The 72,089-nt window shown below is 37.8% G+C and overlaps 2 protein-coding genes across 2 annotated transcripts; one reads left to right on the plus strand and one right to left on the minus strand.

Annotated features, from left to right (window-relative positions):
* Nucleotides 1-9,021: 9,021 nt before the first annotated feature.
* On the minus strand, nt 9,022-35,736 carry ube2ql1 (ubiquitin conjugating enzyme E2 QL1). Its single transcript, XM_028461476.1, has 3 exons — nt 35,512-35,736; nt 34,095-35,036; nt 9,022-13,269 (listed from the first exon to the last, which is right to left on the minus strand). The coding sequence occupies exons 2-3, from the start codon at nt 34,812-34,814 to the stop codon at nt 13,138-13,140; spliced, it is 852 nt and encodes a 283-aa protein (XP_028317277.1). The 5' UTR covers nt 34,815-35,036; nt 35,512-35,736; the 3' UTR covers nt 9,022-13,137.
* Nucleotides 35,737-37,402: 1,666 nt separating this feature from the next.
* med10 (mediator complex subunit 10) lies at nt 37,403-43,446 on the plus strand. Its single transcript, XM_028461272.1, has 4 exons — nt 37,403-37,648; nt 37,741-37,824; nt 40,611-40,713; nt 42,847-43,446. The coding sequence occupies exons 1-4, from the start codon at nt 37,527-37,529 to the stop codon at nt 42,940-42,942; spliced, it is 405 nt and encodes a 134-aa protein (XP_028317073.1). The 5' UTR covers nt 37,403-37,526; the 3' UTR covers nt 42,943-43,446.
* The last annotated feature ends 28,643 nt before the right edge of the window (nt 43,447-72,089 follow it).

The following is a 72,089-nucleotide window of genomic DNA, read 5'->3' on the forward strand; positions in this document are numbered from 1 at the left end:
GTTTAACAATTCCGATTCCATTTTCAATTCTGCTTGATGGTCTGGTTCTGTTTCAATTCTCTTGTCAATTCTCATTTAAAAAATAAATAAAATAAAATATCCTTAATTCAGATTTTATCAAGCAACAACATAACATATATCTTAACTGGATGATTTTGATGTTGGTTCTGTGTTGATGACGTCACCCAGAGGGAGGGGCCGTGGGGTCCTCTGGGGTTTTGGTGAAACTGTTTGGGTCAGATGGGAGTGAATTTGAACAGTAGTGGCTGTTTCAGTCTCCCTAAATGGTGACCAATCCCCTGTTGGCTCTCTCATGGTCGCCATGGTAGCCGTGGTAACTATTGAGCATGGTCTGGTGACAACAGGGGGTGAAATGGGGGAAGGGGTGCCGGGGGGGCTTTGGGCTCGGAGGTGGGCCCTGGCCACCTCTGCTATGGCCCTAGAGTCAGCTGAAATGTGCACCTCAGCCCTGGTGGTGATGGTGGGACATGGTTGGGCTGTGAGAGGGCCCTCTCTGGTGGTGAGGAGACCCTGTCCCCCCCTCTTTCACCTCCTCCTGCTGCTCATCCACATCTTCTACATGAGATATGATGAGAGCTTCCACCTTCTCCAGAGTCTCATCCTGTAAACGTATCCCCAGGTTGCGTCTAGCCCAGGATGAGGCTGTCTGGAAAGGGTCTCGCCAGTCTGCTGTGGGCATGTAATTGGAATATCAAGAACTTTTAAATATCTTAAACAATTAAAACGGTTTGATTTACCTAAATTTAAGATTGCCTGGCGGTGGCATAATTACGCTAAAGGTTCACTGAGAAATTATTAGAACTGACTGAGTTATCTGCTGTTTAATATCCGTTGCTAACACTAGCCTCTGCAGCCATCAGGCGTGTCGCCAAATATGCATGAATATGGCAATATATCAAGGCCAGCAAACTTGTCAAGTTCATTTTCATTCAAAAAATTGTGGCTGAAAGCCTGGCTCTCTGTAGCTGTGTGTAGCGTGGCGGCGCCCGGTCCGTGTGACGCAAGCGGTCTGTTTGTCACGCACGTTTCTCGCGCACATCAAACACACACAGATGCGCAGTGTGGGCTTGAGACAGTGGATCTATTTACAATGAATAGGCAATGACAATAGCGCAAACAGTTTACTGTATATCACAGTTATGAATTTGAACTTAAAAAGAAGCACTGTCCTTGAATACTGGCGATAAATACGTTTTTTTGTTGGAGTAGATTTAACTGCTTGTGAATTGTCGGCGTTGTTGTCGTTGTTGAGCAGATTGCACTCCATCGTGTTGTTTGGGCAATCAACACACGGGCAAATATTCATTTTAGTTTTTTCATTTTATTGTTTATTTAATTCATTTAAAAAGCAAAGGCAACAACAGCATTTAACATATGAATGAAAATGAGCAGAAAGAAGTAATAACTTATAATGTCTGCCCCCTATCAAGACAAGATCATTAACAGTTCCAGTTGATTTAAACTGCCTGATGCAGCCGTCTTAACAATTACAAGACATCAATACACAATAATACATATATAAACAATAGTTGATCTGCTAATCCACAGTGACATATTTTTGTAACATTGAATATTTGACATTCTTCTTAAATACATGAATGAACTTGAAAGTTTTAGTTTTACAATCCATAGTATTCCACAGACTGACTGCTTTGATTGAGGTACATACAGTCCCCTACAAAAATATAGGAACGGCAAGGTCAATTCCATTGTTTTTGTTGTATACTGAAGACATTTCGGTTTCAGATCAAACATACATGATTATCAGACAAAAGTTCAGAATTCCAGCTTTTATTTCATGGTATTTACATCGAGATGTGTTAAACAACTCAGGTCAGAGCACCTGTTGTTTGAAAGTGAGCAAAAGTATTGGAACAGACATCATTAGATGAACATAAAGTGAATAACATTTAATATTTGGTGGCATAACCCTTACTTGCAATAACTGCATCAAGCCTGCGACTCACTGACTTCACCAGACTGTTGCATTCTTCATTTGAAATGCTTTTCCAGGCCTTTACTGCAGCCTCTTTCAGTTCTTGTTTGTTTCTGGGGGTTCCTCCCTTCATTCTCCTCTTCAGGAGGTAAAATTCATGCTCTATTGGGTTAAGGTCCGGTGATTGACTTGGCCAGTCTCAAGGTGCTTTCACACCGAACGCAACTGAAGTGACTGAAGCAACTCGATTACATTAAAATTAATGTAAATGACACAACCTGAAGTTATCTTCCCAAAAGTGCCGTGACGTATTATTTGAGCGTAAGACCTTCCACTTTTTCCCCCTGATGAAGTCCTTTGTAGTGTTGGCAGTGTGTTTTGGGTCATTGTCTTGTTGTATGATGAAGCTTCTCCCGATTAGTTTGGATGCATTTTTCTGTAAATTCCCAGACAAAAGGGTTTTGTAGACTTCAGAATTCATTCTGCTGCTACCATCATGAGTTATATCATCAATAAAGACTAGTGTGCCCGTTCCAGAAGCAGCCATGCAAGCCAAAGCCATGACACTACCTCCACCATGCTTCACAGGTGAGCTTGTGTGTTTTAGATCATAAGCAGATCCTTTCTTTCTCCATACTTTGGCCTTTCCTTCACTTTGGTAGAAGTTAATCTTGGTCTCATCTGTTCATAAAACTTTGTTAAAAAACTTTTGTGGCTCATCTCTTTTTGGCAAAATCCAATCTGGCCTTCTGATTCTTTTTGCTGATGAGTGGTTTGCATCTTGTGGTATGGCCTCTATATTTCTTCTCTCAAGGTCTTCTTGAAACAGTGGTTTGTGATACCTTCACCCCTGTCCTGTGGAGGTCTGCCGTGATGTCAGAGTGTTATCTTTCACAGCTCTCACAATGTTTCTGTCATCAACTGCTGTTGATATCCTTGGCCGACCTGTTTGATCTTTGTTGCTCAGTACACCAGTAGTTTCTTTCTTTTTCAGGACATTCCAAATTGTTGTAATACATAATACACAGACAAAGCTGGTCCCATTAGACTAATGTAACTATTGAGATTATTACACATAAATATACTGAATGATTAAATCTTCAGCTTGATCAGGTTTAATTATAGGAAATCAGAAAGTTATTTATTAACCATAACGTTATGTAACTCATAAGATGAATGAAACAAGATTTAGCAACAGTAAAAACACTGATGGAGTTATTTGTGCTTTTCATGTGCTTTTTTTAGAAAATAATTTCATTTTGAGTGAGGTAATTAATTAATTTTGTACAATAACACAAATAGAGTGATCCGCATGCACTGATTTTTAATGTGTTGATGCATTCAGATGTATTTGTTTTTGTAAAGAACCTGTTTACACTTTAAGTTGGGAATTGTTTTATTTATTTTTAATTTTTTTATTTATCGTGATGTTTATCGTTAACGTGATAAATACCAGAAATTATCGGGATCATTTTTTTAGTCAATGTCGCCCCTCCCTATTGGGAACCCTACATTTGCAGCACGTAGATAACTTGGTATCATATTAGATAAGAGGTTGGTGCCACCCGCTCTACTTTAACTAAAACTCTTTTTGTAGATTAGTTAGTCAGCCTTTTTAAGTTCTTTTTGTTTTTGCTGAAATTAGAGAAGTTGATAGGCTGGGGTTTTGTTATTATTTCCAGCCTTCCCCCTCAGTTTGCCTGGGTGCCAGGCTCCAGGTTAAAAAAATCATTGATCCCCCTTCCTTGGAGTAAAAAAAAAAAATAAATAAATAAATAAATATATATATATATATATATATATATATATATATATATATATATATATATATATATATATATATATATATATATATAAAATCATTCCTGTCCCCCACATATTGGTCCATTATTAACCTCTCACCTTTTAATTGCACAATACCACTATTATAATTATTATACAGATAATATTACACACACACACACACACACACACTTAATGTATTATAAAATATATGATTTGTAAATACTGTCTATGGCATTTTTTCTGCAATTGTCTTTGTGTTGTATGTGGCAAAAATTTGAAAGAAAAAGATTGTTTTTATGAAGGAAAAAAAATGATTTTGGTTTTAAAGTGAATACTTTAAAACCAAGTAACACTGCTGTTGCTTTTCTGATACACCAACCTTGTTATTTACCCCATGTTTATTTAGACTACAGATGACGACCAACACATAGTGAGCAACCCTGTGCACCGACGAGGGAAACAGATTCATTATTAACCGTAATGATTCAGTGTACTGGGAATGGCAGCATAATAGGAGGAACCTGTGGAGAATGAGTGTCCCTGCACAGCTTCACATCATACAGTATCACTTATTCACTCACAGTGTTGCATCACATTCATCCGTATTTCAGCTGAATCTTGATGCCACGCATAGGGTTTTGTGGAATAGCATTAAAAAAAAAAAATCCATTGGTAGTTTGATGATCAGCAGATAATACACAACGTGTGACCCATTTATAATTGATGTAAAAGCACCTCCAGTCTTCCATGCACTTTATAAGACTACATACAACACGGGCTGATGGGAGGTGAATCTATAATTCAACACAGGCTTTTTGATGGCTTCTCCTCAGAGACCTCAGACGCCCCCTCTGGGTTTACATCCATGCTGCTTTTAATCCCTTATCTGCCTTCATTGATCCTCTGGACAATAACTCATCAACCATTTGAACAGTAAATGTTTTTGAGATCGTGAGAACGGTCGATGTTTAGATTGTGTGTGTCTAATAAGCAGCAGTAGTGCATCTAGTGACCAGCTCTAAGGCACTCTGGGAAATCTCCTGTGTTAGAGCCTGTCAGTGTCAGGATGGGGGAAGGAAATGGAAGAGCCACAAATCACATCTTATCTAATAAAGTTAATGTAATTCAGCTGGAAAAATGGAGTTAGGTTCCATGTAGGTATACAATTTTTACTTTTCCTTTGGATCCACAAATGACAAAATCTCACTTTTTAATAATAATAAAAAAAAAAGCCCACATACCTGCAAGCAATAATGAAAACAGGTCGGCTGCTTAGGTGGACAATCACAATATAGGGGCAATATTTAGCATAAAGGAAATGACTGGAAATAAAGGCGATAAGTAATAAAGTGTCATTCTTTTTCTCGTTATTTTGTCAACTGATTTTTAATAACTGGTTTTCCTGGAAAGTGCAGCCCTGTCCACTCTAACCTATTTCCTATGGCCATTTTGCAACTTCCTTTGTCCCATTTTTGTCCCTTTTGGCACTTTTTTTTTTTTTTTTCAAACTTTAGCTATATTTTGCCAATAAATATCTTTTTTCTCCATATTTTTTGTCCATTTTTGCAAGTTTTTTTTTTTTTAATATTTTCATCCAATTTTTTAATAATTTATTTTTGGCCACTTTTCATCCAAATAAGCTAACTTTTGCTCAATAAATAGAGCTTGTTTCCTATTTTTTCCTACATTTTACCTCTTTTTGTTCCACATTTATGCCCTGTTTCACTGTTTGCCACATTTTGCTCATTTAAGCTACCATTTACGTTACATGCCACCTGGTTCCTCTTTATTTCCCCATTTTTTGTCCACTCTTGACTGGTTTTGGCCCATTTTAGTCACCTTTCACTCTTTTCTTGCCACGGTTTAGCCCCTTCGGAAACATTTTCGGCTACCTGTTACCATGTCTGCCTCTACTCACTCTTCAGAAAGAAAAAAGAGTAGATGACCGGAGGGCCCCCATTGAGTCGACACTCCGGTCGATGCTCGGTATGGCAGAAGGCCAGTCCACCCATGGCCCTGTCTTCTTCTCACCTGTAATCTGGTTGACTCAGAGATGGTCTGCTTGGTGAGACTTCCTCCTCTACATCATGCTGCTTACCTTGTTGGAAACAGACCGTTCACATTTGTCTAGTCAAATTCCTGTGCGCAATTCATAATGAAGAAGTATGAAACTACAATAGTACACAAAATAACAAAATGATTAAAAAAATACACATAGTGACTCATAAAACAGACAAAATATCACTTAAAACAAGCACTCAAGCACACAAAATTACAAAAAGACACATAACAAAACAATTTAAACACAAAAAAATGAACAAACAAAGCAACACATACAGTATACAAAACTTAACCTTAAGGACTCTACAAAATGTCAACAAAAATAAACATCACATTCAAATACACAAAACTACAACAATAATGACTCCAAAAATGCACAAATTGATAACAAAAATTCACAAAATGAAAGAAAAATTCACAAAATGACAGAAAAATACACAAAATGACAACAAGAACACACATGATAACAAATACAATCACAAATAATGACCATTAAAACAACACACAATTTGAAAATGGACAGTCTCAAAATGACAGGAAAAATACACAAAACAACAAAAAAAATTCTAATGATAGAGTGTCAGACCTGTTTCTGTTACTGTTAAATAACCATGGAACTAAACATAACAACCCTGGATCAACCTGTCACTGAGAATGTTCATGGACACAATATTTTCATTTAAATGTTCACCTGCACTACTCATCAATGCACTACTGCACTATTATCTTATTATTATTATTATTATTATTATTGTATTTTTATTTTTATTTCATTATTATTATTATTATTATTATTATTATTATTATTATTATTATTATTATTATTATTATTATTATTATCTTGTTATTTTATTTAGTTTGCACATATTAGTCTAACTATTCTTTATATTTATGTTTATACTTCTTTTTTATTTTTTCTAGTTGATTGTTATTATTAGTCTAACTACTCTTTATATTTATGTTATACTTCTCTTTTATTTATTTTTCTTTATTCTAGTTGATTGTTATTATTTAATGTTTACACTATCAGAGAGAGCACAGTTCACCAAGACAAAATTCCTCGTGTGTATTCAATACAATACTTGGTCAATAAAGTTGATTCTGATTCTGAAATAGATACATCAACAACAAAATTTCAGAAGATGACAGAAAAATACACAAAATGGTTTCAAAATGCATACAGAGAAATCAAAAGAAAGGGCAATGATGAGTTTTAATCACCATTATTCATTAATGCAAATGTAGACAGAGCCATAAAAAGCTCCTTATCACCAGCTCCACATCCTCTAATAAAATCTCATCCTCACTGAGCTTACCTCATAAAAACTGCTACCCTACCATTTGCTTGCATCGCTCAAACTGCCTCAGCGCCATTTTATTAGCCGTCAAGTTCTTTTACTCAGGCACGTAAAGGGTTTTTTTCTGTGGTCAATTTTTTTCTGAGTACAAGAATCCACAGACGCTGTTCTGAGGACTTTGATCTCAGACTCCAGTCATTGCCTCCTGCTTTTTTTTTTTTTTTTTTTGTCAAAGTAACCTTTAAGGTAATTGATTTCTGTGGTGAATAACTGGTTTTGTCTCTGCAGCAGCTCACATGAACACATATAGAGAATAGGCCTGTTTGTATATCATAGTATTGATGTTGCCTTGATATTCTCAGCATATTTGATAATGTCATAAATATTTTGTGCCCTTTATTCACTTCTAACACTGGGTTTTCTCTCAATTGCTCTCTCTTCTTTGCTGTGCACGGATTTATCTAGTACACAGAAAAGAGTGTGCACAGGGATTTAAATGTGCAATGTTTTTGTTGGTGCATTTGTGAGAGACATTTTGAATAAAGCACAGTTAAGTGATGCAATAAATACAAGAGGGAAAGCATTCATTGATTCAGTCATTAACCAAAATCCATTTAAAATGGAAAAATGTGGCTTCTTGTGTCAAATATTATGTGATTATTTTGATGAATCAAGATTAATTAATTACAAAGTCTCAAACTCATTTGGTAAAATGTCACTTTTATCACATTAATGTGTGTAGGTTAACATCTAAAACCTTTTATTAAATAAGTCAAGTTAGATCCGGGCTGACAAATATAGATTGTATATCTACATGAATGATCATATACTGTGGTTTTTCCTTTTTTATTTGTGTTTTTTTATATATATATTATGTGTATTACCATAACTGATCAAAATAATAGGAAATCATTAAATGTCTAGTATTATTCTGTCACCCATCTTCATTTGTTCTAAGAACACCAACTACAGTACATAGAATTTGAGGTTTACTTTACCAAACTCGCCGTTTTTTTCTGGAGTTTTAGCCCTCTGAAAAGTTCTTTAGAAGGCTCCTAAAAACGGGCTGTTTTTTGGGCCTTCATGCATATGCATGAGTGGGCGTAAACATACACGCTACTTCAGCGTCACATAAATAGTCCATTTAAGACGATAGTTCCTCGTTTTGTCCAACAGCTGCATCGCATTGGGTCGCAAACACATCACATCATCCCATAAAGGTGATACAAGGTGGTATAACGGCTACTAAAAGTGAAACTGAGTGTGAGTGCTCTTCGTTTTATCTATATACTACTGAACGTAAAGATATTAACTGTAATATCATGTTGTCTTCGTATGTTTTACCTGTGAGGTAGTTTGAGAGGAAGGAGCTTACATTCTTATGAAGGGTAGGAGGAGCCTGGATTGTCAGGAGGAGGAGTTTCTGTCTTATGACTCATAAGGAGGGAAAATCAAACTTGCCCGTTTGGAGCAGAATTTTTACAAAATGTGGAATAGCAAGGGAGGGAGGAAACAGAATATTTTCATATTTGGTCCTCTGAATGAGGCTAAAGGAACGTATGTAGCAAAACCATTATACAGTGATTTTTTCATAATACTGCCCCTAAAGGAAGCTTGAGTACCCAGAGAAAATCTATCCTGAGAGAATCCAACCCTGTCATCCTGCCCCTTACAGAAAGATATGGTTTGCATTAGTGTGAGTGTGAGCAGTGTCTGTTCAAAGTGTTGCATGAGGCTGACTGATCACAGTGTGTTCTCATCCAGGATGTTGGGAACACTCACACCAGCTGCACAGAATGAAAATAGGACAATGCAGAGGACGGAACAACCTCGCTCATTAAAACTGATGAATGTGTCAAAGGAAACCCTCGGCTCCCAGGGTCCCGAGTGCGACAGAGAAAAAGCACACAATCAGCAGAGTTTGAATAAACTGTAACTTTTTATTGCACATTCCTGTTCGGTCTTGCGATGACCTTTCACCTTTTGAACCTTTGAGAACAAACGCTCAAGTCAAGTTGCCCAGTGTAACCAATCACAGGTCAGGTTCCCTTAATGAGTTAGATTTGAAGCACAGGGAGGTCATGTCAATCCCATACTGGGAACGAGGGGAACGTTCAGTCCACGTCTTTGGGCTGACTTCATCACCCAAAGGAGAAGGGGGTGGTAGTGACATCATGGAGGAGACTTTAAACTGTATCCTCTCCCATTATAACCATTGACTCTTCACAACCTCCTCCTAAGTCCTTCTTTTCCATGAAATCCCTTGACCACACAATTTTTTTTTTTTCTTTTTTAACCTGTCCCTGTTTTCGTGACAATACCTGCAACATGCTTCAAATCTTATTTTGGCAACCACAAATAAATTAAAACATAAACATTCATAAAACACAATGTGACAGTTTTTAGGACGCTCTGAGAGATCAAATCAAACACATACAGTACAGAAACCTTAAATCAGAAATAAAAAATACAGAGATAAAGAGAAGCGTTTGCATTTCTGTTTTAAGTTTTTTTTTCTTCTTTTTTCCCCCTTTTGCTTTTTTCTTGAAAAAAGATATACAGTAGCTAGCTACCAATCACATATCACATGCAGATATAATACAACATAATCAGTTCACCCAGTTAGTGTCTGCAAACTACCACTCTAAACTAGATCACAAAATTATTTCTCTTGAAACCAGCAAACACTCAGCTTTTTTTTTTTTTTAAATATTTTTTTTTTTTTAGATATTTTGTCCTAAGATGAGTTGGCTTTTTATTGTCTTCTCTGGTGACAGGCCGAGAGAGTTCACTATTACCACCGACCCTGAACACACTAGGCCAATTTCAAAGACTACTAACACGCTCGTACACAATCACATACCAGATGGTGTGTAGATGTCTTTGTTTCTCTTTTTTTTTTTTTCCATGATGGGAGTGTCTCACTCACACACACACACACACACACACACACGCACACGCACACGCACACGCACACACACACAGAGACATAACAGGCGTTTGTGTTTGATACGGTGCAAAAAGAGACGCCAAAGTTGGGGTCAGTTAAATTTTTCAGTTACAGTTACGTTTTCAAATATCCATGTTCAATTACAGTTACCAGCATTTTTTTCAATTACAATTCAACTATAATGATTTTTTATCCTCAGAAAGTCAATTACATTTACGTTCTCAATTACAATTAATCACAATTACCGAGCCTGAAATAACTAACCTAATAAAAGTGAACCTTCCTCTTCTGTTATAGCATCTCTTACGAAATCAGCTGTAAAATACACTAAAAACAAATATCATCTAATTTATTTCAATCTATTGTTTACTTTGTTAGGCTTTCTAATCAATGACAATAATATAATTCTAATTGAGTGCCACAACAAAAATATTAATACCAATATTTTCATTGATTAGGAAGCCTAAGAAGGTAACCAAGGGATGAGTAACAAATTAGATGATAGATAATATTTTTAGTGTATTTCATGAGATGCTAACAGGCAGCTAACACATGAGGAAGGTAAAGTTTTATTAAAGGCTCAGTCATTGTGATTCATTGTAACTGAACTTTAGTAATTGAGAACGTACTTGTAATTGACTTAAAAGCGAAAAATAATTACAGTAATTGGAATTGGAATTGGAAAAAATGCTGGTGAACGTAATTGTAACTGAGTTGCAATTGAACATGGGTAACAAACGGGATTCCCACACCTTTTTTCACAATTTTTCAAAACTTTTTACCAAATTTCCACGGGTTTTTTAACGTACGCTAGCTGAAGTGATCTTAGCTACGCAGTTTTATAAAAGAGGCGGGGAGTGAATTTGCATGAATTTGTGAGATCTCGTGATTCCCGCTCAATTATGCAGTATTTTCACTTTGAAATAACGCTCAACATCTTTGGGTTTTAACACATTTTAAACGTTCAAATAAAATAATTAATATTTCCAGAACATTTCCAAAACAATTAAAAATATTCCATAACTTTTCAAGACTGGAAAATCATTTTTTTTTTTCCTCCTAAATTCATGACCGTGGGGACCTTGAATTAAAGATGCAATTGTAATTAAAAATTGTAATTGAATCCAACCCTGACATCACCTCCCCACTGCCTCAAGGGGATTGTGATGAAATTTGAGCCCCCCAGCACCGCCACCCCCCCTCCATCCTTCTGCTGTGGCTGCTCGTCTCTAATGACGCTCTGTAGAAATGTCAGTGGGAAAGCTGCTAATTGGACTGACATTTCACTAGCAGATAGCAAAACAAAACACACACACACAACAAGCTGGACTGGACGGACCTGCCTGGGTAGCTGAATCGTTGATTGATCGAGACCGACGTGAATTTTCATCATGAGGTCCTTGAAAATGGATGGAAATGAGGAAATCATTAATATTTCCACAGCAAATAAATCACAGGAGGTAAAGCACGTCGTTTGTATCCTCGGCTCTTATTCAAGACACCTGACATTTCCAACAAGTAGCCCAGGCAGTGATCAAAGCTTGCACCATTTGGTACTCTACCCCCCACCCCCCTCCCAGTCACTTATCATCATTTCCTCCTCTCTCCTAGAAACAGGCCATCCACACTGGCAGCAGTCCATCCCCTGTCTGTCTTCATTACTAGGTGTTACTGGCACCGTCGAGGCCACAGGTGGGCGTACGAACGCCTGCACGTTGTGTGTGTGTGTGTGTGTGCCTGTCTGTGTGTGCGCCTGGAGCGTCATTTCCTACCACCTCTTCTTTTTTTTTTTTTCTCATGTAGATTAAGAACGCTATGTGCACATTGATATTTGATCACAACTGCACATTAAAAGTACTAATAACGAGACGGTGGGTTCGATTTCACCAAACAGCAGAACTCCCTTTGGGCTTAAGTGTCATTCACAGTAAATCTGATTTCCCCTCTGGTTTAAAGGGGCCGTCTCCCTTGTTCACACATTCTCACAGACACACATCAGAACTCGTTTCCTCTGAAACCATCTGGTAGCTAAATTACGGAGCTTCTATGGTTAATTGAGGTTTCGTTTATCCAGACAAGGTTTTTCAGGACATATTTAGATAAAAACAATCTGAAAAACCTTGTCTGAATAAATGAAACCGCAACATACTATTAAAAAATAAGACAAAATGAATCTCGCAGGAACTATGGAACTTCTAGTCTTAGTCCTCGCCACACACTGCCATTCTATTTATCATACATAGTCTCTGCATGAAGCCTTTGTGACGTTTTCTCCCTCTGTTAGAAATCAATATCCATCTACGCAACAGTAAATGCTATATTTAGCCACAGGAGAGAAACGAAGTGAGGGAGTGAGCTAGAGGAATACGGTTAGAGAGAGAGAGAAAGAAAGAGAGCACAGATCCATGTAAATTACAATCATGTTGCATTGAGCTGTGAGCAACGGCACAGTTGAAAGAAAAAGGGGAAATGAAGGAGTGGATGCCCGTCTATTAAACATTAACAGCTTCATTTATATGTAAATGACCCGACAGAGAGGATGAGGATAGAATGGAAACAAGGACAGAGAGGAAGATGAGTTCCCTCAGTAGTCTTTCACACGTGTGCCCGATTTGTCTGACGGACACATGCATTGGTCTGTGTTGGAAAAATGTACAGACATCAAAATCCCTCATTAGTAGCACGCGTTCCCAGTTTAATGTCCGACGGAGTGACACACACACGTACATTTTCCATTCAGGCTTTCCAAACAGGTGAATGCATCCATAGGCGACAGAGAGATGAACCATGAGTCGTTTCTTAGTAGAGAAGTGACCATGGTTGGTGTGTGTGTGTGTGTGTGTGTGTATGTGTGTCAGCGCTCCGACCGTTTCAGTGCAAATGACAAAACTCAAACAAGAAAACATGGAGACACACAAAAGCAAAAAGGAAACAAAAATAAGTTCTGAAGAATTTGTCGAGTGGATGGTGAAGATGAGAGATTGTTGAGTTAGCGTGGTGTGACGTTTTGCACGTCATGGCTAGCTGGGTTTGTCCTGCTAGCACTGGATGGGGAGGTGGGGTTGGGGCGTCGAAGGGTCCGGTGCTCAGCCGTCAGACACAGGTGGGGACACCCAGCCGTACTTCTCATGGGTCTTCACCAGAGACTTAAACGTGGCCTCGGCTTCCTTGCGACTGAAGGCTTTTTTGGACTTTCCTGCTTTTCTACATATACGACCCTGCGAAATACAGAAACACAAGGAAGGACAAAACAAGGTAAATTTAGTGTGGAAAAGACAATATAAGCGTTCACACCTGGAATCGTTTTCTTGTATGTGTGACATGTCCTTCCATTGTCCAACCCTGACTCACTCCGCCCTGTTCCCTTGCCCCTCACCAAGGTGTAACACTGCCCTCTCTTTCATATATTCTCTCTTAAATAAAGTTTTCTTACCCTTCCTTAGGGAGGGATGTGATGGTCCCAATTATGCAATACAATAATAGCAGTTATTTAATTTAATTGCAATAATAAAACATGCCTAGTTGCCACAAAAAGATTGCACTACATATAGTTTTGAATTTCAACAGCATGTGTAGACATTTTTTGGTAGCACTTTACTTTGAAGTTTTATACGTAAAGGCTGACATTACGCTGTTGTTTGTTACCTTAACCCTACCTAACCCCACCAAATCCCTTCACCTCACCCAAAAAATGCCAACATAGCTCCAAAGGCATCATAATTTAGCGAACGACACTTAACAGCTTTCATGACACCTTGTTCATAATATTGACAGCGTTATGTCAGTCTTATGTATAAAACTTCAAAGTGTTACCAAATATTTTATGTTGATCAATGATGAGAGTTTTTTTTCCAACACAGAACGTTGTGGGTTAAAAAACTACTGTAGCCATATATTAAAGCTAAGCGGGTACAAAAAAAACTAAATGGTATATTATTCTGATTTTAACCAAACTGTCTTTTAGTCTCTTATAAGGTAAAAAGATGACTAAAGTGATACAGCCTAATTCCTGAATAGATATGATTTCCAAAATGGGAAAAGCCATTTTGCATTTTTACTCTATGTAAATAGTCTTGCCAGTAATAGTTATACCTGATCCCTCTGCGCTGTATTCATTTGTTTGATGGTTTTACGCAAATTTACCAACTCATTACAAACGCCAAAAACCTATTTTTTTTAACATTATTTAAATGTTAGCATCAATAATTTAGCTTTTAGTTCTCTCCTATTAGCCCCCATGGATAATATGTTTTCACAAATCTGCTACTAATAAATGCAGACAAGTGTTTTAGGGTACGATAAATGTGGCTTTTAAAAGCTACAATTGCCACTTACTGTATTAATAAGCCTTGTCGCAATCATTGTAACATTACAGTAATAGCATGGCATGTCAAAACCAAAGAGGGGGCAAAAACATTAAAATTTCATTAAGAACTAATGACAATCTTAAAAATAGTGTGACAAATGAGACACTGAACAATACATTAAACATACATAATTCTTGCAGGGTATTACTAGCAGAGTTAGAATATAAACGCTGAAGCTGGTGTTAGCGACGTTACAAGTTGAAGGAGCTAGCTAGCTTAACTGATTAATTGATGAAAGGTTTCGTTCCGTCCATGAGATCTGATGTTTTTGATATAATCAGGGATTTTGAATTATTCACAAATCGTTTTGAGAAATGAGAGATGAGGAAAAAAGGAAACACTTTAAAAAAGTGTTTTGTTATTTTTTGCAAATCCGCCATGTTTTTTTTGTTTTGTTTTTTAATAAAACACTACAAAACAGCAAAATGCATCAGATCAAATGGAGTAGGATTCTCTTCTCGATAATAGATCTTCTAAAAAGGCTTCATTGCAGTCATACTCCTTTAAGACAAATGAACCACACCGTCATCCATCCATTTTCAGACCCGCTTTGTCCTATTTCAGGGTCGCGGGGCCACACCGTCGTCTGCGTGGATAATGTTAATAATAATAACAATGGCTTAAATTTATATAGTGCTTTTTTCGAGGTCACTCAAAACACACTACAGAAGTTACAGAAAGCATTATTCATTCACACCAGTCATAGCATGGCTACCATTTCACATTTCCTACGGCCCTTCTGACCAACCACCAACATTCATGAACAATTTATACCCATTCACAGGAATCAATGTGGGTAAAGTGCCTTGCCCAAGCACATAACAACAATAACTTTGAGTGTGCATGATTCAAACCCCCAACTAGGGAATGTAACAGTATGAAAATTTCACACAGTGGTTAAAGTGACCAAAATTAACACGGTTATTGGTATACCACTGTATTTTTTTTAAATGTCTTCAAAATGTTGAAAAAACACTGATAAATTGAAATAATTTCACCAAGATTTATATTTAAATAGATTTATTATATATTAAAGTCTGGTGGCTCTGTATTTAGGAGTCAGTGATGATTTGCGTAGTTTTTCGGCACTTTAGACTCTGTTCGCGTTGGATTAGAGGGTGTTTAATGCAGTCAGGATGGGAGGAGGAGGGCGGTGCACCAAATGAGCGGTCCCCGGAAACATTTTTCCCATGAAAAAACGTCCCACACTGTGGTTATCAACCACGGCGGTTACCATGGTAATTAAAACAAATGGTAACCTTCAGCGTCTGAAATGTTACCGTGATACCGGTAACCGTTACATCCCTACCCCCAACCCTTCGGTTATTGGGCGACTCACTCACTACCACTGAGCCACGGATGACGCAGATAGTGGACGGACAGAGAGTGAACGGATTTGAAGAGGCAAACAGCTTTGATGCGGATCAGCCAATGACATCAATGATTAAAGACTTACAACCTATAAAGATCAGAATAATGAGAACTGAGGAGATATGGTGAGTGCTAGAATGATGAAAAAGAGTGTAAATGTGTAGAAAGCACCAATTTAAATTAATCGTACTTGAGGTTAAAATAGACGGTGTTATCATGTGTGCCATTTCCAATTCACCAGCATATTTTAGCCCATCCTCCCATTCAGACTGGGATAGTAAAAATACATAGGATAACATGGAGGGGGGGGGGCAGGGAAAATGGCGTGGGTGTTGCCTGGAACAATAAAGCTACTCGAGGCTATTGGCAAGAAAACGTAGGAGGATGAATTTGAAAATAAAAACAACTACTGAACGCGAGCAGAATCATAAAGTGTGAGTCATACCAGTAACACATGCAGAACAATCTTATCTGAACGTACCAAGAAGCAGATATCTAGACTTGGTCCTTCTCATCATTACACAACCAAACGCATGCTCAGCAATTCTTTTTTATTGTCTTTACCTTGCCTTTCTGGTTAAATAAAAAAAAAAAGAAGAAAAAAACTAGTGTAAAGACAGAGAAGTTATCACTATTACAACTGAAAACCGTGTTGCCTACATGTCACTTAAAGTCTGTTTCCAAAGAATTCCCTCTGAGACACATTAAGGGCTCCTTCAGGGAATAACACCTATTGGATCCAATGCCAAAAGCTAAACTGCTCACCACTGATACATACTCCTGTTCCTTTTTTCCACCAGCGTAGAAAACCTACCGCCTGCTGCTAGCATGTATAGCTTAGCTCAAACAGACAAAGATAAGTTGCCATTCATCTCAAACTCAGCAAAACCCTTGATAGAGTCTCTATAGTGGACTTTAATGTTATTCCTTTTCAAGAAAATGACAAGAACAGTAACTTCTATTACTAAAAACAAGACAAACATTTGCACAACTAAAAATTCTATCTATCTAGGCAAGTCTATAGATTGCAAGATTGTTTTGTCTAGTTCTGGTGTTTTCAATGTGATATTTCACAAAATATGTCTGGGTTTTTGTTAAAAACAATCTGCTGTTCAGATCTGACCAACCATTTTTGAAAGCAGTTTGTGTACATTTGTACTAAATAAAAAGGTTATAGTGCAACAGAGCGACCATGACACTAGCATGTTTTGAAACCAAAACACCAAGAGAATAGTACAAGTAGCTCCCATAAGCAGTGCCAGAATGCACCGCGACCGAGCAAAAAGAACCAATCAAAGCCAGGATTGTGTTTGATGGACTGTCTGACAGCTGTTGCTCACAGTCCCCGCCCCCTTCTGCAGTGGCCAAAACACAGCAATGCTCATAGCAAGGTAGTGCCTGTAGCGCCGTCTTTTTTACAGTGTATGGTCTGGAGGAGTAGAAGATGGAATTAGCGACTTTTCTGTTTGAAAGGTAATTTACATTATGTTTTGTTTGTGTTGTTTGTTTGAGTGTGTGCTCTGTGTGGGCTGCTGTAAGTGACACTGTGTTGTTGCTGCTGCTGCTGAGGTGTGTGCACATTGAGAAAGAGAAGCGCTGCAGTAATATGCTTTTGACAGAGCATGTTAAATTACTTTGATGTCGCTGTCGTGCTAAAGTTAGCTTGTTAGCTCCTCTGAGGGAAGGACTTTGGAGGCAGGGCAAGAGAGCAGCAGAGAGGAAGAGGGAGGGAGGGATCTGACAGTTACGGACTGTACCTTTAAGGTGTATGATTTTTTTTTGTCTTCATTCTTCTTTGTAAGCTTAAAATGTTTGGATGTGAGGCATCTTTTTATTTATTTTTTAACTAGAATTGTGAGTCACCAAATATGCAAAGAACCCTGAGTCAGCAAAGATAGTTTTGTTCACCTTGAACAGCCTAAAAGGTGCATGTAGCGAAGCGCATAGCATACTAACCTGCACTGTCTCTAGGAGAAATCTGAAATATTAAGCAGTATTTTGAAATGGACATTAACAAAGCAGAGACATAAAAGTCAAAGTTATATTTGCAAATAAAAAAGTGACAAGTTGGCAGTAAATGCAGTTATAAATGCTTTAAATCAGTGTCTCTCAAATTGGGGGTACGTGATGGCACTACAGGGGGCACTTGAGGGAGAGAAGGGAAAATTAATAAATAAAATCATTAAAAATATGGGGTTTTATCATGTTTATTTTTGATAATCATACTAATTATTACCAGCGACTCACAAAATGAGAGAAAAATACACAAGATAACAAAATACACACAAAAAAACCCATGAAACATACAAAATAACCAAAAACACACAACAACAACAACAAAAACAGACAAAATAAGAGCAAAATATACTAAATAATAAAAAGAACAGACAAACAACAACAAAATACACAAAATGACACCCAAAACACACAAAATGATGATGGAAATCATCTTGATTAGAATGTTTTAATGTTCCAGTCAGACAAAAGGGGGTAATTGCATTCAGAAATAAGAGAAAGGGGGTACTTGAGCCCAAAACATTTGAGAACCACCGCTTTAGAGATAGAAAATGATATGATAGAAAGTCCAATGCTTAAATTGACTTGCCTTCCTGAGATAATATTTTAACAGCATCTAATCAAAGAAGTCTAAACGTGAGATTAATTCATTTAAAAAAAACAAAAAAAAAACAAGATTTATCTTCTAAAAAAACACCATCAGCTCATTTGTGGTGCTGCTCATAAACCCAACACTCACTATGTTGGGATGCAACATAAAACAGTCAAAAAGGAGAATTAATCACTATGCTGCCCTGCTCTGTACTTCCTGTGCCCATTGGGAATAAATGAATGATCTGCAGATTTAGGTTATAGCTTCCGCTCCTGTGGCTGCAGTGGCCTCATTTCACAGCACGGCTCACACTCACGCGCATGCGCCTAATCTGTTTTACATAGAAATATTGTAAAGGGCTCACTTGCAATTTTCCCTTTGTATGTGGATGACATTACCTCAAAATGTACTTTTAACTCATTTCTCACATTAATTGAGAAAGATAACTGGATACGACTGATCCTGAGCAATGATGATTACATGATTTTTTAATGGTAAACATCCATTCATTTATCTTATAAACCTGCTGAAGTAACTCCAAAATCGTGCATACATTGTTTTTATACCAAATCGATCTACAGCCAATATGCACATCACAGAACAGGGCAATAAGGACAATAAGCAATGCTGGATAGGGATACAAAATCACACATTGAAATGTATGTATTTGGTTACATTCAAAACAGTGCAAATTATGTGCAAAGCAAGAAATAACCTACTTCCAAAAAAAAAAAAAAAATGTTGGTAATGTTCACAGAAAGAGAAGGAATTTATAATCTAATGGGAAGTATGAACATTAAAGTGTGCGTAACGAGCAGTGAGGGGACTTTATGGGACAGTTTGGAGAATGAGATCAAACAAAGTACAAGCATAAATCTGATTAAAAAGAAGCACAAAAACACATTTCTGAACAAGTATATATAGAAGAGGAAGTATGAGGATGGATCTAGATAAAATAATCAAAATAGTTACATTATAACTGCTTAGTATTTGATATAGGGATGTCCGGACACAACTTTTTCACTTCTGATCCGATATTGCAGCCTTGAGTATTGGCCGATACCGATATGGATCCGATACAATAACAGCACGAATCATACATACTTTTATTACTTATTTTATAATGTGGAATGTTAGAAAAGACTTGATCAAGTGATGTCACTCAAAGAGAAAACAATAGTCAGCAACAGCAGGGATGAGAAAAACTGACCCATTTATTATTAACCAGTTGGTTACATACATTTTAACCTTTAACATACCTGTAATATCTACAGTATCCTACAATTGAATAAAATAAATTATTATATCGGTTATGATATCAGAGATTTTAGATGCAGTCCGATAAAATCCGATATTCGTTTTCTGGCTGATATCAGACCAATATCCGATATCAATATTGGATCGGGACACCAATATATTTATGTGGTTGTTTGTTTATTATATATAACACATTTATTTATATGGACATTTATATAATGTGGCTATATTAAATGTATAATTATAGAGTGGTACAATATGTACAGTATATTTATTAGGTTTACACAATCAGGATTTTTGGGCCGATCATATGAATTCAGGTTATTATATCCTTCGGTACTATCCAATGTTTCTGGACCTAAACGCAGCCTTGTGACTGTGACGGAGTGGGAGAGTTGAATAATTTCCATGCAGGACCTGAACATAACATTTGTTGTCAGAATGTGTGTGTGTGTGTGTGTGTGTGTGCGTTGCCCTTTAACTGTGAATGAATGCGCCAGTCGCTCGACCAGTGTGCGGAGTGAGGGAGCGTGTGAGACCGGAGCAGATGGATTATCAGCTTTATGCTGTTTTTAGTGATTGGCAGCTGTTGAATGAAACCAGAGTCCCATGTCATACTCAATGACTGCTGTGAAGCAACTACAAGAGAGTTGGAGATGAAGCTGTGGAGGCAGACTCCACTAGCATTAGCATTAGCAGCAAATACATATTTACTGACTGTGGCAGTGCAAAACCCACCGTTGCTTATAGTCCATATAACAGGAGCATCTACAGAAAGCATCATCACGACAAAGACGTCATTGATCGGATCGGCAAATTAAGACATCACAGCTGATCACATTAAAATGCATAAAATGCTAAATATCGGCTGATGCGATATAGCCGATCAGATTAGTGTAAAGCCTAATATTTAGGTAGTGTATATGTATTTACAGTAATTTTATATTTACATGGACATTTGTGTAGTATAGGTGCAATATATACGTGTAAAATGTGTAGGGATAGTAAAAAAGTGTAAACACTACCCTCGTATTTTTCAAACTTGTGTATGATTTGTTGATTTTTTTTTTCTTAATACATGTTGAAAATAAAGTTCATTCATTAATAAAACTATAGACAGGGCAGATACACTAACCAAGCACTAAGTGAGAGAACATGCTATATGCACATGAGCTCTGAGACAAATGCTATGCTAACCACCCCTTCATGGAGCGACCAGAATAAGGGAATAGTATTAAAAAAAATGAAACAAGGTTTATTTTATTAAGTATTTGTTATTTTGAGGGCAGAAGGCTTGACTTGCTGAGTGAGTATAATAATGGGTATTACGTGGGGAGGTGAATCAACACTTCCTGTTCATGTTTTATTACATTACAGAGCCACAGCAAACAACGTTCCCCTCCTCTCTCAAACAGTGGATCTGTACGTTCTCTAAACTAAAGATACAAAGCTAACAGTATATCAGCAGAGACAGTGCACCATGAAAACTGCTGAGTTACTGTAATTGTGTTGCTTTTCTTGGTACTTGTACAATTTTGAGTATCTATCTATAATGCAAGAACGGTCTGCGTGTCCGTGGAGCGAATATCTCCCCAACGCAGTGTCTGATCGCCCTGAAACTTTGTCAATGGCTTGCACATACATATATATATATATATATATATATATATATATATATATATATATATATATATATATACAGTATATAGACAAATGGCCATTGTTTCAATGGTGTGACTGTTGTAGTGATTGATTGCAGAGAGGATGCATCCTTACCCAGACATTGTGTTCCCATTAAACCAAGAGCTACACATGTTATTTGAAATAGGAGCAGTTTGTCATTGGCCAAGGCCCGACTTGGACAACGTTAGTTACTAATTGAGAAACAATTGATGTTCGTTTGCAAACCTCACTTTCAACACTTTCAATTCAGGGTGACTGTAGTGAGGAACACTGAAGCATTTCAACATAAAACGACGTTCAAAAAAGGAGGAAGAGTGCATGAGTTTTAATTTAAGTTAACACTTTACTTGAAGTTTTAAACATAAGGCCGACATTACGCTGTCATTATCTGTCATTAGCATGAATAAGGTGTCAGTAAGGCTGTCATTAAGTGTTGTTCACTAAATTATGACACCTTTGGAGCTATGTTGGCATTTTTTGAGTTAGGTGGAGGGATCTAGTGGGGGTGAATTAAACTTTCAGTTACAATTAAGTTTTCAATTACTCATGTTTTGATTGATTGATTGTTTATTCCGAGTTTAATGTACATTACAGATACACTTGACTCTTTTCGAATTAACATGCTTTCATATATAATATACATAAACTCGTAAAGGAGTGGGAGGAAGTTCCCACCCCTGTAATTGTCATAATTCATATCAGCTGTTCAATTACAACTCAATTACTATTACCGTGACCAGCATTTTTTCCAATTACAATTAAATTTAAATGATCTTTTATTCTCAGAAAGTCAATTACAATTACATTCTCAATTACAAAAGTTCAAGTACAATTAATCACAATTACTGAGCCTGACATAATCTAATCAAAGTATTAGCTTTCTGTTATCATCTCTTATGGTAACGCGCCCTAAATCAGCTGTAAAATATACTAAAAACTAATATCTATCATCTAGTTTGTTTCCTATCAATTGGTTACCCTGTTAGGCTTCCTAATCAAAGAAAATATAGGTTTTAATATGTTTGGTCTGAACCTTTTTTGTGTCGGTATACTCCATGATTTAAATTTGTTTTTTTTATGGTAAAATGTGGGAAGGCTTGATATGAATCACATTTTAATCATTATTAACTACATATATGTAGATCTGTACATAGAACTGTAACATGGTTCCCCAGTTTAGAGTTCAATTATAATTGACAATTTCTATAGAATTTTCATGGCAATTACAATGTCAATTATCAGAACTCAATTACAATTACGGCATTAACAAATTGATTAAATTTAAATTATAATTATGCCATAATTGTAATTAATTATAAAATACACAATTACATATATAATAGACGCCAACCCTGGTTAGGGATTAGAGTAACAAACGACACTTAATGACAGCCTTCATGACACCTTATTCATGCTAAAGACAGGCATCATGTGATAATGACAGCATAATGTCAGCCTTTATGTTTAAAACTTAAATTAAAGTGTTACTGAATTTAATAATTGATTATTGATGCACAAACTAGTATGAATAAGATAAGTTTGGGGAAGAAAAAGTGATAAATAAATAAGAAATATTTGTTTATGGGAGAACAATTGTCCACACAAGTGTGTTTGTGTGTGCGCGTGTGCAATGTGGTGGCTCTAAACGAACGCCCTGGGCCTACGCAGTGCCATGTCAGTGTGTATCTATTTCAGCTAAGCGCTCGCTTGTTGAGGGTGAACACTCATGTAAAGGGGGCTGCTGGGTAATCGTGTGAATGGAGTTCAGTCAATGGGAGAAAAAGGGAAATGCCCCAGTGCATGTTGGGAAACTGCTCCGGGGGGGGCGGGAGTTTGCATAATGCTGACACACACTCCAATAGGTTGGGATACATAAACAGAAATCGATGTCATCATCGTCCACAGCTGACTGGTAAGGCAAAGAGCAAAATCAGTTCACCAATTTGTTTTTAATTAATTGGCTCGATTTAGTTGGGATTTCCTTTTTTTCTTCCTCCATTATATTAAACTATATTTCATATTAAAGATCCCTGAATGTCATTTTCAACTTTTCACATTTCAAGAAGAGTTTTAAAAATTGGGTCTTTTGTTGTGGGATGGAGACCGTAATCTATTTTTTTAATCGACCAATTGAAAAAATACAGAATCAGAATCAGAATCAACTTTATTGACCAAGAGTGTATGAATACACACGAGGAATTTGTCTTGGTGACCTGTGCTCTCTCAGATAGTGTAACATTAAATAATAACAATCCACTAGAATAAAGAAAAATAAATAAAAAAGAAGTATAAACATAAATATAAGAGTAGTTAGACTATGTGCAAACTAAATAATAATAATAATAATAATAACGAAATAAAATAAAAATACAATAATAATAATAATAAGATAATAGTGCAGTAGTGCATTGATGAGTAGTGCAGGTGAACATTTAAATGAAAATATTATGTCCATGAACATTTCGCAGTGACAGGTTGATCCAGGGTTGTTATGTTTAGTTCCATGGTTATTTCACAGTAACAGAAACAGGTCTGACACTCTATGACTGTGTAGTGTTGATCACAGTGACAATACAGTTTAAACTGTTGCCAACTTTGGCCCTAACGCTTTTTTCCCCCAAGTCTATTAGTGTTATTTAAAAAGAATCCTAAAGTCTTTGAAAAATCGTCATTCGAAGATCAATGGCTAACAAAACAGTCTGATTTACTCGCTATTTTCAGGCACCAAAGCATCAGCCGCACACTGAGCTCTTCTTCTCTGCTTCATCGTCTACTACTAAACCGCAAAGTTGGAACCAGGGTTGGGGTTAATTATAATTGTAGTCACGTAACTGATAATTAATTACAACTATGGTGTAGTTAGAATTGTAAATTTTGTCATTTGTTGCTTCTGTCGTAATCGTAATTAAATTGTAATTGAGTTTAGATAATTGACTTTGTAATTGCCATGAAAATTCTATAAAAATTGTCAATCATAATTTAACGCAAAACTGGGGAACCATGTTGCAGTTCTATGTACAGTTCTTTACATACAGTATGTAGTTAACAATGATTAAAATGTTTCATATCAAGCTTTCCCACATCTTACCATATAATAAATAAATAAATCTAGGGATAAACTGATACAAAAAAGGCTCAGACGCCCACACCAAAAATATTAAAACCTATATTATTATTGATTAGGAAGCCTAACAAGGTAATCAATAGATAGGAAATAAATTAGATGATATATATTTGTTTTTAGTGTATTTTACAGCTGATTTAGGAAGCGTTATTATAAGAGATGCTAACAGGAAGCTAACACAAGAGGAAGGTTAACTTTTATTAGATTATTTATTTCAGACTCAGTAACTGTCATTTATTGTAATTGAACTTTGGTAATTGAGAACAAAATTGTAATTTACTTACTGAGGATGAAAAATAATTGTAATTTCAATGCAATTGGGGAAAAATGCTGGTCATTGTAATTGAACATGGGTAATTGAAGACATAATTGTAACTGAAAAATGTAATTGACCCCAACCCTGGTTGGAACCATCGCTCCCTGCGGTCATATATTATTTTTCTGTTCACAACTCGTTTTATCCTCTTTCGGTAAATAAAAGAGGTTACATCGATATCTCTAACTTTTCCTGATTATTTAGGGCAATAAAAAGCAGCAGAAATTGACATTTTGACTGAAAAAGCTGCTAAATGATCTATAAAGCAGGATGAATGTTTCACTCCAACAGAAAACAATGGGACGTTTACAAGGAAATGGCGCCATGTGATGTCATCGATCATGTGATTTCAAGATGGCGGAACACAGCTTTTAAAAAGTTGTCCCATTTTTAAAAGCTAATAAAGCAAATACGGTAAAAAATATTGTGTTTTCTTAGGCATAGATCTTCTAATAAGGACATTTAAAAGATTTTAGGCCACATTTGTAAGGAAAGCAGTGGAGGATCCTTTTACTAGAAGCGCGTCCACCATATAATGTCTATGTAAACCTGATGCTGTTGGCGCTTTGGACGCGTTTGGTGTGAACGTGCCATTAGGTTTAAGGTTAAGGTTAGGTTATAACCCAATATTTCAACCATTTTTAGGGATAGGATTAGGGTTATGTTTAGTTTTCGTCACGTGACCTAAACTGGCCAAATAGGGGCGCTGCGTAATGAAGAAACAAGACAAATCTGCAAAACTGTAATCGTTGATATCCAGTCATTAATAGATTTAACTTTTATACCTTAATATTTATAATCTCAACAGGTTTGTTGCGGAGCTGGACTCTATCCCAGCTTTTATAGTGTCACATAAGAGTATTTAACCCTTTAACTGTCGGATAAAATTAAAAGTAATCCATGATGGATATGAGTCACTACCTTTTTCAGACTAACAGGATATAAAGCAGAAATTACACATACATTAGGGCCGTTCGATATGAACAAAAACCCATATTGATATTTTTTTCTCAAAATGGCGATACACAATATAAACCTCAATATTTTTCTTACCAAAAGGAAAATTCTGGGTTAAATTTGCTGATGTAAAATTTCCACAAAGACATATTTATTAACAAAAAGCTGCACATGGTTCACTTTTGGCTTTTTCTCCTATAAGGGACAGCACGTGTGAGTGAGTTCTGTAGTGTGGCTGGTTTAATGGAAGGACTGGGTTAGGACGCACTCAGAAATCTACTTAACTGTGCTTTTCTCGCTGTTCTGAGAAGTATTGACCCCTAAAATGAGTATTTTATGACTAAATGAGCTATTAAATAAAGATATTTTCTATATCGCCAAAATAGAAACCTCGAGACATTGCCCAAGCCTAATATACATACATATATTATACTACAATGGCATAGTCAAATCAATTTAAAATAACAATTTTAAATGATTCCCCATTTAACATTATAGATTGCACACAGACTTTTTTCCTCATCCATCAATAATAACTTATGGCACAACTCTTTAAAATACACCAAAAGGTTAAGTTCAAATTCTAAAACTAGCAAAACATCAGAAACAAATGAATAAAAAGGCCTAAATTTAAGGTTTAATGTTGGACGAGACACAGGAAAGAGTTTAGACGAGCCTACAGACACAAATAAATAATGTACATGAGCTAAGGGGTACTTGCCATAAGAAATAAAGGGGAAGGGGTGCATGGGGCACTAGAGTTTGGGAAACAATGCTATAGTAGAAAGTTTAGAAACAATATAGCATTTATCAAAGACTAAAGCTATATCTGCAGGAGGAGAACAGGTCACACACAGTATTAGGTGCCATAGAATTCCGACAGACGTTAGCGAACTACCTCTGCACTGCCAACAATAGAGCAGCTCAGATCAATTACCAAACAGGATCCAATGACACGCTGGTCAAACTCGATGCCGTTTACTCAGGTTCAACAAACTTTTCTCATTCACTGGCTGTGACCCAGACTTCTGTTCCATGTGAAAAAAGATAAGTAACAGGAGGTGATGCTATTAAACAATGTTTCAAACTCAATAGACTTGACAAAGGCCAAACTAGAAAAGTTCAGTCATCCGCACAAATACACTATGTTTTTCTGACTACAACATTTTGCTCAGAATACTATAAAAAAGAGCACAGGATGAGCGAGTGATAACACACATTTTAAAGGATCTCATTTTGTAAATAAGTGGAATTAAACAGAATTTTGTGTTTCTTGAATAGATTTATTTTCTATAGTTTTTAATCATTTCTGGTAGGGCTGGGTGATTTTGCCTAAAAAAAAAAAAAAAAAACGCAATTTTTTTAAAGAAAAATTCGCGTTTCGATTTGATTTTTTTTGCAATGCAATTATTGTTGTGATTGTCCTCAAGAGTAAAAATGCATAGAACAATCCCAAAATAAAAAGTAAATGAGGCTCTGTCATTCAACAATTTCAAGCTTTAACCCAGGCTTAAGCAAAAGTGCAACAGCGCCTTCACAGTAGCTTAAATGTTCTGATTAAGAAAAGTAATAAACTCTTCCCTTAGTATCTCAGCATAGGGCGAATAAAACATTAAATATGTCTGTGGCACACATATAGCTACTCAGAGGGTAAACACATGTTTATATATATATATTTATTTTTTTTTTTTTTTAACTTGAATCGTTTTTATCTACAAATTCGATAAAACAATTTTTTTTTGCCCAGCCCTAATTTCTGGTCATCTGCCACCTGGTGTGGGACCAAGGCAGACTCTGGTATTTTCAGTTCATGTTCTAATCAAAATCATTTTCACCATCATTATTATGATTATCATTTTTAACTAAGAATAAACATTGCAAAACACCATTTTTTTGAAAGTTTGTTCATTTTCAACTTACCTACTGTAGTGCCATCGCATACCCCTAGGGGCACACGTACCCCCATTTGAGAAACACTGCTCAATGTCATAACAAATTTGTGCTCTTGTTTATGCTTGTGTAAACATTTGACCACTAGGGGTGTAAATCACCTGTTTCATTCCGATACGATACGATATTGATTATTAGAACAACGATTCGATATTTGCCGATGTCACAAAGCCTGCCACAATCTTTTTTTTTACATTAAATAATAAAAAGACAATATTGATAAAGATTTTTTCTTACCAACTAACATTTGGTGTTTTAACAAAAAATGAAAGCGGAAGGCAAAATGGCGATAGATATCAATGTTTCTTCTTTAGATCGATTTGACTAAATTGTTGATCAAACAATCGATTAATCGATCTAGATCAATTAATCTTTATACTCTTACTGCCCACAGATATCAGAGAATTGGCTTAGGATCAAAGAATTTAGTTACAAATATTTTGACCTAAAATACTTTCTTTTCTTTTTTTTTTTTAAGAGTGGGAATCTTTAGGTTTAGCTCATGATGCGATTACAATTATAGGTACTGTCATTTGATCATGAATTGATTATTGACGCACATTTCACAGCATTTTCTTTGTTTCTCACCACTAACAGATCAGGTTCAGACCTGACTAACATCAGTGAGACGTGAGTCAGGTCTGAACCCAGCAGCTCCCTCAGATCTATGGACACAGGTCAGATAGTTGAGCCCAGAGTTCACAGCAAACACGGTGACGCTGCTTTTAGTTGTTACGCTGCAAGTGGAACAAACTTAAGTCAGGGTGAACATTTTTAAATCCAAGTTAAAGATAATCTTTTTTTCTACTGCATATGCCTGAGAGGGAGATTTATCATCATATTATTGTTGATTTAAGGCTTTTAAAGCTCATTTTAAATGTTGATTTTAATGTTATTATTGATTTTCAAACTGTTGGAACTTTTTTATTTGAATTTTTAATTTGCATTGCCTTGTCTTTAAATAAAATGACAAAAACCATAACATTTGCATTCAAGCTGTATGGTAAAGTGCCAAAGTTGTGACATAAACAATACAATAAACAAACGCAGCTGTTCTAAATGATGTATTATATCCATTTCATTATATCTAATAAACTAAATCAGCAGCTCAACCACAGCTTTTTAAAAATCTGTTGATATTCCTTCTGCAGTAATTTGTGTAATTGACCATTTAAATAATCATTATTGGAAATGTATACATCGATTATTCCTCCCAAGTTAATTCTCTGTGTTTTTCCCTTCATGCAGTCATTCAGTGGGCTGGACTACGAATGTCGGATTTAGCCGACGGGGCCTTGAGCTCGACATGTCTGTTCCTTTCTGAGTCTTTGTGTCTATTTGCGTGTGCAGGTAAGAACACGTGCAACTCTGTTTACTTTGAACTCAGTGTCCCACAGCCCTCATCTGCTCACTAAAAATAGTAGGAGCTTTTAAACAAGCCACTTTTGTCATGCAAACACAAAGACCAAGGGTGAATCAATATATACAGGTACTGTGTTCAGGTTTTTATATATATAAGTGGTGGGACTTGCAGAACAATATTTGACACGATAAGCAAAGTTTTTCCAATTGAAATGGATTTTAGGTATATGATCGAATGAATGAAAACAATAAATGAGCTTAAACAACAAACGTGTGTTAATCATTTCCATCACTGAGTGCAAACACAATGTGCAATATGAATAAATATTATTATTATTATTATTATTATTTTTGGTTTGTTTTTTGTTCTTTTTCTGTTCTTCACACCAATTACCATGTTAAATTCCATGTGCTGTTTTTAAACTGTACTTGGTGAATAAAAAAAAACCTGATTCTGAGAACCCCGTTTCCACATTAATGTAGGATCACCCCCATTTTCTCAAAAAACCCTGAAGAAATAGGAGTAATCTAGGAACCAACCCAACCCAAAGTCCCAGCTCTCTCTCTCTCAGCTATATATACAGTATATATATAGAGAGAGAGTGTATAGGTCTGTGTTCATTGGCTATCGCAATACATGAGGTTTGCACCTCCCAGAAAACAAGAACAGGAGTAAAACTGGGAAAAGAGATGCCCACAAGCACACACAGGAATGATTAATCAATATTGTTTCCATTAGTGAACCAGGGAAGGAAAGACACTGCACCATAATGAGAGAACACTGCAGGCCTGCTAGCTACGCTTCACCTTCTCTCCTTTTTTACTTGACCTATGTGTGACAGATGTCCGATGACCACAGAGGACTTGGGGAGTAGTTACAGTATATCATCAATGACCAAAAAATAAATAAATAAAGAAGCAACAATGAGTGGCTCAGGCAGAGCAGGAGAATCCAGCAGCATTTACAGAACGCCTCATCGTTCTCGTTCTCTATCGTCACATGATGTCAAAACACAAAAGGACCATCAAAGAGAACGTATAGCAGGGACTATATGTGACGAATAGAGCATGATGAGAAAAAAAACAAACAGGACAAGACGATCCTTCTCTGGTTAGGGAGGAGAAAAATCTACAGAGATTTTATATGATTATAGGCCTGAGTTCATTTCAAAGTTGCAGCCATTTCCTCTGAAATTGCATGGCTGCAGCTGAAGGGCACTGGAAATGTGAAAAACAGATTTGAAAAGATTACATAATCCAGACGGTCTGAGGTCTACACTCCATGCTAACCCTCTTCCATCTACACCCCCCACCCCGATTGTTCCATAAGCTAAATGATAGCTTTATTCCTCCGTTTTTCTAATAACCTGATAAGACAACAGATGCATGGAGGCTGCAGCTCTACCGTTGCATGGCGGCAGGTCTTTGTTGTCAAAGGATGCTGATTTATGGAGGGTGATAAAACGTGAGCACAGCCAGGCTGCCTCGTGCAAAATGGCTGTCGTAAAGCCACATAAAGATTAATATTATTCACAATCATGGGTTTGATTGCACCACAGTGGGAGGAGTCAGTGAGGGGTCAGGGCTGACACACAGGCTGAAAACTGAGCCACAGTAAATCATCCAACCAACAATACAGAACAAGAACAGGGATGAACAATATTGGATTTCAGGTTAATATTTTAGAACTTATTTGGTGTACAGTATAACTGAGACGATAGTTGCTAGTAATTATGCATTCGAGTGGTAAAAATGGCATTTTTACAAGATAAGAGCATTCTGTCATAGCTATATATGAGGAAAAACAATCAAACGTTTGGAAATCAATAAATACAAATCCATGGGTGATGAGGCATCTACGTATGAGATGTATGGGTTGATCAAGGAAGTAAATCCTGTTTATTTATCAGTTTTGGTGGAAGCCAATATCAATAACTAAGGGTGTAAAAAAAAAAAAAATTGGCGATACATCGCGATATTTCACCGTGCAATTATTTTACAGTATCGATCCAAAAAATGTCCAAAATTATTTTTTCAAATCATGTTTTTTTTTTTTTTTTTTTTTTTAACAAAAAAGCCATTTAATTGCACTAACAAATGCATAGCACGTAAACGCACGGTCCCTAGGTGTCAGTGAACCACATCAGACCATCTTTAACTACCTCACTCCTCAATGCATTTTAGCTTAGAAGTTGATTTCACTTTATTTTCTAGGGGTGTGTTGCCTGGCATCTGATGATACGATTCGTATCCCGATACATAGGTCACAATACGATACCTGCAGTTTATATATATATATATATATATATATGTCTTAAGAAACAACTAATCTGTAAATGTGTACACCTTCAAGAGAACATTATGTATGAAATATATTTTATTGGCATATTTTACACTCAAAACATTGGCTTTAACATGTGCCAACAACTTAAAATAATAAAATAACATACAATCTGCCTGTGGCTTTTAAACCGACTTTGACTTTAGTGCAACTTAACTGAAATATATGCTTACAACAACACATAAATGCAGAAAGTTAGTACTTTCTTTTTAGATTTTATTGAAAAAAACACAAGCTGGTCAACATGCCCAGGTTTCAGCACTTCTTTGTGCAGTTACAATGTCTCCTGCAGTGGAAAATACTTTCCTGGTTAAATAAAAGTTAAAAAAAAATAGATATGGATGCATTTTTGAATCGATCCGAGAATCGCACGACGTAACATCGCCGAAAGTATTTTTTCCTACACCCATATTATTTTCCTAAAACAAACTGGGCACTTTAATAGATATATGTGGTTCCTTTAAGAACTTAACTGAATCAGAATCTGTTGTAGAAGCAAAAGTTAAACTTTTTGGAAAAATTAAATTTGACAGATTGATAAACATACCAATTGTTTTTAAATATTTGTACTTGAATTAAAGTGAGTTACCATTTACTTGTTCTCACAAATCAAAACAATTAAATGTATTTCATACCATTTTGTACTTGTAAAGGTCAAATCTGTAATTACTGATATTACGATGTATATTGTATTGTTTAGTATTGGAATATATTGTATCGTGAAACGTGTTGTTTCGTCAGATTCATGGCAATGCATTGCACCCCCCTACCAATAACGTGCCGATAATATCGTCATAGTTTGTCCTCTATAGAATAACTATACAGACACAATCCTTACGCGAGATCTCCACATCTAGATTAGGCTACGCTTGAGTCATGAATAATTTAATCATGGAAAAATGACTTTCACTTATTTGGACAAACCTATTGGTGCTAGACATCATTTATAGGAGCAACCTATGCCACTTCTATGTGCAATATTATACCCATTACTCATTGTAAAACCCCACTTACCACTTTTTTTAATATATTTTCTGTACTTTTATCTTGTCCAATATCTATTATTTATAATATTATTTTTTTTCCCCTTAATTTTCCTTTCTGCATTTTTCTATTTAGTTTTCTTGCTTGCTCTTTGTGTCTTTGGCTGCAGTAATATGTTAATTTCCCCAGTGTGGTATAAAATAAAGTATAATCTAATCTGGACACACAGAAATGCAAAGTCAGGAATCAAACCACTAACCAATTAATTAGGAGTCAACCCTGTCTCCCACCTGAGCCTCAAATCAGGGCAATGAAGCAAATATAAATGTACATCTCTTTTTGTTCATATGTTGGATCAGAGGTGTCAAACTCATTTTAGTTCAGGGGCCAAATACGGACCAGTTTAATCTCAGATTATAGGGAGAAAACAAGCAATTTTACCATTCACATGCTGTAGTTTGCACTTCCATGTATAATAATAGTATTTAAAGAATGTATAAGGCACTGACGATATCCAAGCAAAGTGACAGATTATCGGTCCCTGTCAGATCTTCACTCAATTTTTTTTTCTTCTATTTTGTGACCAATTTTTATTTAATTTGGGGAAATTTTGAGGAAAATTGTAGGATTTGGGAAAAATTCAGTACTTACAACAATTTGAGATTAAAATTACTTCCATCATGTGTAAAAGGCATGGGAAAACTGAGCCCTGTAAAAAGCATTGTGCAGTTTCATTACATTTATTGTATTTAGAAGGACTGAGAAACCTACACTGTAAAAAAATAAAAATAAATAAAAAACAACCTGTAGAATCTACTCAATCAAATTCAGCTTACAATTTGCAATCAATATTTTAGAATCGATTTTTACCCATTTTTTTTTTAGTTCATAACTCTCACATTCATAGCTTTGGACAGGCATTGTAAGGTAAGCTAAACCCCAATTCATGCACAATAATTACATTTTTATATGCTAAATTTGGTGGATGATGAATTTCTTCTGGTGTTTTTTTTGTTTAATTTAAAAAAAAAAAAAAAAAAATTAAGTCCCTAAAGTTTTCTTTGATTCATATTACTTTCATCGTATCTGACGTTCTATCTTTGCAACATATAAAGAAATAAATACTTATTAGTACGTACCATGGTGTACAACAATATGTAAAATACTGCAACAGATTAAGATGAAATGTCACTAGTGTTACCAAGGTTACTAATGGTGACACGTCATACTGCGTGGCAGTATAAGTAATGTGATGTATTGGAAAACAAAAGCTGGAAGCAATAATAGTCCATGAAACAACACCACAAAGCATGCTGGGAAAGCTGTACCCCGGATGTTGCGATAGTAGTGAAACACTACTCTTATTTATTTTTTTCAGTTTTTACTTGAATCAAGAAGTTAGATTTAGAAAACTAAGATAAATGAGGAAACCATAATGAATAAGCCAAAGCACTAATCACGATGCAAAATGAAAAATAATAAATCGTTTTTTTACAGTGTAAGAGTTAGTGGGTGATTTGCACAATGAGTCATGTTTACTGTCTCCTGCAGGCCAAATTGGGAGATTTAAAGGGCCGGATTTGGCCCCCGGGCCTTGAGTTTGACACTTGTGTTAGATTAAAGCTGTCTTGTGCACAAAATGGCTTTCTGTGCGTAATTTACGCATAACGCATGGATGCATCTGTTTGAAATGGATGTTAACAGAAGTGATGGTACCCCTCACCTGTCCTTTAACGAGGCTGGCAGCGAACTGCCTCATGACCGCCTCCACAGTGTAGGCGCTGGACCATCCGCGGGGGGTCAACAGCTCCATGCAGATGGCCCCTCCGTCCAGCACGTAGCCGTTCTCCAAGCGGGGGGTCAGCACCCGCATGAAGGGCGGAGAGAAGGGGAAATTGTCGGGGAAGGTGACGTTGAGCAGGATGAACTCCGTGCTGGTCTCCTTCATGTCCTGCCACAGCGCGGAGTCCTTGTCCACCTGGTGCAGCTTGACGTTCCAGTCGTACAGGTTATCCTCCACCAGCTCCACCGTGATGAAGTTATCCCCTAACCTCCGGATCTCCTGCAGCTCCTTCATCAGCCTCCGTGTCCGGACCTGGGTGCAGTGCTGCCGGTGCGGGGCCAGTGGAGGGATGGTGGAGGCCCCTCCACCTCCACCTCCACCTCCACCGGTCTGCTGCTGCTGCTGAAGCTGAAGCTGCTTCTCCTTGGCATCCTTGCCCTGTTTATCCTTCCCGGGCGGCTTGTCCTTGACGTGCTGGTCCAGCTTCCTGGCTTTAATCTCCGGGGTGCTCAGGATGTTGGTCTCGTTGGTGTTCTGACAGTTCTTGTTGTTCTTTTGGCTGCCTTTGGTCCCCTTTAAGGAGCCCTGGTGGTGCTTGGGGTCCTCGGTGTCCCGGTCGTGCAGACGGATCAGACCGATCTTCCGCAGTAGGGTGGCCATAATTCTCTATTGACTTGTAAATCCCTCACCGATGCCCCCGCACCAGGGGCGACAATCACGTCTTTTGGGAAGTCGCAGACACGACCTTTTGAATTTATCAGTGGTGGTGATGATGGTGATGATGATGATGATGATGAACCTGCTGCTGCTGCTGCTTATACCGCAATCCTCCGTCCGCTCACGATCACTGCGCTGTTCTCTCCTCAGTGCGCATCGCCTCCACTACAAAATAAAAAAATAAAATAAAAAAAAGCACAGAAAACAGAGACGCTGAATAAACAGGAGTGAAATCACAATAATTAATCAAACAGATCGATATGCCATCACGTCATTTGTGCTCCCAACAAGTGAAAGGACACTGCAGCGGTGCGTAACGCAGGAGAGGATCTTCCTTTCATTTCCATGGGAAACACAAAGTAAAAAGAGAAACGCACCAGATGATAAGGGAATAGTAGTCTATCATCACCGATATTCAACATATTAATCAAACCTGCTATGTATAGGCTAAATAAATAAACACAATGACAAACACTATACCTCGATCACCAGTCCAGCATTACAGTCACATATTGTATGTTCCTTCATCGCTATATTCTATTCTATTCTATTCTATTCTATTCTATTCTATTCTATTCAGAAGCCTACACTATAGCACAGTCCGACCACCGGTGATTCACCACCAGCAGTCCGCTCTTACCGGGGAACGGTGAAAACCCGTGAGTTCTGTGACTGTCCACCGTTGAGTCCAGTTCTGTTCCGCAGTGGATCCAAAAACAACGTAAAACAGAACAAACGGGCTCCACCATCGAGTCCGTTTCTCAACAAGAGCCGCGTTTAGGTAGGTAGGTAGGTGTGTGTGTGTGTGTGTGTGTGTGTGTGTAGCTACTGCAGCTTGTGCTTTAATGCAGCCGAGGACGAGCCAACCCCCGGTAATCCTCCTCCTCCTCCTCCTCCTCCTCCTCTACCAGCCAGCAGGTCCTGACCGGAGGCCCTTCAAAATAAAAGCACGGAGATGGGACGCAGTTAGTAGGCTAGTTGCTAGATTTAAAAAAAATATATAATACAAATTATAACAAATAAATAAATTTTTTAAAAAAACAAACAAAAAAAAAACGTACACACGAGAGGCAATAAACGGCGATGAAACAATGGTATAGTATAGTGAAATTTAGCAATATTTGTATAATTTCATTTAAAAAAAGAAAATAAAAACAAAAAATCAAGTGTCTCCATTTGTTTGTCATTTGTTATTTTATCATATTTTATTTCAATTTATTTTACTAGTGCAGTGCCTGTAGGACAGGGGTGGGCAACTCCAATCCTCAAGAGCCGGATTCCTGACTTTTAGATGTGGAGCGAGGTTGAGAAAAATTGTAATTTGCTATAACTGTATGAGGGCAAGTAAAGAATGACTTAAAAAATGATTGACATTTTATTGGCTTTAAAGCGATTTCTTTCCCAGGGTTCTCACAACATGATTCTGATTATTTCCTGCATCATTTGAAGGCCAAATTTTGAGAAGTAAAGCTAATGCGTTTACTCAGAAACACACATGTATAGACAAGAAATAACATTTTACTCAAAAAACTGAAGACGCGCTTCGGTTTTAAAACTCCCACGCTCATTCCACCACTGAGCGTTGGACTCCATGGGGCTAATTTGCATCATTTTCTCGCGAAATAGAGCAACAAAGGAGAAGTCGCCCGCGTGTCAGGACAAAATAAGTGTCTCGATTAAATCCTCTTGACACATTGCCTGGGCGGGTGCTTATTGGCGTCTTGGTATAAACAGAGACGCACAAACGGGTGTTAAATACATAATCTCTGAGGTGTTTCTTGCGCCAAGAGCAAATTTAAATTAGACATAATTAATGCTGATACTTAGAGTTTCTGAAAGGACGTCTCGATGTCCCGCCCTCAACCGCTCCACTCCCCCCCTGCCTCTGCCAATCTACCAGAAGCCACGCCTCTACTGTTCTGCACGCGCATCGTGGAACATAACAAAGTCACATTGATATAGGTCTATGGGTTAGGTAAGAGACAAAATCATATTTACCTGTTTGCTGTTGTGACGCGCGGCCTTGTTTCCGTGCACAGTGCCGCATTCACTTTGATTGACAGTCTCGAAAACAGGAAGTCAAAGCCTATTGGCTGGGCGCAGTCGGGCAATTGTTTCCATTTGTATAGGGGTCTATAGGACGAAGGCGGGACTTATATACATTAATGTTTATGAATGACCACCGGCAGTAAACCACAGTAAAAGACGAGTTAGGTATGTTTTCGCATTTCAAAAGAATCATACATAAACATAGATTTCTCAGAAAACTCCGAAAACTATCAGCTATTAAGTAACACAACCAGTCTTCAGACATGATCTTTCTTGTCAGACATTTTTGTAGTTCAGTAATTTTGCTCAGCCTGAATTAAAGTGATTAAATCATTCATTATATACGTGAACTGGCTTCACTGTGCATGTTAAGCTCACCTCAGCCTGACAAAGACAGGCAGCACGACACTTTGCGGCTTTCAGTGTCACAAAACGGCAGGTCCTCCTTTCCGTTGTCACGGGAAACGAAGCAGCCAACGCAACCATTGGCTCTTGCCACTGCCGTAAAGTAGAGTGGTGCTAGCAAGCTGGGTCGGTGGCTAACGGCAAAGAAAGGCGACCACACGATAATACAGTTTTCGTGGATATTTCTGAGTGTTCGTAACGATGGCTGAAAAGTTTGATAACCTCGAGGAGCACCTGGAGAAATTCATCGAGAAACATTCGACAGTGGGAATCATAGTTAGTGACTTTCAGCCGAGCAGTCAGACAGGACTGAACCAGAAGCTGTAAGTGACGCTCCGTCACACAGACATAGCAGCACTGACAGACAGGACAGACCAGTGTTTAACACACCCGCTATGTTTTTTCCCCTCCTCAGAAACTTCATGATATCCGGTCTGCAGGACATAGAGAAGTGTCGCCAGCAGCTGCATGAGATCAACGTGCCGCTGGAGGTGTTTGAGTGAGTGTTAGCTTCCTGTTAGCCACCAGACTCCATTGAAAAAAACATTGAAACTCAACATCTGTGAGAACCATTCACAGAAATAAACAATTATTTGGTCATTTAATATCACCTTAATGAGGTCTTTTTTACAGTCGCTCCATCATACGGCACACTTATTTTTGGGAAATTTAACTCCTTTTGTAAGAAATAAAAAATAAAAATGTTTTCTTACTACAAAGAGTGAATGCAATTTGGCAGTGTTTTTCAACCTTAGGGTCGCTTAGAGTTAAAAAGGGGTTGCCTGAAATGTCTAGAAATAATTAAAAAAAAAGAATTCTAAAAATTATTACTAATGATAGTAAAAATAAAACACCACACACAGAACTCCAGTTATTTTATATACTTTCACTTTCTCAAATATTAATTTATCTCAAATACAATGCATTGTAAAAATATCTGAGAAGGCGTATCTTGTCACTTTGTGCACTATTCCTGGCTACATAGCAAAACAAACATGATCAAACCCAAAAAAGGTTGTGAACCACTGCAATATAGAATCCTTATCCCCACTGTTATCAACTCATATGAAGCTATTATACATGTTTTTGAACTGTTGGAGCAGTGAGAACATTCAAACCGTGCACACAGAAAGCCTGGGGGATATTTCACTAAACCTGTCTAAGGGATGTAGCCTGGATAAACCTGATAGCTTGTATGAGTTTCAATAAACTATTCATCAAACCTCTTGAAAGTATAATAAATGATATATTATTTAATTGTGACATACTGCATCATCATTTTTTCTTTGTGCGCTGACAGGCGTATCAAACACACTAATACACATGGATCAGTGTCTCATCATAAATGCTTCAGTTGTTCTCTATCATCCATTTATCTTATATTGACAATTTATAATTTTTTAAAATGTTGAAACCACAAGAAAATGATTAAACTTAACATTGTGTCTGTTCTTTATTCTCTACTTTTTTTCTTTTCCAGTCAGTCCAGTCAGTCGTAGGCCTGTATATTATTATTTAACCCTGTAACACCTACCGCGTCGCCGGCGACACATCCTGGTATGTGCACATTAAAATGACCCTAACTCTGTTAAAATTTGCTTTATTGGAAAAATTAAAACTGTTTCTGATAGCTAACATGTAGCACGTTACTATAGCAACCTACATTACGATAAACACGTCCCCTCCTTCGTGGAAAAGCCTGCAAAGAAATCGCTTTGACTTGCGATTGTATTGTTGCCATAAAATGGCCAGTTTTAGCACATTTAGAAACATGGAACATTTTTTTTTATTGTAAATAGTTCTGTACATTCTAAATTGTATATATTTGTTGAAATTTTTTTTATTCATGTGAGTTTTCAATGTATTCTTCCTACTGAATCTCAAAAAATCTATTTCGTCTTTGTGTTTTTCTTCCTTTTTAACTGATATTACACTGGTAGAACATCTCTCTATTAAAGTAAGGAATGTCTGTGTGTATGTGTGTCTGTGACTCAAATATCTCTGGTGTTCAGGGACAGACAGAGCTCATACTTGCTACATAGCTGCAGCTTGGTTCAAAGCTGTGCAACGTAGGATTTGTTTGTACTGAAATAGTCCATTTAAAAAATAATTTCATAAAATTGTCTACCGCGAACAAAGCATAGCTACGAGAGTCACTTGTGCTCCCAGAGCCAATCACTGCGCAACTCTGCTCCGGTGCGTGCCAGAGCCAATCACAGTGGCAAGCTCCAGACGTGCGCAGACACACAAGTGAGAGAGGAAGGTAGTTTAAGGCTCTTTCACAAGTTTTGAACTCCTGTGGGCTTCTCTTTTGTGGAAACATACTTTTGATTAGCGATATATTGGTCAGAAATCAATCTACGATAATCTATGACATAACAAGAAAAAAAAAGATTAAGTGAAAAAATAAAATTTTTATTTTATATCTCTGAAAGACAATAAATTGAAAAAGTGTCCTATGAACAGTGACAATATTTTAGTGCAACATTTCTGTAAATAAGTGTCAACCAATGTAAACGAATAAGTATCTCCATTAGTGCTTTCTGTAAACAAAAAATAGTTTTTCTTACCAGTGACACCATTATAGTGCAGTATTCCAGTTAACAATGTATTGATTCCTTCAACAAACAGTGACAAAATTTCTGTGAAGACGTACCTGCACATTTTAGTGAAAAAGCAGAAAATAAAAAAAAAATTTGTGTCTTTTATCAGATTCTACCAAAACCGCAGCATTGGTGCTAACTTTATCAATTCATCATGCGTATGTCCCATATAATTAAACCAGGGAAATTGCACACACTATTTTACTTTGCACCAGCACATAAACCCCTTCATAACACTACAGAGTATGTAACACCTCTTTGTACATCCAAAATTATTGGATGTCTAAAAAGGGTAAAAGCACTTCCCTATAGGATATTTACTGACCATTTTAGAGACAAAATAAGCACAAAGAAACCTCAGGCGGAGATGTTGATGTTACATGTGTTAACGGGTTAATGTGTACATGATGAGTGGAGTCAAGGTACACATTTTATTTTATATTGTGCATTGTTTAATTTTAATTGATTTATTCTTTAAAGCAAAAATATTAATTTATGTAATTTCAATGTCTTGTTTTTAGTGAGGTTAGTACACATTTATACCCATAAATTAAATTGTACTAGTAATTGCCATGATGATTTATTTCAGTGTTTTGGTTTACTCATTTTCGGTGTTCGATTTTCGCCAAGAGTTTTCATTTTGGTGCATCTCTAATAAGAACATTTGACCTTATGTTTGTAGTTATATCGACCAAGGCCGAAACCCTCAGCTGTACACCAAGGAATGTCTGGAGAGAGCCTTGGCGAGAAACGAGCAGGTCAAGGGGAAAATAGACACTATGACGGTAAGAGATAACGCTGCCATCTGAATAAACAACCTTTATGTCTCACTTTTTTAAGTCTCCTTCACACATTTAGAATTTCACAATATTTTTAAACCCCCTTTGGTTGCTGGTTTGACAGTAGGATTAGACATAGAAATATTTTTTTTTCCACTTTGGTGAAAAATACAGAACCTTTCAATCATTTCCAGATGAATGTCTGAATGACCGATATCAGACTAACTTCACCATCATTCGGTTTCTGACTACGTGCTTTTATTTCGGTGGTAAGCAGACCTTGTCACTTTCTCCTTCCTTCAAGAAGATCCCAAAGCTGATCAAACAGTTTCAGGTGTTTTATTCATGTTTAGCAGCTGGACGGTGTACGTTTTAGGACGTCCTCAGGTCTCAGAGTGAGGTATCAGGAAAACCTGTCATTTGTCAGACCAAACGCCATCAAATGATAAGGCCTCAGCCTTCAAATTAAAAGTCATCAGACTCAGACTGTAAAACATGACGTGGCGTTTTATTTTGAAGAAACCGGGAGTACACATGACATCATCAATATGTGCTGCTTCGGATATGAGAGTAAGTTGAAAGCAGTTGTTTTCTATTTATTTTAAAGGTTAAGATATATTGTTTTATTTAACTATGTATTTATTAATCAAACAATACGTAGATATATCTTAACTTTATTTTTTTTTTTTTTGAGGAAAGAGCGGCTTTTCTACTAACTTCATGTGTACTTCCGGCTGTTGCTTTAAAGGAACAATCAGATACTTTTAGTCTCAGGCTGTGAAATAAAGTGTTACCAATTCATCCTTTCACTTTACGGAATACGTAAACCTTTGTTGTTGATATTCTCTTTAAAGACTCCACTTCTCACTGTTTGATAGCTTTTTTGGTTGCTGTGACCTTTGACCTGATCCCACAATGCAGCACACTGCAGAGATGTCTGCGTTTCTTCTGTTTCACGTGTGCATAAGTGCCATCTGAGCAGTCCTTAACTCATTCAGTGCCAGCCGTTTTAGAGCATTCTGACTGATTATTAAAGACCCACAGAATAATTTGTACTCTGACAATCTGAAATCTGAAACCAAATTCTGAAAGATTGAAGTCTCTCATTTCATCAGATTTTTTTGGTTTCTAGCTTGTTTCATTCTTCCATAATCAGCAGTTGAATAGAGACAAGTTTCACACAAAGCTGAGAAAAATGACTTTTTATGAAAAAATCTATTAGTGACTTTGAAGCAATTTGTTTTTTGCTTTAGGGACACCTCAACATTGGTTTCCTTCTGTAAAATGACAAAAACAACACTGAGACCGGGCTTTTGATGGCAACATTATTATTTTTATTTGCTATCTGGGTCAGAGTTGTATGGTTTGCTTACTGTATTTTGGCCTTCATCCAAGTGAGTCTGCACACACGCAACTTCCTCCTCCTCCTCCTGGACATGTAGAGGGTCACTGCTTGCCCAATTTCTTTTGATTGTTTTCTCTCACCATCGCGACACTCTCAATAGTCCACTTAGTTCCACACATGCTCTGTCGAGTGTGAGCTGCTGGGAACTTCAGCATCAACTCTCATAGCACCATTTTCTGTCTCGTAAACTCCTTTCCTCTCCCTCTGAGCTCTGTCCATCACGGGTGATCTCTTATCCAAAGGTGCTCTGCTGCCACCTACATGTCACCAGTCGGTCACTATACCATGGTACAAGTTAGATATTCACCGAAGAGCTTCGTCACACTGTCTCCTAGCAACCCCAGTTGAGAAATGCAATTCACGTCTATAGACGTTAATGGCACTCAATGAGTTAATCGTACAATCTGGGCGGGGCATAGTGACTTACTTAACCCTATAACGTTATTGCTAAAATTAGTAACACCATCACTAACGCAGGATGATTTTTTTACTTGACATAATCTACTCAATAAAAATTTATTATCATCAAAATGTATAAAAATATGATAATACATGACAAGTTAGAGTTGTGTTCTTTTATTTTCAACTAAGCCATGCCTAGCAAAGTGGGAAAAAAACTACCATGGATGGACTCTAAAAATATTAACCAAAATGACTGAATCTTTTGAAATGTAAGCACAAATAATAATGAAACTGGAAACATTTGACTTTTGCTGTTTTTCTTTTTATTATAGAAATTCAAGAGTCTTTTGATCTCCGAGGTCGGCAAAGTTTTCCCAGAAGAGATGGCTAAGTACAAGGCTATACACGGTGAAGACGCCCCGTCCTAGTGACCCCCTGAGGAATCTATTCCCCTCACTTCAATGTGCCCTTTAAATCTAAAGTCTGGAGGAAATTTGACACAACAGCAGATGAGTAATGAAAAAAAACAGCTTCTATTTTGGTAACGTTGGTCGGGAACTTGGTAAGGTTTGATTTGTGATCGGTCCGACTAACGCCGTCCTCTCGTCTGTTTCTACATTGAATTACAAGCCAACACAAGAGTTTTTCAGATGGGATACAAGGAATTTTGTCAAAGCAGGGACACGCTAGAAAAAGCTACAAGGTTTCTGTCATGATCTACTCAACATATAATGTACATACTGTCTATTTATACAGCGTTCTTTTGTCTTTGTGCGACGGACATTTGTACCAAACACAGTTCAGAAATGTTTGTCAAACTCAGGTAGTTTCTAAAGGCTGTGATGGCTACAATGTTTGGCTGATCGTATCACATGATCAGGAATGAGTTTATCAGTGTCTTATTTGGTAATAAATGATCTTTTTCGACACTTTCCAGTTTTGTCACTTTTGATTTTGGTGTCGTGTCGACTTGAAAAAAACATCCTGCAGTGACACATGGAAAGATAAATCACATCATGGAAATGTGCTCGATAGCCTGGTGGGACAGATCAATATCTCACATGTAGCAGCAGACACACAGCCTCTCTTTTTGAATCAATAGCCAGAGGCTGGTGACACAATGTTCTCAGCTCATCGGTGCGCAGTCTTGCTCCTAACTCTATTCTTTGCAGCAAAGGTGGGGTACCAGTATTTGGCACGCAGCGAGGTATTTATTGAAAATTGGCACAAATGTTAACTTTAAAGTCAACAAACTGATTAGATTGTTGTTATCAAAGGTCAGTGTGACCTCAGGTTTGTACCATTCTTTTCCACTCAAGGATAAACTGGTGGTGAAACGTCAAGCCTACTGTTTTAAGATTAGATTTGGAGATGAAAACATTGATTATTAAAGTGCTGATGTAAAACTGAGCTGTTACTCTTAAAATTGGTGCACATTATTCCTGAAATATATTGTTGCCACATCAAACATTTAATTTAAAAGCAATTTGGTGGTAAAATTGTGTCCAACTCTCCACTTAATTCTACTCATAAACCTGCATTACTTAAATTGATTTGACCCCAGTTTTTTTTGTTTATTTCAATGTTTTTTTTAAATGTGTTATAATGAATGAATAAAACAAATATATTGGTCAGTCCTAGAGTATAAACTCTGTTCATAACCAAAGGAAGGGCCTACATTACATACCCAATGGCAAGGAAACAGTGTTGGTTTTTGTTGACTACCTTTTATTTAAATGACAATAACTAGACTATGACTAATGATAAATGAAAAATAAAACATTTATCCACTGATGAACCGAAATTATAATTTCTTCACATTAAATCAGTCTGAGTGTACAAACATTAATACCATCCTATATCAGGTTAATAAATGAAAATGCATAAACTCTTATCCTGGATATTTTAGTCGACTATATTTGTAACAGATTTAGTCGACTAAAATCTTATTGTCATTAAGTTGCCTAAAAGACTACAACTGAAATACTTCTAATGACTATGTTTTTGACTAAAACTGAAATGTATTTTGGTCTAAAGTGTAAAACTGAATCAAATTTAGCTGTCAAAATAAAAACTGCATTAAAAGAGAGAGGAAAAAAATATTAGTGTTTCTGCAGATCGTTAAAAAGTCTTAAAAGGCATTAAATTCATGAATCTAAAAAAAAAGGTCATTAAAGTGTCAAATTAATGTTTCAAAATTAAATTTTAGCATAATAAGTATGTTTTTATGAATGTAATTAGTCTCACATTTCAAAATAAATGGTAACATTTGTTTCGTATAAACAACCTGGGAAAATGAAAATTTAACACAAATTTGCCTGTCACACAAAGATTTTTCTTAGTGGCTTTATTTAAATGTTTTTATTTTTTGTATTTTTGTTTAATAGATTTTGAGATATTTTTGTAGTCGTCTTGATTATTTTCGTCTTTTTTTTTTTTTGTGTGTGTGTGTTTACTTTGGGGGGCCGCCAGTTGTACGCCTGCACTAGACACGAGAACAAGAAATCACCCTAACCCTTTGTAATCGATGTGGCATTATTTTCCCCAGTTATGTTTACTGCAAAGTTGATCTTAAATATAATTTAAAATGACAATAAAAAGTCTTGAATTTAATTTGACTAAAGCTGTAGGAACCCTGTAATGAGAAGGTCAACAACCACATGTGAACATACAAACACATTCATGAATATATAACAGTAAGTGAATCCAGATTCAGATTATTTTCATTAATTTAAGTTTATCTTTTCAAGTGTAATCATTTTAGTTTAATTCTTTTATTACCTTTATTATATATACCTTGTGGTGGGTATTTGGTGTTCAGACCTGCCTTTTACATTACAGCTGCAAAGCTGACAAATGTTGAACAATCAGGCAAGTTCAGATCAGTAGAGGAATGAAACTAATGCCTCATGGGGAATTGTGTTCCATAATCAAAATGTTCAAATATCAGACTAATGGGTTTATTTCTTTTTGAGCATTGGAACAAATAATCATGTGTATTGGATTGAGTGTAAGTGTTTCTGTACTGGTCTGGACCCAAAGTGGGTGGCAGTCAGAGTTGTAAAAAGTACAGATGTATTCTACTCAAGTAGAAGTACTGTTACTTGATTATAACTGTACACAAGTACAAGTAAAAAGTAGCTCAATTAAATAATACTCAAAATAAAAGTTACTAGTTACTTTTACCTCCCACGTTAGTTTTTGGTAATAAATCTTGCCACGGTTCCCTTGCGTACAGTAAACATCTCATGTATAAACTTAAAAAGGAAGAGAACAAATCTTGCGCAATTGGAGCTTCATTTATAGAATAAAAGGTTTGTCAAAATGTACAGTTATTTAAAAAAATAAATAAAAAATAACACCAATGAATTCAAAAAATAATTATCAGGCTCTAAGTTAGGGATGTCTCGATGCGACGTTTTCCACTTCCGATACGATACCGATATTGCAGTCTTGAGTAATGGCCCATACCGATATCAATCCAATACCATATTGCCACAAATCATACATACTTTTGACTTATTTTGTAGTGTGCAATGTTAGAAAAAGCTTGATCAAGTGATGTTACTCAAACAGAGAACAATAGTCAACAATTTAAGTTCCCTTCAGTTATTTTTTACTGTCAGTATATGGTGGGAACAACTGAGGGCGGGGACAAAAACAACAAAAACTTATCGGAGCACTTATATTGGAGATTTTCTGGCTGATATTGAACCAATATCGGATCGGGACACTCCTACTCTAGGTATAACTACATTTATGAACTCCAAAACTGAAAGAAAAAAAACCAGCATTTGCTTCTGTTTTGGTGCAGTGCATTACGTTCTATGATGTGATGCATTTGCTTGTCGTCTACTCATTTCATGTTTTGCAGTTTCACAATGTCTGTGGATCATTTTCAAACCAAGAATAATAAATTACTCAGTAACAGTTGGGTGTAGAAATGAAATGAATGACTTCACTTTCTTTCAAAATGTACTTGAGTAAAAGAAAAATTACTGATTTAGAAACATACTCAAAAAAGTATAAGTACCCGTAAAAACAACTCAATTACAGTCACGTGAGTACTTGTAATCTGTTCCTTTCACCTCTGGCGGCAGTTGGCAAAATAAAATCTCACTCTTTTGTGAAAAAATCCAATTTAAATTCCAACTGTTCTCAAACTGTATGGGCACTTTGCACTTGGGCCATCAAACAAGCAGCAGTAGCTGAGGTACATGTACTTTAAACTATAGTGAAACGTGAGTAAATGTTAGTGAGACTGATACGACCAGAGTGAACCTTATGATGCATCTGTGATGTCCTCTGGGTCATTCAGCTCAAGTTTAGCCTTTCACTAACAACCCAGAGAAGAGATTGTCTGCTGTCCATTGTAAAGAAAGGAACCAGGAAGTCATCATCGGGCAGACTGACACGCCTCCTCCTGCTGGAACTAACAGCAGCGTCACACCCCTCTGACCCCTGGGGCTGATGGGAGACAGGGGGAGGGAAATGAGCCCTGTTATTGGTTTGTGATCTGTGCTGCTGGGTTATACAGACGGCCCTCTTTCCCCCACTATCATTTCTCCCAGAGGATTTCCCAATACACGTCTGGTTTAGTCAGCCGTAGTTTAGCAAGTGCCCGACCTTTAACTTACTTCTGAGGTCAAAGCAGGAGCAGTCTTCTTTGAGAGCAATTTATTATTTTCTTATTTATTTTAACTAGTGCAGTGCCCGTAGAAAGTAAGTTTTGCTATAGAAAAGTGGGAGGTTAAGTAGCTTTTTTATGGATGGTTTACATGGGAGCTTTAATTCCCCTTTAATTCAGAATAAAAGTTAAATCCTCTTTAAACTGACCTTGTCAACACTCAATTCCTAATGCAAATTTAATTCCGAATTACTCACCTTAGTTGCAAATGTTGCTCACTGAGGACACCTGCTGGTCAATATTTACGTTTTTTTTTTAAGGATATTAGTCCCACTTTAGTCGTTTTTAAAAGCCCTTTGTGCTGTCGCTCCTGTAGATTCTTCTTCTTCTGTGTAGTTTTAAGGCGGTTGGCAACCAAGGCATGGAGCATTACCGCCCAAAGATTTTACGCAGCTTTCAACTTATCCTGAGTTTAGCTGCGTTCACACTGGAATGCGTCATGAAAAGTTTGTGCGACCAGATTAAATACAAAGTCAATGGATAGACGCGGCCCAGAGGCAAAATCTTTCCTGTGCGGCAGTGCGATCCGATCCGCGCGTCAAGAGCGTTGGCCGTGCGAGCGCGATCCCGATTTTTTGTCATATTTGCACATTCGCAAATATTGAACTCCTACGACTGTTTCGCATGACGAAAGCCAATCAGAGTCTTTGTTGACGATGACCGTCAACACGAACACCGGTCTGTTCACCCATTCAACCATGGAATAGAAGCTGTGTGTGACCACCTGGAGCTGTATGACATGACCTTCATAACCGGGACCTGACTAGGAAGAATTTGGCGTGGAGGAGAATCAGCGAGGAGGTGGTAGTAGCAGGTAAAAGTTCTCTCTGTAGTTTTCATTTTTGAAAGTCGGCACTGAGCTAGGATAGCATTAATTGCTTATCACACCGGCTTTTTTCACTGGTGGTTTATGTTTATGAGGAGGAAAAAGGAGCGCAGCTCCTCGCTTCAGCAAGCAATGAAACTCAAAGAGTTGGATGTGTCGCTGGTAGGTGGGGCTTCCCTTCAAACGTGCATATGAAGCTAATGAGGACATTTTTTGATCCTGCAAAACCTGCGGATGGTTTCATGTGGGAGACTCATCCGGTGCCTCAGAAGACAAATGTGTCCATATGAAAAACAACAAACACTGTACTAAAATGTAACCCTATATCAATGTGCCAACCTGTACCCACATAATTTAGATTAATTACAGACACAATTTTAGACAAAATACAGAACAGAGCAGAGCAGTACAGCTTGTATGAGGATATTAGACATTTTGTTATTTTAGAACTGTCCAGAAACTTGCAGCTTTTAGCATTAGCTTTGCTATAATGTGATGATACACCAATTAGCCCTGTGAACCTTCAGAATTTTTTGTTTTACATTTTCATGTAAGTTTTGGTTTCCATTCAAAGCCAACTGGCCTGCATGTTAGCAAACATTTTTCCATAGCTAATAATTGAGCTTTTTAAAAAAAATTTACTGATACATTTTACAAATTGCCTGTCTTAATGTTCTCAAATCTTGCACGGTTTGAGGTTATATTTTCTTCCTAAATTTAGCATTTATTTGCTTGTAAAGAACATTGTGTTGCCTTATGTATGAAATGCACTATGCAAATGAATGGGAAGTACATGAAGTGCGTTGTCCCATTCCAGCCCTTCAGACACCGTGCGCTTTTAATTCACAGCGCGTTCAACTTCGCCGATAATCTGTCGGCCACAAGCATTTTTCTACTCTTCATTTCTAGCCTATGTGTACCCTTTATTAGGCTTGCATTTGTGTGTGCTTCAGTGTGCAATGCTGACAAACAGTCATGCTACAGCGAGTCACAGCGGCGCTGGTCAAGGGCGCGCTATTAATCCAATAACAAAGCAATTCGGGAGAGGAGAGAAATGAAATTATGGGCTGTTTTTATCAAGTTTGTGTTTGTGCCTGTGCTTCGTGACTTCTCACCGCAACACTGACTGCATGTGTGGATGTGTGGAGTGATGCTTGACTAACCACGGGGGAAAGAATAGAGAGGCAGAGAGTGTCATCGTGTAACTACGCCTCTGTGTGAAGTGCTGAGGTGTGCTGAATGACTCATGCAGGGCAACCACTGTTTTTTTTTTTTTTCTTTTGTGTCTTTGCTTTGGTCTGAGTCTGAAATCCTAAAAAACACCTTCAGTGTCTTCAGTTGCTTTTACCTTTTCAGTCAGTAGCATCACTCCACATTGGGTTGGACAAATGCCGTAATTGTCTGCTGTAGTGAAACGACTTTCTGAGACGAGCTTCCATTTCTCCAATGTCGTGGTGAAAGTATGACGCTCAATGATACGTTTGTCAAATTTAAAAGCAAAGTTTGCCCCTTAATCTGTCCCACAGCTGAGCTTTTAATGTAAACATTAATGTGTTGATCAATTTATTTATTTATTCCGTTTATTTCCGACATGGTTGCATTCACAGAAGTTTTGTTATTTCTTTTTTTTTTTTTTTTTTTTTTTTGTTTTGTACATGCCGAAAAAGGAGACGAGAGAAGCAGTTTGCTTATCCAAGTCCCGTCCCCTCCATTGACTTCACAGAACACCTCAAAAGAAAACGGGAAATTATTCAACCAATTTCTACACATGTATATTGTATACACACACACTCATGCTTGAATTATGGCCTGTGCCTCTATGGGATGTTACAGAAACCTAGCAACTAGCTTAGCATGCTCATGATCATGAGTTCTCAGAGGAATGAATGAATTTCAAAAATGAAAAACTTATTTTTTGACATGTTGATTTCCTGCTTTTTAAGGGGTCAAAACCTAATATGAATATGTATGTACATTGGTATATAGATGTGTGGTAATATCAGCTCTATTGCACATGTTAAGGTTTCATTCTTCTGTGTCAGGAGATCAAAGTACATTTCCTGAAAAAAAAAGTTGAATAAATGAAACCTTAACATATTCAAAAAGAAGACAAAATGAATTTATTGGAATTATTTAGCTTGAGTCTGTTACACTCTGAAGGTAATTTTGGAAGCAAGGAAGGGTCACCATACATACGGAGCAGTTTGATCTCATTTAATTGTGGTGGGGGGGGATGTTATTTCTATATTATTCTGTCCTATATGCACTTCCACATGTAAATGACAAATACAATATCCAAGCAGTAAGTCCATGCAGGATCTTCCCTTCTAGACACATTTTGTGACCAATTTTTGGGTTATAATGTGAGATTGTTCATGAGAAATTGGAGGATTTTTGAAAAATTAAGAGTTCCTTCAACAATTTCAGATTAAAATGACTGCCATCGTGTGATAAAAGCATGGGAAAACTGTGAGCCCTGCAAATGTTGTGGAGTTTCATTGAGTTTATACACTTGGGTTTGTTTGAGATATCTGAATTTGTTGGGAATTTACACAATGATTTGTGTTTTCTTTGTCATTTTTACTTTCTCCTGCAGACCACCATGGATCCTCTAAAGGGCTGGATTTGTTCCCTGTGCCTTAATATATGACACGTGATTTAAGATAAGAGAAAATGTGATTGTTTTCTATTACCTGTAAGTGCTAAAATGTCATTAAAACATTTCAATAACTCAAGACTGTTCAAGAGAGAAACAAGACAGGGATTAAGGAGTGAGCAGAAGACGATGAATCTTAGATGATTTGATGATTGTTCTTTATCCTTTTCTATACCACACTTACCAGGGTAGATGGTCATAAAGTTATGGCTAATCACGATGGTCTTTTAATGTGTCACTTTTGATGCTATCCCACAGTTCTTGAAGGTCATTTTTACATTTTCTACTTTAAGTCATCCACATGTAAAAGCCACATTAGTGCAGAACTTGAAACTAGTGGGTTTCCATTACAGATTTTAGTAAAATAAAAGTGATGTTTCTAAATGTTGATTAGTATAATTGAGTTTTGAATGTGTTTCCGTTGAAGGTTGTTTTGGGCAGGAGCCTCGTAACTGCCTTGAAATCTTATCCCGCGATACTTCGCTGCAGGAAGATGGACGCTCCAAAACCTCCTTATAACACTTTACATTCCTTTGATGTTTCAAGTCTAATGTGGCACTAAAGGTTTTAAGTATAATGCTAATGTCCCGGTCTGCTCTTCTGTTTACATGTACCGTGCAATGTTTTTTCCAAGGGTAATCATTGGAAACGCAGCTACTGTCAAACTGGAGCTGCATCTGAAATGTAAAATTACTGCAGGGAACACATCACCAGTCGCTGCTTTCCTTTGATGCTATTGGCATAATGTCTTTCTGATGCTAATGCTACGTGCCTGCGACTGACCACAGAAACATGGCTGCTGATCGACGTCTTCCTCGCTCTTGTTTTCTATATTGTGACCATGGCCCGTCTTGTCAAGGCTTAGCAGCACCTTCACCTTCTCAATGAGGGTCAGGAGGCGGAACCCATGGTCTTTTTTTTATGTCGCCTCCGTCACCATGGAAACACTCCTCCCATTTGCCATCATCCACCCAGCTTCTCTCCTCTCTGGACAAAGCCTGTGTGTGTGTTCGTTTGTGTGTTTGTTTGTGTGTTTGTGTGTGTTCGTTTGTGTTCACATATGCGTGTGTGTGTGTGTGTGATTGTGTGTGTGTGTCATCAGTCCCCCTGAGGCTCAGATATGAATTGTAAAACACATCACAGCATGGGTAACACTTTTAACGTATACTGCCCTCAGAGTAGCTTGACACACACACACACACACACGCGCGCGCTGCTTGTCAGCGTGTGCTCAGCGTGAATCAAGTCTACAAGGCCTGCTGTGGAGGTGAGCTGGGCCTGATTGTGTCGCAAACTGTAATGAGGCTCGCAGCACAAAGGCTGGTGAAGGGCACCACTACTGCACCTCCAGGAGCCTCACAGGACTTTGTGTGTGTGTGTGTGTGTGTGTGTGTGTGTGTGTGGCTGATAATGAGAGGATAACGACTCTAAATGAAAACTATAAATTTTCCCAAACATTCAGCAAACGATGCAGCAGCAAATACTGAGTTATTGCTCTCAGGGACTAAAAAGGAAGCAGAAAAGCCCTCAGAAAGTCTTTAGTACGGAAACAGATCATCTTCATCACTGCTTTGTGGCCCAACTGCTGGTATTTGCACTTTTCTTGTCATCTTTCCTTCTTTTTATTTTTGGGATGGTTGTGTTTTTATGAGCAGTCTTGCCTGATTTTGCTGACAGACTGTAAGAATGTGAGAGAACATAGGAGAACAAGAATACAAAGGGGGAGGAAGAAGGAGAGCTGCTATGATTTCCCTCTGGTTTAATTATCTGTGGACTTCCTGACTCGTGCTCCCGCGTCTTTAAATGTCTGAGGCTAAAATGCGAGGTCTCTGCGTGTAAATCACATCCTAGAATGTGCCATTCATGTCTGCGCTAATAACACGTGTGACATAGCACCATATCACTGGCCATAATGCTAAGCAGAAAATAGTCACATCCCCCCGTTATGTTAAGCCTTCCTCATTGAACCTGCAATGGGACAAATCAATCATTTCCAACACCTGCTGTCTGCGTGTGATTACAAAAGTCAATGAGCCGTCATAACTGTGATTCACTGTCTGAAGTATTCACAGCAATATCATTCCAGGGTCTGAGTTATCCTTCTTTTAACGTTGCATGGGAAGATGACCAGAGGAGTCTCTCCTGGGATGGCAGTGATAGCCAGAGGCTCATTTAGCCTGAGGCGAGGAGTTACTGGGATGCTGAGGTTAGCTCTTTGTTGCTGTTTGGGTCTCGTTCTCTGAACTAAAAGGTTTCCTAAAATTGGGAGCTGCTGTCAAACAGAAATGACAACGTGAGCTCTTTGTTGAAAGGAGAAACACATGGGTCACAACTGTAGCCAATTAGGCTTCGTCCAATTAAACGTCCCCAAGCGCACACAACACAAAGATCCTTGAATCAGCTGACCTGACAGGAATGTGTTTTTTTTTTAATGTTGCAATTTATTATTCCTTAGCTTTGCTAATGCCTCAAAAAAGCTGTTGAACAAATTATTACCTCGGTGTCTCCAAAGTGCTGATAGTATGGTACGTCGATTGTAAAGATGCGAGTGCTAAAATAAACAGCAACCTTTTCCAACATTTAACTACCAGATTTACAGCACAATTTGTTCGCATCAAATTAGCTTTTATTTTGGTACTCCCGGTTAATTTGCATATTAACAAAGTGTTTAGTTTCACCCGTGACATATAGATTTAACATTTAACATTTTGATGTCAAATCCATTTAGCTTTAGATGTAAACTATAGACGTAGATTTAACAGGGGATTAACAATGCACATGAAGAGTGCAACATGGGATGTCGAATTAACAGTACAGTAACAGGGATCAGTTAACAGTTTACATGGAACATTGTACATTGACAGTGGACATTAACATTTACATTTACATTTACATTCACATTTACATTTAGATTTATTATTTACATGTAACATTTAATTGAACATTTACATTAACATTTAACATTTACATTTACATTTAGATTTAATATTTAACATTTAACCTTTACATTTAACAGTTAACATTTAAGATTTACATTTAACATTGAGATTCAGATTTAACAAGATTTTCATTTAACATTTAGATTTAATATTTAACATTTAGATTTATAATTAACATATTTAAATGTAATATTTAGATTTAATATTCAACATTTAGATTTCAAATTTACATTACACATTTAGATTTAATATTTAACATTTAGATTTAACATTGACATTATTTTTTATGAAAAAAAATATTGCTGTTAATCTGGTCAAAAGTGACAAATCACATGTTTTTTTAATGTGGTTTGTTGCACAGATTGCAAACATGGGTTGGACTAAATGGAAAAGTAATGCAATGGTTTAAGTCATACTTGGAGGAGCGAAGCTATTTTGTAAGCATTGGAAACTTTGAATCTGACAGATTACCAATGTCCTGTGGGGTTCCTCAGGGATCTGTTCTTGGACCCTTCTGTTTAACCTTTACATGCTTCCTTTAGGACAAATTTTACAGAACTGTAAGGTTGATTATCAGAGCTATGCAGATGACACACAACTATATCTATCACTGAACCCAGATGACCATGGTCCCATTGAGGTGTTGTGTGACTGTTTAGAAAAAATAAACTGCTGGATGAGTGAAAACTTCCTTCAACTAAACCATGACAAGATGGAGGTGATTGTCTTTGGTAACAAGAAAAGAGGACTGCGGTCAGCAATTATCTTGAGTCTCGATCTTTAAAAGCTAAAGACCAAGTCAAAAACCTTGGTTGTTCTGATTGACTCAGATCTTACATTCAGCAGTCAGATCAAATCTATCACAAAAACAGCTTCTACCACCTAAAAAACATCTCCAGAGTGAAAGGTTTAATGGCTCAGAAAGATCAGGAGAAACTGGTCCATGCTTTATATCCAGCAGACTGGACTATTGTAATGGTCTTCTGACAGGAATCCCCAAAAGAGCATCAAACAGCTACAGCTGGTTCAGAACGCTGCAGCTCGGGTCTTAACCAGGACAAAGAGGTCAGAGCACATTACTCCAGTTTTAAAGTCTTTACACTGGCTCCCAGTCAGCCTCAGAATAGACTTTAAAGTTCTGCTGCTGGTGTATAAATGTGTGAATGGGTTTGGTCCAGAATACATCAGTGACATGTTAGTCAGGTTCTGAACCCAGCAGGTCTCTCAGATCTATGGACACAGATCAGATAGTGGAGCCCAGAGCTCACAGTAAACATGGTGATGCTGCTTTTAGTTGTTATGCTGCAAAGAAGTGGAACAAACTGCCAGCAGAGCTGAAGTCAGCATCCAATGTGAACATTTTTAAATCAAAGTTAAAGGCACTTTTTTTCTCTACTGCCTATGATTGAGAGAGAGATTTTTTGTCATGTTGTTGATGTAATGATTTGATTTTACTGATGATTTTTAATTGATTTTACTGATGATTTTAAATGTTCTTATTGATTTTACTGATGATTTAAATGTTCTTATTGATTTTAAACAATTGACTGTTTTATCATGTAAAGCACATTGAGTGCCATGTGTATGAAATGCGCTATACAAATAAATTTGCCTTGCATTTGTGGCTAGATTTTGCAAAAAGTTGCTATTTATTTTATCACGGACATAGATAAGCACCTCCTCTCTGTCCTTAAACATGAAATAGACCCACCTACTTAAATTGACTTCAGCTTACGCATGTATTTACTTACACATTAGGTAACACTACTAAACATGTAGTAAGGCTATTCAATTGATTTTAAAATTGATGTATGTAAGTAAGTTCTTATCAAAATGGAACGTTAATTCCCTAAGTGTACTGAGATGTGTACTGAGAATAGGCAGCACATTTTACAGAATAAAGTGGGGATGAATTAAATAAGCAGGTATGAGTGTGTAGGTTACTACAGATACTCAGGTTTCCTCCCATAATCAAAAACATGCATGTGAAGACAAAATTCATGACAAAATCCCACAAATAAAGGCTCAAACGTACTCGGGCGGATTCTGTGCAACACCGCGAAAGTAGTTTCCATAAAGTCCTACATTTCCCACAATCCTTAGCACTTCTCTGTGGTCCTTGTTTAAAGGTGTCGGTACTTTTGTAGCTTGACTGCCAGTCTCTCCTCTAAGCTTGTGTTCATCTCTTCAGCTCCGTTTCACCAGCAGGTGAAATGCAGGTCGGTGTTCCATTTAATGTGGGCCGGAAACAATGTCGAGCAGTGTTTTGTGTGATACCAGGTACGCGGACAAGTCAGCGTGGTCGTAAATCGGAGGCTTTTCACTTAATTGGCCGGGCGGACTCCGCTCCACGGATGACACTCGAGTAGCTATGTTTGAGCCTTAGGAATCCCAGTGGACAAAATCTCAATGGCCACAGTTACATGATGTTTTTTTAATTCAAAATTAATTATTCAGAATTAAAGTGTTCTGCTTCGTGGTTATGGGAATCTTTGAGCATACACTATATTTTGATGAGCTTTGGCATATAAAAAGAGTACAGATGAAGAGGTCTTGTGGAAAAGAAAAAAATGAAAAGTGACAATCACACTAACAGCAGAGATTTCTTAAGGATCAAAAGGGGAAACTGAGGAGAAAGGCAGCTATTGGCTAATCACAACAGGGGGGAAGAGACACTGCAAGAACTTTGTTATGGGATTGTTCTGGCACTGAGAGAATAGCTGTGAGAACAAGACATGATTTTGTGAACTTGCCTGAGGAAAACACAACATTGGGGAAACAGAGCTCTGCCATAAAGGAGTGGGAGAAATATGCCTATATAAGTATCTATATTGGCATCTATAAGCTCAGAATTATAATGTGTATATAATTATAGAGGTTGACATGGAAAACAGGTTTATTTTGGCTTTTTTCAATTGCTCTTTAGGTCTGGGGGTTGGGGAGGGTTCTGATTGGACAGGGCGCGAACGTGACGTAAAAACACAAACAGATCTTTTCTTTTTGGCTACAACATAGAACCACCACATGAGAACTGTTTTCACTTTTATTTAGATTGTAGTTTTGGAGCAGCAGCTCAACAATAACATACGGTTTCACTTGGTCAGCTGAGCAGGAGAAGAGTGATAGAGTAGCGGAGAAAGGAAGATAGAAGACCGTACTTTGGCCAATCAAGCCAAGTTAGTGCAACAGTTGTTCTACCTTACGCTATACATTACGTTGAGTGAAAAAAAAAACAAAATATATATATATATATTAATATAAATGTATTGTGTATATATTATACTTATAATGATCCACGTGTTATTAGTGAAACTCTGCGTTGTCTGTTGCTTCATGTCCCTATGAAGCATGTTCCGTTTGCCGAAGTCCGCGTGTGTGTAAATAAGTCCATGTTGTCCGTGTAAATGTCCTCATGTTTATTGCTTTCGTCATCCACTCTTTTCATTATATTTATGTCTTTTAAGGCTCTTATTAAATAAATAGTCTCGGCTCCAGTCCGGGCTGCCATCCTGGATTATGTCGTTCCCAGCGCGTCATTGTGAGAAGTCGAGCATGCGCAAAACGACCAGAACTAACTTAAAGTGGAATTACGTGTTTACAAGATCCAAAGATTTTATTTAATTTAGAATTTATAGTTGGAATACAACCAGCCGCCTAGTTCTGAAATTACAATATTTACATTCTAAATGAAGTGTTTACAAGGTCATTTTAAAGAGGAATTCACTTTTATTCTGAATTAAAGGGGAATTAAAGCTCTCATATGAACGCAGCCAATAGAAAAAAGCACCAACCCCTTGTTGTCACGCCGGGAGGGTGTGGTGGTGGAGGAGCTAAGCACAGGAAGAGATGGAGGCATTACAATCCAATGCACCCAACAACTAACACCTAATCACAGCCCTAACCCTAGCATTACTCTATTTCTAATACAATGTTTCTTTTTTTAATCATTATTTCATTATTATACAAGAGAATGGGATTTTGTTTATTTTTTTAAAAAAAAAGGGTTTTGTATTTTGTCTGTTGGGATCTTGTCCTGTCACCTTTAAAGTCATTGGAGGAGTTCCCAACTCGATGGTGGTGTGAATGTGAAGGCTGATTACATCCACTGGAACTTTCCCAGAAAGTGTTTCCATCACCCTGGGTCCAAATTCTTAGAGCTTAAAATCATCCCCTTTGCAGAAGTAGGTCTTTAGAAGGTTCCAGGAACTTTGGAGTCAGGGTCCATATGTGCAACTCTCTGTGTGTTAGTCCTTGCAATAGATGGAATTCAAGGTTGTATCACATTACGTGATCTGGATATTCCAGATTATGTTGGAGAGACCCTGTGAACTTGTACACAGAACATTGAAAGAAGAAGAAGAAATCAAATTCAGGACTATAGACATTTAAATGTGCCAATAATTCATGACTATTGTGGAGATTGGAGGATATTGTCGAGAATAAGTATTAACTTGGATTAAACACAACAATAATTTCACTTGACAAACATTTTCCTCCCAAAATCAGCTTTCTTAGAATGAATAAGGTGGTGATTTGTTCAACACTGTTAGACCTTTTCTGAAGCATAATAAGGAAACAACAATCGTCACTGGCCAAGTTGACATGAGAGCTTTAATTCTGCTTTAATTCATAAAAAATTAAATCCTCCTTAAACTGACCTTGTAACACCTAAATTCCGAATGAAAACAGCCATTCTGAATTAACCTTAAATCTGAATTAAGTGGCTGCTTTATTCTGATTTTAATTCTGAATGGAATAATTCCTCAATGAGCAGAATGATCGAAATTAATTTAAAGGGAATTAAACGTACTACAAGACTGAAGAATTATTTCATTCGACAAAAAAACTTGTTTCATGTAACCCTCATTTCGGAATTACTATTTCCACATTAACATGAAGCAGAACACTTGAATTCTGAATCATTTAATTAGGAGTAATTAACTCCGAATTAAATTCTGAAATAATTCGGAATAATTAATCCCGAATTAAAAGACATCATGTAACCATGGACACTGATGCCTTCAAAGTGAAGTAAAAAGAGATATGGTGTCAAATCCAAAGTTCTCCTGCAAGCAGCACATTAATAAGAACTGTTTTCACTTATTTTGATAGTAGTTTTGAAGCAGCCAGCTCGACAACAACATACTGTTTCACGTTGGTCAGCTGAGCAAGAAAAGGTAGATAGGAGCTAATAGCCTGTAAATAAAGCCTATAGGAAACTCTTAAAAACAATAACCAGGAATAAATATTTGCTCCCTGGTAAAGATAGTAGCTCTAAAACGGGTTATAATGATAAAATTGGTGATATTACATCCTGTACAATGTACACACAGGAGAGGCCACTCTAGTCTTCAAGGGCCGAATTCCTGGCACTATTAGATGTATTCCTGCTCCAACACACCTGAATCAAATGAAGGGCTCATTATTGTGCTTCTGCAGAGTTTGATGACAACACATTGGTTTCAACCAGGTGTGTTTTGGAGCACGGACACATCTAAAACGTCTCAGGATCTGGCCCTCGAGGACTGGCGTTGCCCACCCATGCAGTACGGTGACCGCATTTACTCCGTCTCCGGGTTTCAGTGTCATCTTTCCGATGAAGCCGGTTTGCCCATGTCCGTGTGTGTGTCACAAGTCCGTGTGATCGTTTATGCTTCTGTCCATCCACTCTTTTCATTATACAGTATCCATGTCTTTTAAGGCTCTTATTAAATAAATAATCTCAGCACTAGTCTGGGTGGCCATATTGCATTATTTTGTCATAAACACGTCATCACAAACTAGGGCCGAGCATGCGCCAGAACGACCGGAATTACACTTAAAGCAAAATTAACGTTTACAAGATGGAGGAATTATTTAATCAAAATTAAAATCAGAATAAACCAGCCACCTAATTGGGATTTAAGTTTAATTTGGAATTTACATTTGCATTCGGAATTAAGCGTTTACAAGGTCAGTTTAAAGAGGAATTAACTTTGATTCTGATTTGAGGGGGAATTAAACATGATCAGTAAGTGACAGAGAGGCAGACTGAGCCTATGGAAATGGCCTGGAGCCATGTACGATGGTTACGATGGTCTGTGTGAGATTGAGAGGTGGGGTCCCAAGTGGTCGAGTGCAATGTTAATTTGTTTCTTGAATAATTTCCTCAATAGTCAGCTGCTACACTAACCTTTTATTGTCCACAAGAGTGTCTCTTTCATCCCAGAAGACACGCACACAGGACACACACACTTGGCTCTATAAAACTCAATGCCACTCCCACCCTTTGTTTCGCCATTTGGCATCAACTTCTGTCTTTGATTGTGAAACCACAAAGGTTCATTTATAAATGCCAAGCGGGTCGCTCTCTTATACGGACGCACGCACACAAACACACACACATGCCACCCTTACTAATTTAGAACCCAAACTAGTACAAAGCTCCAAAAGAAAGCATGTTACCATTCCTTTTGTGTAGGTTTTGTGTTATTCATTGTTAATCTGGCTACAAAAGCCTAAATTCCACCGATCAGCAATCCCTGAGATTAAAAAATCGTCTTTGTCTCTTGAGTTTAATGATTTGTGCTGCATTTGTAATAAAAAACCTCTCATCGTTGCATCTCTATTGATCTTCATCAGTCAAACTAAAAGCAATAAATGATGTTGAGAGGTCGTAGCCAATGAAGCTAGCTAATGAGTAAATCATCAAACAGCTACAGTACATCTGGTATCTCTCCTTTTTAACTGAGATTAATGTGTGTAACATGTTTCCAGTCAAGTCGACTGAATACGTGACGAATAATGGCCTCATTGCTGTGAGGTTATTGGCATATATAATCTATAACAGCATCTTTATATGCAATTACCTTATAAAGGCTACAGAGTGTGTGTGCATCATTGTCTTCATTACGTTTTGTGCATGTCTTTGACTCTTCCCGTTTTGTTAGGTGGGATAAATAAACACATTCAAGAAGTCAGTTGAAAATTAATGGTGAAATGCCAACACCCCAAAGGTCACAATCTTAAACAATGATAAAAAAAAGTAACAAATTGTATTAAAAACAGGAAGGGGTGCTAAAGAAAAAAAAGCATGGAAACTTGTGTTCTTGGAGGTCCTATACCTAAGAAAGTTCAATACATATGGAATTAACAGCCTTGTGTGGTGGCAGAGGGACATAGGGATGTGTGTGTGGTTGTGTGAAAGGAGGAGGTGTGGGACTGAAAGAGGTTGTCATGAGCATGCATAAAGAGCGTGTGTGTGTGTGTGTGTGTTTGAGGCAGACCAAGTGGTTTGTATTTGTTTCCAGCTCGTGCTTGACGTCCCCATAGCAGCAGATGTAGTGTTACGCAGCAAAGCAGACGCTCATTAATCAATGCCTGTGACGCGTGTGCATGTGCGTTCTTGCTCATTTTGCATGCAAGCATTTTTTACTCAACCCTCGTGTTTGTGTGTGTGGTGTGTGTGTGTGTGTGTGATGTTTGTGTTGGTCCTGTGCATATATAATGAAGAAGCAGTGTGTGTGTGTGAGCTCCTCTGGGAATGTGTGAGCTTGATTCAGAAGATGGTGGTCTATTATGTGACAATGACGTCATACAGTAGTGATCACCACCCAAGTTTTGATTAGGCAGCAAACACACACACATGCATGTACGCACACATTAACAACATAAACAGAGAAAATAGTGAAGTCTTCTTTGATCAACATCTGACACTAACTTTAGCTTACATTACTCACTCACTCACTCACTCACTCACTCACTCACTCACTCTTTTACTTGACTCCTCACACACACACACACACACACACACGCATGCACGCACGCACGCACGCACACACACACACACGCACGCACACACTCACACACACCTTGGCATGAGATGACTTGTGGAATTTTCAGGCTCATATTTATGGCTGCCTGACACTCGTACAGACCTGAGGTAAGAATAATAGGTCTTGACTTTCCTCTGGCTCCTCATTACAATTTCAGGAGCTCACTGACATGGTTTTAGATAGTTATTGCCCACACACACACACACACACGCACAAACACACACACTTCTGCACTGATGACTACCTACACTTACGTGTTTCCAAAAGATCGAAAGCTGCCATGAAAATAACAAGCTACCACTCTGTTCCGTTCTTTGATCTTCTCTTTCTTCTATTTTTCTCCATTTCCATCAAAGGTAAATGTGGGAGGTTTATTCACACTGTTGACCATGACATACTTTATATCTTATATTACTTCTGCCTTTACCAAGAAAGAAACAAATAATTCCTTTGGAATAATATTTATCTCATTGCGTGAACATTGCACCAAGTTTATGCCTCTTTTCTTCAGCAGTTCTTGAACATTTTAAAATCAAAACATTTGCTGGTATACATAAACGTCACATGTCCAATAAGTTTTTCTGATACAAAGTCTAACTAATAAACAGAAATCACAGCTATGTTTGGGGCTACAGAAAAGTAGAGCTGTGTATATTGTGGATTCCACAGAAAGCTATAAATCTGACCAAAACAGTGTCCACGTATCACAAAGAACAGCCAAACAAACATGTAGCAAAGCACGACAAAAATGAAATCAAGCAAATTTCTGTCTTGTCTGGTAAAGAAAAATGAAGTCAAAACACTCCTTCATTAAATGTTTCTTCTTCTTCTACGGGACTCCATATCCTACAATGCAATGTGCAAAACTTTTCACAGTTTAAAGTTACATGACCATTTGTCAATAGACGCATCAGCCGCACTATGTATTTAATAAAGGCGATTTGCTCGGATGCCCCCTGTCATTATCTGAGGACCCCCTGCTGTGACTTAGCTGCCCCGATGCTGCCTGTGTGCATCTTTGCGTTATCACCGCCCAATGTAGATTGTGTTACTTCAACCAGACATAGTGTGTAGCGGCACATAAAGCTGCTTGTCATGTTTATAACTCACAACAAATCATTCTACATGTGCGCGCACGGACGTGAATATTGTCGGGTTGAAATGGGTTCGGGCTTTAAGAGACATCTGCTTTATTCTGGTCAGACAGGTTTGGGCCGTGTTCTCTCGGGCGGGGTCTTCTTTTTTGGCCCAATTAAAGATCTCCTCCGCGTGTGAGTGTGTGCGCGGGCGCGCCCTCCGTGTGTGTTCCAAAAATACTGCAGGTTCCACATAATACCTCATTTAAATGCGTGTCTTCGAGTCAGTCTTTTGAATCAAATGTTATTTCTTGTCTCTACAATGTAGTGGAGGACCGATACCAAGCATGAGTAACTCTCTAAGTACATTCATCATGACCCTTCACCCATTCAATAAATAACTTTTAGCTTCAAGGAAAGGCTGAAACAAAGATAAAAAACAAAAAACAAAAAGACCCAACTATAGCTTTACTTCACTAAATTTGGCCTTCTGAGAGTTATACATTTCAAAAGTTTCCGCGCCAGTGGCGCTCGCTCGCGTGCTACACGATCCCCCTATGCTGTGAAAAATTCCGGTTGAGAACCCTGCAGACCTTACCCAAAACAAGCCACACCACAGAACTCACTCACACGTTCTGTCCCTTAGAGGAGAAAAAGCCAAAAGTGGCACATGTCATGCAGCTGTTTGCTAATAAATGTGTCTGTGTGGCTTTTTGCATCTGCAAATTTAACCCAGAATTGTCTTTCTGGTAAGACTTTATTGAATTAAAATGATCGAGATTTATATTGTATATTGCCATTTTGAGCACTAATTATGAACTCAACTCAACTCAACTTTCTTTATATAGCGCAAATTACAACAAACTCATCTCAGTGCATTGAACAAAAAATAGTCCATAGTAAGAAAAAGAACCCAACAAGATCCACATGAACAAGCATTAACCACAGTGGGAAGAAAAAACTCCCTCTATTTTATAGGAAGAAAACTCCAGCGGAACCAGTTTCAGAGGTGGCAGCCATCTGCTTCGACTGGTTGGGGTTAGTGAATAGATTGGCAAACACAAAAGGATAGAAGGATAGTACATATAAGGTTGTCATTAAGTATCGTTTGCTAAATTATGACACCTTTGGAGCTATGTTGGCTTTTTTTGGGTTATTTGGAGGGATCTAGTGGGATGACGTAGGGTTGGGTTAGGTAGAGGTAGGGTTAGGGTAACGAACGACACTTAACGACAGCCTTCATGACACCTTGTCATGCTAATGGCAGGTGTCATATCATGATAATAACAGCGTAGTCTCCGCCTTTATGTATTAAGTGTTACCGATCAATTTATCTACAGCTACAAAGAGAGACACAAATCTCTTGACAGTAATTAAGAAGCTGAATATCCAGACTTTTTCTGAATGCTCGTTAAGCAGTAGCAGTTGCCGAATCATGGGTCAGACGATGTCTGAGTTGTTTTTAGCCTCAGTGTTGTCAGCAGATTAGTGTATGAATAGCTTTTTGGAAAGCACTGGGTTTATTTTTGAGGGGGGGGCAACTAAGGAGAGCTTAGTCTGGAAGCACAGCAGGGTGGTCAGAAATCTGGCAGCTCAGAGAGGAAAAGCTGATGGTGTCAGCAGACCACACATCACTATGACCAATGATGTACAACAACAACAACAACAGTGCCAAAGACACCTAAATGTGGCAATGTTACCTTCACAGCTCAAATGTGTCCCCCCCCCGTCCTCTCAGCATGTGCTTTACTCTGAAGCTGATGTCAAGATGAACTTGCCTCCCAGAGTCTCTGATCATTTCTTGGACACAGCAGTATCAGGATAAAGTCAAGCTGTTGAATTTAACTGGTGTTCACAGGGCGAGAGGCTTTGCAGATGGTCCTGACTGGCAGACTGTTACGTAACGCTACGTCATGGAGCTGGATGTGACCTTTCTAAACCACAGCTGTGAGATTAGGTGTGCTTAGCTCCATCACATTTTGGGACACATTTTTAATGTAACTCTGGTACTCCTCTGTTTAGGATGAAGAAGCAAATTCATAGTAGTGCTGAATTCTGTTGAATCATTGCTGGACTCAATTAGAGATGTAGAAAAACCAGCATAGACTGTATCATCAAATATTTATGCGTATTTCATGTAAGTTGGACTATTTTCACTTTTTAGCCCAAAAGCAAAACCTCTTCACAGAGAAAGCACTCAGTCAGCCTCATAAATAAGTCACAGCTATGCAGGTTTGTTGTAGATCAGAAATGGTTTAATGGGCATACATTTTTCCAGCCTCTTGTATATAAGGCGCTGTGAAAATGTCTCCTTGAGTCCAGGTGAAAGCAATGACTGTGAATTAGCAACGCCGCAGTGGGAAACAGCAGCACCTGTTCGCCGTCATGATGTGTGCCTGCATCAAGCCTTTCAGAAAAAAAGGCTTCCATGCACCGCTCGCCACAGTGGTTGAAAATCAGTGTGAGAGCGCTCCTGCATTGTGGTCATGCTTGTTTGGCTGTCAGCATCACCTGAGTATGGAAAACACAGGGAAATGAAATCCTATTATTACCTTGTTTCTTAGGCTCAGGTCTCTTGAGTCTTGCAGAGAGTGGAGGAAGTTGGATGTAGATTTGGGAAGGAAGGTGAGGTGGACCAGGTTTCAAAATGCAGTTGTGATCTGATCGGATTTAGACTGACAGCAAACGACTGCTCAGCTCAGGGCTAATTCTGCTTGATCCTTACTATCATCCTCAAATATTACTAACACATTTTACTCAATCTGACCCCGGTGATATTTGCCTCCAGAAAATGATTTTGGTGTCAGGCACTTTGTTTATTTGCTGAATACATTAAAAAAAAAAAACCTTGATAATGAAACCTTGACCTGTTCTCTAGCGCCACCACCAGGCCAAACATTTCAATTATAATTAATTTATCTTGAATACTTTCTTCCAAATTTTCTCAATTTTTACTGACAACATTAATGACCACAAGACAATGAACCCTATTGGTTGTGGTGATGATATGATCTTCACTGCAGTGCCACCATCAGGTCAACTCAAAAGCATCAACTCTGCACCCGCAGATGTCGGGACGTAGGGTCACACACACATACACACACACACAGACATGTTTTTACACAGCTAAAACAGATTGGGGTCCTATTAACCCCAGAGGAACATTAATGCGTGCGATATGCGCTCAGTAAGGCAAGGCAAGGCAAATTTATTTGTATAGCGCATTTCATGCACAAGGCAACTCAATGTGCAAAAATATTATCACGATCATTTTATGCTGAAGAAATTGCTCTCATCAAACTAAGAAAATTCATAAAATATGAACTAAAAAAGTCAACTATAAGTTTTTGAATGATAAACATTGAGGGCGGATTCACTAAAGGTTTAGTGGTATTAAAACGTGTGCAAAAGTCAGAGTACAAAGCCCAGGGAATCAGGACTGCGCTTCTTCAGCGCATCAGAATGCGCCCTTATTCCATTTACTTCTGATGAATATGCATAGGAGGCGGATCTCCCAGGGGTAGCAAAACATTTGGGAGGAGGAAATGCAAATAAATTAATGCAGGGGACGCAATGAGATTCATGAAATGTGGAACTGTTTGCGGTGATTGTTTTAGTATGGAAAAATTGTGTGTGTGTGTGTGTGCGTGCGTGCGTGGGTGCAAGTGCGTGTGCGAGAGAAAAAAAAAAGCTGGACGTGCGGCCCTGGCGGCTGCGTTGCAGAGTGTTGCTGTGCACAGAGATGGATATATGGATATGACCATGGATGGATGTAGCTTTGGACGCACTGCTCCAATCTGTGTCTTTCGCTGCATGTTTTGATCTTCGTGTTGATGCCAGGGCAGAATCAGCGGATCAGATGCGTACAACGTTCACATATGAGAGTGTGCGTGACACAGCGCTGCTCAGACCTACTGGATGATGATCAGTAGATCATCTTCAAATAATGCAGACAGATTGACAGACTTGCTGCATTAACTACAGAGAAGGCCATCTGCCTCAAATTTAACTTCCTTAAATGTCAGTGTGCTTGTGTGCACTGACGTCTCCACATTAAACGAGCAAAACATTCATTCAAATAGAGACAGTCTGCACCAGTTCTGCTCGTGCACTTATCATTGCTGCAATCTTATTGCCGCGTCCATGGTATACCCATAATACTGATACACTGGCTACAACGATAGAACCTGATAAGTCTTTGTAGGCGTTAATTTTAGTTAAAAAAAAAAACACACACCCGATGGCAAACAAAAGCCCAATTGTGTGCAAATTGTGCATTCTAGCCTCCAGCCTTCCAGTGGTAATGCTAACTATGTAGCAGCTACCATGGATAGAAGGACGCTACACCAGTCTGAGTGGCCAGTCCACACTGGACAAGATGACAGTGTTCAGAGCCAAAATGAATAAGTCCATGAGTGACAAATGAACAAAGTCAGTGGATAATTGTTGATTATTCTCACAAAGCACTCAGTGTCATGTAGTGATCATCTCACTGAAGATTGTTTCAAAGCTGTATTCTAATTAAAGCCAGTGAAAGGCACCTAGCGGTGTGTGTGTCTGTCTATGGAAAATTAACTACATATCCTCCTATTGCTGCGTAATGATGCAAAGGCTGTGCATGCACCTGGTTATGGATATTATTACGTTGCTTGATCATAGAAGGTGATCACGAGTGTACAGAGCTTTTTTTCTTTCATCAATATTTTGTAAATGGGAAACTGAGGATGGAAATTTGTCTGATGTCTATGTAATAGTAGTAGTAATCCATATGTAAATGTTGTTGTCCTTGATGCTGTTTTGTCAGAATTGAACAGAGGTGGGTAAAGTAGCCAGGATATTTATTCAGGAAGGAGTAACTTTACTTTGAAGTCATTTTAATTGAGCGGAAGTGGAAGGTGGCGACCTGGACAGCTACTTGAGTGGAAGTGAAAAAAAGGAAAACTTGAAGAAAATGTTACTTGGGTACTGTGAGTACTGAGTAACTGTTAGAATGGAAAAGTGTGATTATTTTCAATGACACCATAAATTGTGTGAAATTGTGATAATCATTGTGATACTTGAGTGGATGTGGCTGAGTACTACCCACCTCTGGAATGGAATATGCTGATTTCTTATTTTGGATTATGGGGTTGGCTTTCTAGCTTCAGCCTACTCCTATTTTGAGCTTCTATAACTGGATAATGCGAATGTTGTAAAAAAAGAAGAAGGAAAAAAAGTTAGGAATGTAAGCTGCTCAAAAATAAACTAAACTCAGCATTCAGCTGTTTGCACTCTGCCTTCTCCTACAGCCTGAGCACGGACAGCTTGATTTGCCACAGCGAGCTGTCAGGCATCTACCTTGTCACTAAAAACGCGGTTCACATCCATAAAGCTGAATGAAGCCTTCAAGCAGAAAGTCTCTCTGCAACTCAGGCTCAGATTTACTTTCATCCGAGCATGAAAGGTAACATTTTCAAAGTGAAATTCTCCTGAAATCAAACTTTCGTGTTGTTCCTACAAGTCGCTTGAGTAATGTTGCCACAGTTACCTTAAAAAAGTAATCTGACTACAGATTACTCCTGTAAAAAAACATTTTATTACTTGACAGATGACTTGATTCTAAAAGTAACTGGCTGTGTGGACCCAGTGACGTGCAGTCAGGGTAGGCAAGGTAGGCAGTGCCTACCCAAGGATGAATTGATATTTTGATTATTTAATTATAATTTTTTTTTTTTTTTAATTATAAATTATTTATTTTTCCATTTCCAATAGCCTACAGTACCTATAAGTTTGAAAGGGTCCACATTTTGTGCGTTTCATAGACCAAATTACTAAACAGCACTATTTCCTGGAACAGCTGCACAGTCTTTTTTTTTTTTTTTTTTTTTTTCGCTCCGCTGTAAGGCAGAGGGAGGCCACGCCCCCTCCCAAAGGCACGTCGCTCTTCTGCCTCCGTTTCCATTGCGTGATTTTACGTGTTTGCGCATGCGCAGTCAGGTCCCCAATATGACATCCATTTACGCGTAAAGGCAGCGTAGAGAGCTGCCTTTGCACGTAACTGCGCTATGCTAAATGCTATACGTAAGTTCACAGTACATTAGTGAATTGATATCACATGACTGCTGCTGCTACGTTCTCTAGCTAGTGGGTGGGATAACGCTACAGTCAGGATGACAGTGCTAGAGATGATAGAGAAACTTTGTTTTGAGGAAAAACGACAGCTTTTAAAAGATGGAGACCAACAGTTACCAGAGCTTCAGCTAAGGTAAGGTAATGTTTCATACTTTTCACAGTGAATGGTACAAAAGGAAGGATTGACTTTGTGGATGCTCCTCACTGAGGCTGTTCTAAGTTGTTTTTGTCATTTTCTCTGTGTTTCCAACTCAAACAACAGATGTGCTGCCGTGTCATGAGATATATCTTGTTGGGAGAGTATGGAGGCTATATTAAATAATTGTTTATGTTTCTTTAATGGTGTTTATGATGTTGATTTTGTTAGATGGCTAAATACTTGTTCATGTGGATCTTATTGGGTTTTTTCTTTCTTATTATGAATTTTATATTTTGATGAGCGCATTGAGATGACTTTGTTGGAAATTGCTTTATACAAATAAAATTGATTTGAATTGAATTAACACTTGACAGCAGAAACATATGAAATTGTCATTGGTGGTCTCGATTTGCAACGTGCCTACCCAGCCCTAGTGGTCACGGCACGTCACTGATAATAAGCACAATAAAAAAAATTAAAAGAAAAAATCTAATTGATCCATAGGGCCCTATATGTTCCACATGAGCATCATCTAAAAAGATAAAAGCCACATCCTGCTGCTGCAGTGTTCCAAAAAAAATCAAAGCCACTAAAACTTAAAGTCTTCACTGTGACTTTGATGATCAGTCTGACCTGTGGTATTCATTGAGGACAGAAGTGTTTTCAGAGACAGAGTAATTACAACTTAAACAGGTTACTGGAGATCCAAAGAGGAAATGGAGAATTCTGTGGAAACTTACGACAGCATTAAGAACAGTATTGACTCTTTGATAGAGTCCATCTCTCAATACAGAGATTTGTGTAAGGCTGAGGAGAAACAAAAGTCTCCATTGTCTGAGAAGATGAAGAACCTGGAGGAGGAGAACCAGATGCTGATGAAGGTGAACAAAGAACTGGCAGAAAACGAGGACTGCCAGTCACGAAATGCTCAGATAAATAAAGACTGGGTGAAGAATATGTGCTCTGAGCTGGAGAAGAAAGAGCAGAAGATCAGCTCTTTAACGACAGCTTTCCAACAAGCCAACGCTGAAGTGGAGCGCCTGGAGAGTGAACGCTGTGACTTCAACAGCATGAAGATGAGGATGACCACTGAGCTGGAGAAAAAGAACGAGGACTTGGTCGTGTTAAAGAAAGCGCACCATAAGGTGAACACTGACTGGCAGCACATGGAGCAGGAATTGTGTCAGAAGGAGCGCGACCATAAGGACAATGTGGCTCAGAAGGAAGCAAAATGGGAGACGATGAAGGAGACCCTGATCACGTCCCATGAGACCATGCTGAGCCACGTCTGCTCACAGATACAGGCTCTACACAAAGATGTGGAGCTCTATGAGAGGAACGCTGCTGAGGCTGCAAAACAGCTCCAGGAAAAGGATGCTATCATCCACGCCATGGAGACCACGTTTGTAGATCTGCAGAAGAAACATCTCACTCTGACCAAGGTTAAGGAGAACCAGCAATTGCAAATTGATCTTTTGGTGGAGGAGGGCGTTGAACTGAAGGAGCTTGCCCGTATGACGGACAAACAGAAGGCCAGGAGAAAGAAAGAGCAGGACGAAGCAGAGAAGAAGAACAAGAAGAAGGAAGGAAAACTAGGTTTCCTGAAAAAGATCTTTTGCTGTTTTGCTTGCTGCAAAGAGTGAGAAAGAATGGATCCATCGTCTTTAAAGCAAAACAAGGCAGATGTATTTGTGTCGAGAATTCAGCGTGATTTACATGATTTAAAAAGAATAAAAATGATTATAATAATTAACATGCATTGTATTTTATAAAGTGCTTTTTTCATAGACACTCAAAGTGCTTTACATTGATGTACATTATTCTTTCACTCCACACACAGTGGTGGTAAGCTACTATTGTAGCCACAGCATCCCAGGGGCAGACTGACAGAAGCGAGGCTTCCATAGTGAACCATCGGCTCCTCTGACCACTACCAACACTCACTCACACACTACATTCATACTAGGCAATGTGGGTAAAGTGCCTTGCCCAAGAACACAACGATAATGACTTGGCTAGAGCAGGATTCGAACCCACAACCCTTCAGTTATTGGATGATTATAATAATTATATACACAGTACTTAATTGTACCTCACACATAATATACATTTTTGTTTAATTATGGTTTTCTTTTTTATTGCTATTTATTTTGTTTCCTCACAAGTTAAAAACTAGTATTCTCAGAAAAAAAAGATAAATATATATATTTTTTAAATAGAATTTTAAAAAATGAATGTGGAAAACAGAATTTGGACAAAAATAAAATGTATTTTATAGGGCCCTACATGGTCCGTCCTAACCTCTTATTTTATCCCCCTGTTCCACATGAGCTGTCATCTAAAACATGTGTCAAACTAAAGGCCCGAGGGCCAAATCCGGCCCTTTAGAGCATCCAATTTGGCCCTCAGGAAAAAATAAAAATGACAGAGAAAACATTATTTATTGTGTAAATTACCAAATAATCCAGTTGTAAATATCTCAAATTCACCAATTTGATGAAACGCTACAATATTTTTTAGAAGCTTTTGTTTTTTCTTTGTTCATATCACATGAATTCAGTCATTTTTAATTACAAATTGTGGAAAGAACTCAACTTTTCCACAAGTCTTACAATATCTCACAAACAATTTTATAAAATTCCTCTAAATTACACAAAAAAGGATAAAATCAAGAATATTCTGAAGTGAATTGAACCGATATTGAAAACTAGGACACAATGATGTTAAAATTGTTTGTCGGCAAAATAGTGCAGCCTTTAACCGAAATAGTCCCCATGACTAAATTTTGACTAAAACTACAAAAAATGTGCTGTAAAAATTAGCACTGATATCAAGGCTCTGTTTAAGGCTTTTACATATTGTGTGATTCATACCACGCACAGGATTTTTTTAAATGTCAACTTTTTGTCACGTAACTGTTTTCCTCTGTTGTACAATTTTCACTGTGACAAAATCTGTTTTCCCTCAATTCTTCATAGACCATCAACAAATGTATGTTCAGTGTGTTTTCTTCCATAACTGCGACACAGGCAAGCTGCTGACTTACTGCCACATGCTTGTCAGGGTCTGGTTCAACAAACATATAAACAGTGTTACTAACACCATCAACCAATAAGCATTTGACCCATCCTGACAAACATCTTAATACGTATGGTCCAAGTTTACAATATTCATTTGATCTACAAATATTTCATTATCTTTACAAAGCTATGTTGTGAGAATGCTATAAAAAAGAGTTTTTCAACTCTAAATTCATATTCAGTTCCACATTGAAATACATGCTTCACCCCATGGTTATTGGTGGTTATATGGAATTTCATGTGGATC

This window comes from Gouania willdenowi, chromosome 11 (assembly GCF_900634775.1).
Source record: "Gouania willdenowi chromosome 11, fGouWil2.1, whole genome shotgun sequence".
NCBI classification, from domain to species: Eukaryota; Metazoa; Chordata; class Actinopteri; order Blenniiformes; family Gobiesocidae; genus Gouania; species Gouania willdenowi.

What these genes read in the sequence shown, in the direction of transcription:
- ube2ql1 (XM_028461476.1), bottom strand. Translation starts at nt 34,814, where the DNA reads ATGGCCACCCTACTGCGGAAGATCGGTCTGATCCGTCTGCACGACCGG. An exon ending in CCAGCCTCGTTAAAGGACAG is followed by an intron (nt 13,270 to 34,094) that starts GTGAGGGGTACC and finishes TGTATTTCGCAG; the next exon opens with GGTCGTATATGTAGAAAAGC.
- med10 (XM_028461272.1), top strand. Translation starts at nt 37,527, where the DNA reads ATGGCTGAAAAGTTTGATAACCTCGAGGAGCACCTGGAGAAATTCATC. An exon ending in ACAGGACTGAACCAGAAGCT is followed by an intron (nt 37,649 to 37,740) that starts GTAAGTGACGCT and finishes TCCCCTCCTCAG; the next exon opens with AAACTTCATGATATCCGGTC. An exon ending in GTGCCGCTGGAGGTGTTTGA is followed by an intron (nt 37,825 to 40,610) that starts GTGAGTGTTAGC and finishes TTATGTTTGTAG; the next exon opens with TTATATCGACCAAGGCCGAA.